This window comes from Bombina bombina, chromosome 7 (genome assembly GCF_027579735.1).
Source record: "Bombina bombina isolate aBomBom1 chromosome 7, aBomBom1.pri, whole genome shotgun sequence".
Classification (NCBI taxonomy): Eukaryota; Metazoa; Chordata; class Amphibia; order Anura; family Bombinatoridae; genus Bombina; species Bombina bombina.
The window spans coordinates 593,779,623-593,851,711 of NC_069505.1; the positions used below are offsets into that span (position 1 = coordinate 593,779,623).

The 72,089-nt window shown below is 36.7% G+C and overlaps 1 protein-coding gene across 1 annotated transcript; it reads right to left on the reverse strand.

The window, feature by feature from the left end:
* Positions 1-42,061: 42,061 nt before the first annotated feature.
* On the reverse strand, positions 42,062-43,651 carry LOC128667166 (E3 ubiquitin/ISG15 ligase TRIM25-like). The gene has a single exon (XM_053722099.1). The coding sequence runs from the start codon at positions 43,649-43,651 to the stop codon at positions 42,062-42,064; it is 1,590 nt and encodes a 529-aa protein (XP_053578074.1).
* Positions 43,652-72,089: the final 28,438 nt, after the last annotated feature.

The following is a 72,089-nucleotide window of genomic DNA, read 5'->3' on the forward strand; positions in this document are numbered from 1 at the left end:
CTGAGACGTAATTGTAAAGAACAAGATATGTATAAGGTTCAATCTCAAATCCTAAAAAAACGTTTTTTAGAGAAAAATTATCCAGCTAATTTTCTAGATGAAAAAATAGAAGAAGTAACCAACATGGACAGGTCAGATTTATTAAAATATAAAATCAAAAATAAGAAATTCACTGATGATAAACTAGCAAATAGACTTATCTTCCAACATAGCACTCAGAGTGGAGAACTTAGGAACATCATACAAAAACACTGGGGAATCCTCACAAGAGATGCAGCATTAAATGAATTTTTGGGTGATGGACCTAACATAATTTTTAGAAAGGTTCCCAACCTTAAATTTCAACTATCCCAATGTATTAAAGAAGTAGACAACAACAAAGTAAAAAATTGGTTGCTACCATCTGAAATGGGTTTTAGAAAGTGTCAATTCTGCAATGCTTGCAAATTTATGAAAAAAACTCCAAAATTCTGTAAAAAATTCTTTTCTGGAGATAACAAAAGGGAGTACAGTATAGATCAATTTATTACTTGCAATAGCAAAAACGTAATTTACATGTTACGATGCTCATGCAATTTAATCTATATAGGGCGTACCTCTAGACTTCTGAAAATTAGGATGAATGAGCATATTTACAATATTGAAAAGGGTTATGCTAATCATACAGTATCGTCTCACTTTGATAAAAAGCACAATAGAAATGTAAAGGATTTGGAATTTCTGGGCATTAGGAAATTAGAACTGAATTGGAAGGGAGGAGACACACAGAATAGATTGGGACAATTGGAAATGAAGTGGATCCATATTATGGATAGCTTGATACCCAATGGTCTTAATAAAGATTTTGAAATCCATCACTTTTTGTGAAAGTTATTTATAAGTTCAGCTACGAAGGCTATAAAATCTATATATGTCTTGTTTTATTTTTATTTTTTATTTTTTTTATTTTTAATTTTTTTTTATTTATTTATTTATTTATTTTTTTTTATTTTTTTTTTTAAATTTATAATATATATATATTAAAAAAAAAAAAAAAATTTATTTTTTTTTAAGTTTTAATATTTTTTTATTTTATTTATTTATTTTTTTTTTTTTTTTTTTCTCTTTGTCCACACTCATATTGTCAGTGCTAGGTAGTTTTAGAATGTTTCACAAACTTATTTTCAATATATGGAACCCCAAATGTAAAATTAAACACATAGTTAGAAACAGTAACCTCAACATCCTATCATAACTTTTCAGCGCAAACACATACAAGTACAATATATGTTTTTAAACATGCCACATGCTAACAAATAAAATCTATTTTTGAAAACATTACGATACAACTAGGTTTATAATAAGGCTAGTAGTTTAATTATGGTCCATAGGACATATAGTCAGTAACATCACTTAAACTAAAAAAGATATAACTAATACCTTCACAATAAGGGGTAAAAAAAAACAAAACAAAAAAAAAAAACACAACAAATACCTACATATACCATCAGTATAGACACCAATTGCAGGCACAATGTGATTATGTTTTTTGAAGTTTTGCATATATGTATAATGCTATAACATTATAATGCATAATTTACCAATTCTGGTTATCCATCTTAACATCTATGCATATATCAACAAAATGTATAAAACTGAAAGAAGCTGAAAAACACACTAGTTGTTTAATGACAAATTACCTAAATGCCAACTTCCAAAATGGAGGATGGAACTACAAACCTGGCAGAAACTCATCAATGGATTGTTTAAAAGGACTCTTGGACATGCGCACAAACATTCCTTGACAAAGCATACCTGCGAAACGTACGTCGGAACTGAACTGTTCTATATTGAGTTTTATCACGTCTCTACACTAGCCAGGACACCTGGGGGCTTAGCGCTACTGTCTTGCTACTAAAGAGGTTTTGGTTTCAGCGGTCACACTCCTGCTGATCCATTTACCTCTTTGCAAGTTTGGCGATTTGAAGCATTTATTACAGCATATCTGCTTTTGTACCCTTACATTGTGGTGTTATCAAGGCTTATGTGACGCTTTTATATATTTTAAAATAAATTTGTATCCAAGTTTTGCCTAGTGTACTGTTTTCCCATCAGTATAAAGTGGGAGTGCGCATATCCTTGAGCTTAGTGGAAAGCTCAAACAAATGTGAGTAGTCATTTGTTACAAAACAACTACTTCCTCAAAGTGCCATTACAGATTCACACTATGTTGCAATTTTCTGTTTCCTTTTTTATGGGATCTCACTGAGGAATGCTAACAAGCTGAAAAACTCATCCAGAGGACACAGACATATCCTTTATTCAGAACTTTATTTGGTTTTCCTTTTATGATTTTTGTTATCACATTTATTTCACACTTTTTTTTTCTTTGTGATATTTGGTATATTTATTGTAATTTTATCTTGTTGTTATACCTATTTTACTAGTGCACTAAGATATAAGTAATATTTATATCCTGTAATTATGGATTAATGTAAGCAATTGTATTAGCACTTATGTTTGGTAAGCACTGTTTACTGTTTATTTTTAACTGATAGCCTTTAAATAATTTTTGGACTTTTATCAGCTTTTGTCACTAGTACTGTTTTTTTGTTCACACGCTGATTTTTCTGCAGCAAACTAGCTATATTTGGGTATTCCTTTAGCACAGAGTTTTGTTTATAGGTGTATCAAAGCCAAGCACACCTTGTTAATTAATTAGCAGTTCACACCATTCACACAGTTTTTAACCTTTTACACATACTCATAGATTTCACATATAGAACACATTATATATATTACTTTTTGTTAATTTGGGAGATTTTTTCACTATGTCTTTGTTTCAAAGTAGACGCACCCTAGCATCAGGTGCTGATGATTTTTTTAATGATTCTGAACACACAGATGACTCACTAGCAAACCTCTTAAAGGAAGTTGAAAAATATATGGTTAAAGAAACCAAATATCACCTTGAGATAGTAACCTTAGAAAAATATTTGAAAGAACAAATTACCCCTAGAGGATTACGAATTCTAAAAAATCCCACATTTGGTCAGGATAACCTTATGTTTATGACCAAGTGGAATCATATTTTAGAAGAATGCACAAGAAAACTTATGAATCTTATTATTAGTGAAAAGAAAAAATTATTGGATGAGGCAAATATAGAAATTAACATGCTGGAACAAAAAATAACTCCCCATATGGAGAGCAAATAATATGGGGAACTTTCACAAAAAGTGGCAGAAAATTTAGATTGTTTAAAAAAAGAGATCAAAGACACTAAGAGAAAGAAATACTTTAGAGACTATGAGGATTATAAAGAAAGGAAAGAAAGAAATTATAGAGCCAAAAATAGAAGAACACATATTCAAAATACTAGTAATTCCAACAAGGAGCGTTTACAATATAAAGATCAAGACTTTAGATACACACATAGAAATAATTATTATGGCAATACATCAAATCAACACCAACATAATTCTTTAGCACATAGAGAAAGAGAGAGCTACTATAACAAAAGAAAGGAAGATTTTTCCTATGCAGATCACAGATATCCACAGAAAAATCATGACATGACTTATAATAAAAATATGAATTATAGAAACAATCAGGATAGATCTGAACAGTGGGCAAGAGAAGAAAATAATTGGCAACAACCTAGAAATCCTTTTAAAAATCATAAAGAACAATATCCAAAAGAAACCACCACCCATAATAGATTTGGAGCTTTAGCAAGATATAACTCAGAAGAGGAGGAGGTTTTTATAGAGGCTGGAAAAAGAAAATACACAAGAACGGATTCAGATCTGTTCAACAAAAGACGCAAAAACATGGACAGAACGGATTACTAAGTAATAAACACAATAATAAACAAATAAATATAAAAGATAATGGTATTTTCAATCTGTCTAGTACCACACTATCAGAAGCCCAAACCTCTGTCTTAAACAAAGGGCTAAATTTTGCTCCCAGTTACAGAATGAATAAATTTGAAGCCTTTATAGGAATTCAGAAGTTTATTAGAAATCTATGTATAAAAAAGTTTTTCACTAACAATCCCATAATCAGTAACAGTTCTATAGAAATAAATAAATATAAACATATAGAGGTACATAAAAAGTCCTCCTTTAATCCCACACAGTGCAAATCAGCACCTATGGAGACATTCTTAGAACTAGTACACAGGGATATTAAAAATATGAAAACTAATTATGGTTCCAATCTCACTAAACTAGAACAAACAGCCTTGGCAGATTTAAAAATGAATGATAAGATAGTCATAAAGCCCGCGGACAAGGGCGGAGGGACAGTTATCATGGATAAAACTAAATACAATGAGGAATGTCTTAGACAACTTAAAAACACTGAGGTATATATCGAACTTGATAGTAATCCAATAATAAAATTTAAAAAAAGACTTGAACTTCACTTAGAAAAAGGCTTAAAAACAGGCATTGTGAATAAAAAAGAATATCAATATATCTACAACAAATTTCCAAAAACTCCCACTTTTTATATACTGCCGAAAATACACAAGGATCCATCTAACCCCCCGGGTAGACCCATAGTGTCAGGGGTTAATTCCCTCACAAGCAATTTATCGGCGTATATAGACCAATTTTTACAGACTTATGTTGTAAAGACAAAATCATATTTGAAAGATACCTTAAGTATCCGTAACCATTTAGAAAAACTCGAGTGGAATCCAAATTGGTGGTTGGTGACTAGTGATGTCACGTCACTTTATACCATAATAGACAAAAATCTTGGCATAGCATCAGTAAAAAACATCCTAGAAAAAGATGACTCTTTGGATAAAAAACAACTTGAGTTTATTTTAGACAGCATAGCTATAATTCTAGAAACCAACTACTTTTGGTTCAACCACCAATATTATTTGCAAGTAGGAGGCACAGCGATGGGCACCAGATTTGCGCCCAGCTATGCCAATTTATATATGGCCAATTGGGAAAATCAATATATTTACAACTCTAGCTGGGCGCAATATCTGGTGTCTTATCATCGCTACATAGATGACCTTTTCTTCATATGGTCAGGAAGTGAGAACCAATTACTTGAATTCATGGAATATTTGAAAATAAATGAGTTCAAAGTAGCTCTAACTTGGAATTATAGTCAAACCAAGGTAGAATTTTTAGACCTTGAAATATACATTGAGAATGAAATGTTGAAGTCGAAAAACTTTTTTAAGAGCATAGACGTAAACAATTACATAAGCCTCGAAAGTTGTCATCAAAAACATTGGCTTAAAAATGTCCCTAAAGGTCAATTCGTCCGACTGAGACGTAATTGTAAAGAACAAGATATGTATAAGGTTCAATCTCAAATCCTAAAAAAACGTTTTTTAGAGAAAAATTATCCAGCTAATTTTCTAGATGAAAAAATAGAAGAAGTAACCAACATGGACAGGTCAGATTTATTAAAATATAAAATCAAAAATAAGAAATTCACTGATGATAAACTAGCAAATAGACTTATCTTCCAACATAGCACTCAGAGTGGAGAACTTAGGAACATCATACAAAAACACTGGGGAATCCTCACAAGAGATGCAGCATTAAATGAATTTTTGGGCGATGGACCTAACATAATTTTTAGAAAGGTTCCCAACCTTAAATTTCAACTATCCCAATGTATTAAAGAAGTAGACAACAACAAAGTAAAAAATTGGTTGCTACCATCTGAAATGGGTTTTAGAAAGTGTCAATTCTGCAATGCTTGCAATTTTATGAAAAAAACTCCAAAATTCTGTAAAAAATTATTTTCTGGAGATAACAAAAGGGAGTACAGTATAGATCAATTTATTACTTGCAATAGCAAAAACGTAATTTACATGTTACGATGCTCATGCAATTTAATCTATATAGGGCGTACCTCTAGACTTCTGAAAATTAGGATGAATGAGCATATTTACAATATTGAAAAGGGTTATGCTAATCATACAGTATCGTCTCACTTTGATAAAAAGCACAATAGAAATGTAAAGGATTTGGAATTTCTGGGCATTAGGAAATTAGAACTGAATTGGAAGGGAGGAGACACACAGAATAGATTGGGACAATTGGAAATGAAGTGGATCCATATTATGGATAGCTTGATACCCAATGGTCTTAATAAAGATTTTGAAATCCATCACTTTTTGTGAAAGTTATTTATAAGTTCAGCTACGAAGGCTATAAAATCTATATATGTCTTGTTTTATTTTTATTTATTTTTTTTTTATTTTTTTTTTATTTATTTATTTATTTATTTTTTTATTTATTTATTTATTTTTTTTTAAATTTATAATATATATATATATTTAAAAAAAAAAAAAAAAAAAATTAAATTTTTTTTGTTTTAATATTTTTTTATTTTATTTTTTTTTTTTTTTTTTTTCTCTTTGTCCACACTCATATTGTCAGTGCTAGGTAGTTTTAGAATGTTTCACAAACTTATTTTCAATATATGGAACCCCAAATGTAAAATTAAACACATAGTTAGAAACAGTAACCTCAACATCCTATCATAACTTTTCAGCGCAAACACATACAAGTACAATATATGTTTTTAAACATGCCACATGCTAACAAATAAAATCTATTTTTGAAAACATTACGATACAACTAGGTTTATAATAAGGCTAGTAGTTTAATTATGGTCCATAGGACATATAGTCAGTAACATCACTTAAACTAAAAAAGATATAACTAATACCTTCACAATAAGGGGTTAAAAAAAAAAAAAAACACAAAAAAAAAAAAACCACAACAAATACCTACATATACCATCAGTATAGACACCAATTGCAGGCACAATGTGATTATGTTTTTTGAAGTTTTGCATATATGTATAATGCTATAACATTATAATGCATAATTTACCAATTCTGGTTATCCATCTTAACATCTATGCATATATCAACAAAATGTATAAAACTGAAAGAAGCTGAAAAACACACTAGTTGTTTAATGACAAATTACCTAAATGCCAACTTCCAAAATGGAGGATGGAACTACAAACCTGGCAGAAACTCATCAATGGATTGTTTAAAAGGACTCTTGGACATGCGCACAAACATTCCTTGACAAAGCATACCTGCGAAACGTACGTCGGAACTGAACTGTTCTATATTGAGTTTTATCACGTCTCTACACTAGCCAGGACACCTGGGGGCTTAGCGCTACTGTCTTGCTACTAAAAAGGTTTTGGTTTCAGCGGTCACACTCCTGCTGATCCATTTACCTCTTTGCAAGTTTGGCGATTTGAAGCATTTATTACAGCATATCTGCTTTTGTACCCTTACATTGTGGTGTTATCAAGGCTTATGTGACGCTTTTATATATTTTAAAATAAATTTGTATCCAAGTTTTGCCTAGTGTACTGTTTTCCCATCAGTATAAAGTGGGAGTGCGCATATCCTTGAGCTTAGTGGAAAGCTCCAACAAATGTGAGTAGTCATTTGTTACAAAACAACTACTTCCTCAAAGTGCCATTACAGATTCACACTATGTTGCAATTTTCTGTTTCCTTTTTTATGGGATCTCACTGAGGAATGCTAACAAGCTGAAAAACTCATCCAGAGGACACAGACATATCCTTTATTCAGAACTTTATTTGGTTTTCCTTTTATGATTTTTGTTATCACATTTATTTCACAGTACTTAAACATGTAATACATAAAGACCAAACAGGTTTTTTGAAAGGTAGAAATTCTGCATCCAATATTAGAAAAGTTTTTCTTGTTTTAGATCACTTTAAAAAGCAAAGTAATATGAAGATACGAGATAGGATCTGTGATGCCGCTATTATCGCATTAGATGCTCATAAAGCGTTTGACTCTATAGAGTGGAACCATCTATACACTTCTTTAAGGCAGTTCGGCTTTCATGAAAGGATAATTAAGCTGATTGAAAAGTTATATAATTTTCCTCACACAGCGTTATTAGTTAATGGTCAAATTTCGGGTGATATCATCCTAAAGAGAGGTACTAGACAGGGATGCCCTTTGTCACCCCTGTTATTTGACATTGTCATAGAACCTTTTGCATGTGTTTTAAGAGAGAAGATAGAGGGAATCAAAATAGAGCAGCATGAATGCAAGATCGCCCTATATGCAGACGATTTGCTTTTGTTTGTAAGTAATTTAGAAAAAAATATTCCTATAATAATGGAAATAATAAATAATTTCAGTAAGTTTTCTGGTTACAAAATAAATTCAAGTAAGTCGGAATTAATGATGATCAAAGGGCAAATTAATACTAAAATTAAGGAATATTTTAAAAATTCACCTGAAGGTATAAGATACTTAGGAATACATATTTCTCTCTCGGAAGACAGGTGGTATAGCATGAATTTTACTCCTCTGTTTAAAAAAATTAGTGAAGAGCTTAAATTTTGGTCTAAGCTACCTCTCTCTATTGTGGGTAGAATAAATTTATACAAAATGATAACCTTCCCTAAAATACTTTATACTATGCAAAGTATTCCAATACCAATTGTTAAAAAAGACTTAAAAAAATTACAATCAGACATTCAAAAGTTTATTTGGAATGGAAAGAAATCTAGAATTTCAATGAAAAAATTATCTTTACAGAAGGAGAGCGGGGGTTTGGCACTCCCGAATCTAGAATATTATAACTGGGTAGTTTTGAGTAGGATAGTGATAGAGTGGATCACAAAAGCTGCATATTATACAATACCCGAAATAGAACTATATTTTTTCCCTCCATTTAAAATGATACATTTTCTGCACATAGCAGGACCAGAATTACCAATAGAATTGAAGAGGTTAAAAACGATATATTATCCAATATGGGCATGGCAAAAAATATGTCAAAAGCTTAAGGTTCAATTTAAGATATCTAAATATTTGGAGATTCAGAATAATCCGGCTTTTCCTGAAGCCATAAATTCCGCAATATTTAAAAATTGGGAAAGAAAAGGTCTCAAATATATACATCAAATTTTAAACTTAGAGAGTAAATTTGTGAAATCCTTTGAGATGTTAAAAGAAGAGTTTGGCTTACTTAACAAAAATTTCTATGCATATTTACAAGTGAAACATTATACAGATAAATTGGTTAGAAATAACGGATACGATTGGAATTGGGAGAAAATCCAATCTTGGATAGGAATGGTTAAGCATGGAGTCTATTCAATATCACCGTGGTATAAAATGTTATCAATACAAGAAGGTCTTGTTAACTTAGAGTATATAGCTGGAAAGTGGAGTTCCCACTTTCAGATAGATCCAGACTATTTAAAAAAATCAATACAAAGTGTGGCTAAAATAACTATCAGAGACGTGGAGGGAGGCGCATATAAAGTTACTATATAAAGTTTATTATACTCCCAAAAAAGGTTCAGATTGGGGAAATAAAGAGTTTGATAAATGTCCCAAATGTAAAATGCTAGCAGCGGATCTTATTCACATGTTATGGGAGTGCCCTATCATCAAACAATTTTGGCGAAAGATCGAATTTTGGCTCTCTAATATTCTTGATAGACAGATTCATTTCAACTTAGAGCAAATTATTTTTTTGGTTGAGAAAGAGGTTTGGATTCAAGATATTAATCTAGTTAACATAGTGGTGTTAACGGTTAGAAATATTATATTTAAAAATTGGAAAAATAAAAAAAAAAACTAGTTTTCCGGAATGGAAGAATTTCCTTATGAAACAGTTGATTTTAGAACAACACGCAACACAAGCTTTCAAAGAAAATGATGTAAAATTGTTTCTTAAAAAGTGGGGCCCATTGATAAGATCCCTGGGTAAAATACAACAGGAACAGATAATGTATCCATTCAGAAACATGACAGCAGCTATTAGGTGGCCGGAGGTATAAAGGTTTAGGAAATAATGATGAAAGGATAGCATCTGAGATTATTCGTTCTTTTCTTCTTCTTCTTTTTTTTTCTCTTCTTTGTTTTGTTGTTCTTTTTATTTTTAATATTGTTTTAGTGGGTATTATAGAATTCAGAAAATCACCAGCATGGCTAGTTCTAGTATTAGACTAATGGAACACATATGGATGCTTCTGTTGTTTAGTTTTTCTATTATTTAGAGCAATAAGAAGACACTGATTTAGTTGGTTTAATTAAATGTCTGGTTTTTGTTTTGAGATGTTTAGGATTGATATAAGGTTTCAATACTTTGTATAATGGCTCTAAAAATTGATTTCCTTTTGTTGTCATTGTATATATTCATGCTGGTATAAAATAAAGATATAAAAAAAAATATATATGTATATACACATATTAACACATAAATATATATGTATATACACATAGTAACATATATATATATATATATATATATATACACATAGTAACACATAAATATATATGTATATACACATAGTAACACATAGATATATATGTATATACACATAGTAACACATAAATATATATGTATATACACATAGTAACACATAAATATATATGTATATACACATAGTAACACATAAATATATATGTATATACACATAGTAACACATAAATATATATGTATATACACATATAAACACATAAATATATATATATATATATACACATATTAACACATAAATACATATGTACATACATATAGTAACACATAAATATATATGTATATACACATAGTAACACATAAATATATATATGTATATACACATAGTAACACATAAATATATATGTATATACACATATTAACATATAAATATATATGTATATACACATAGTAACACAAATATATAAATATATATATATATATACACATATTAACAAATAAATATATATATATAATAAAACATCATAAATCCCAGCCACTGAGTCTTAGAATCAAAAAAATTTTTTATTCTTCAACAAAAGATATGATCAAATTGATCTTTCACACTATACAATCATAACAACCATCAAGGAAACATCTGATGTAGGTTCACTCAGATCCACACATACCCCATCCACCAAACACATCCGTGTCTAACCCTCAGCACAAATTTTTAAAGAAAAAACATCAAAAAAACATCAGAAAAATAAATAGAAAAATGTATTATCACTCCCAGGGCGTCCCCAGGGAGTGAAATTTGACACCACCCACTAAGGACTTTGTAGGATTTAGAACCATTAAGAGTGTCCACTAGATCCGTAACTCTGTAATATTATATGAACCAAGAGTGTCTCGTACTGTTGTGGAAACTCCTAAGACAAGAATGTCTTGTGCGTTACAAAACTTCCAACTGTAACAATGTGTAATTTTTTGAAAACCATCAGCAATTAACTTCTTGCCACTATATGAAGGCGGTCACAGGAGACATAACATGTTACAGTATTTGTAATCCATCACAGTGAATGCTGGTAACGACTTTAATGACAAGTCTTGCAATTGTAAAAGTATTACGGTTCAAATGTCCCTTTAACCTGACATGCTTCTGGCCATATAATGTATTGCGGGGAGCTGCAAGCGTACTTTCGGCCCAAACACACACCCTCTTCACACTTCACTCACGGTATCGTGCACTACATCATCCTTGTAATGCCTTTATTGCAGAGGATACAGTATATTCCACATTTCACTTTTACCAAAACTGCGAGTATCTTATACCCTCATGGCAGTTCGTGGCCTTTAATGTGTTGTAAATAAAGCAGATGCTTAAACGGCAGTGTTACCTCCTTCAGCATATGTGTGCATATATCGATAGTACCGTGAGGCTCTCTGTCTTCAGTGTGGTTCTATGGGCCCCCCAGTGTAAAAATCTGGTCTCACCTCGCAATTTCTGTGGCTCAGATAGCACGATATCCAGGTGTCTGTGGTGGCGTCTTCTCGTTCCGACGCGCGTTTCGGGACTCCGCCCCTTTCTCAAGGAATTTACAGGTAATGGGGTGGAGGTGTGATTTAAATAGAATCAAATGTAATCCTATTGGCTAATCGCATACACACCCCCACTCTAACGTCACACTCTACACACGTATTTGTGATAACATTGCTTAGTTAGAAAACGAATGATTCTAAGACTCGCGAATGGCTAGTGATTATTGCCGAGTGGGCATTGAACAATCTCCACACTATTAATATCATAATAATACGCCAATATACGACACCTTCAAAACAAAACCGCTGCACGCTACGTATTAAGGGAGTTGTATATATACGGGCATTCTCAACAGTTGTCAATTACAGCTCTGTACCTGCTATCATCAATCGCAACTTGGACGATACGCTCCCTATCATTAGTATTCCACACACAGCATGTTAGTCAGTGTAGGCTGATATTTGATATTATATGGGATTGTTCAATATCGGGGGTCCCTCTACGGGATACCCTATTTCAATGATAAATTCAAAAAAATCAAAAGACTACTAAAAAACTTCAGTTTAGAAAGATTGAAACTATAATTAAGATAGGATATGCAATCGGCTCAGACAAAACATCTCCTAAGGGTCTCAAAAGATCTCTTTCTTACCTTATTCAGTGTTAGTTCTCACAATCATATTTTATTTGACAAATGAGTCATACAGAAGAAACTCCCCTGATCTGATCAGTTCTACTTTAACGTATTTACAGGATAGATAGTGGGTTCTATACATAGGGAACTGGATATCATATATCGTATTTAATTATCGCAAGATTATCACGCCGTGGATCAGAGACATGTTCATTAATAGATCTTAATGTCCAAAATCGCAATTATTTAAACTTTTCCTACCTCTCTTCAGTTATTCATCTCTTAGAGAAAGACACATTCTTGAGAAAGCAATTCACCACTTAGAAACTGTGAAAAGCTCAGATAAAATTTCCCCAGGAGATGTCTCTATTAAGACCTTTGGGGACCATGGTATCTAATTGTTTGATCCATAGTGCTTCCTTGCGGAATAGTATTTTCTGTCTGTCACCTCCTCTACGTAAGGGGGAGACCCCATCAATGACTTGAAACCGTAATTGGCTCTTGTTGTGTGCCATTCGGGTGAAATGATGGGCCACAGGTGCATCCTCGTCATCCTTGCCTATGGCTGCTTTATGCTGACGTATCCTATCACGGACAGTCTGTGTGGTCTCTCCTACATATGCCAGGCCACATGGGCACTTAATGACATATATGACATATTTAGAATTGCAGGAGAACCTACCATTGATTGGAATCCTTTTGCCTGATAGGGGATGGGTAATGTGATCCCCTTGTAACATGGAATGACAAAGAGCACAATTCATACAGGGAAAGGAGCCTTTCTTATTGATTGTAATCGGTTTTCTCATGGTACCCCAATCAGCCCGTATAAGTTCATCTTTCAGGTTTTTATTTCTCCGAAAAGAGAATAGTGGAGTCTCATTGAAGATCTTACCCACATGTATATCCTCTCTTAGTAAGTGCCAATGTTGTAAGATTATCCTTTTAAAGACCTTACTATGTGACCCAAAATGGCTCACAAAGGGCACCGAAATTTTTTTGGCTTCACGAGTAGTCTTACTCAATAGGCTAGCCCTGTCAATGTTCAATACTTTATTCATATTTTCTTCCAGAATTTGCACTGGATACCCTCTGTCTAAAAATTTTTTAGACATTTCATCCAATCTCTGTAGGCAAATTACTGGATCATCCACAATCCTTTTGGTCCGCAGAAGCTGGCCTAATGGAAGATTTTTAATCAGAGAGGGGGGATGGAAACTTTCATACCGTAATGTATTATTCCTATCCGTTTCTTTAGAAAATAAATCACTTCTGAGTTTATGATCTACAATCGATATCATGGTGTCTAAAAAGCTTACTTTAGACTTACTTGCTTCCATGGTAAACTTAAGGGATTCATGTGCCATTTACCATGGAAGCAAGTAAGTCTAAAGTAAGCTTTTTAGACACCATGATATCGATTGTAGATCATAAACTCAGAAGTGATTTATTTTCTAAAGAAACGGATAGGAATAATACATTACGGTATGAAAGTTTCCATCCCCCCTCTCTGATTAAAAACCTTCCATTAGGCCAGCTTCTGCGGACCAAAAGGATTGTGGATGATCCAGTAATTTGCCTACAGAGATTGGATGAAATGTCTAAAAAAAATTTAGACAGAGGGTATCCAGTGCAAATTCTGGAAGAAAATATGAATAAAGTATTGAACATTGACAGGGCTAGCCTATTGAGTAAGACTACTCGTGAAGCCAAAAAATTTTCGGTGCCCTTTGTGAGCCATTTTGGATCACATAGTAAGGTCTTTAAAAGGATAATCTTACAACATTGGCACTTACTAAGAGAGGATATACATGTGGGTAAGATATTCAATGAGACTCCACTATTCTCTTTTCGGAGAAATAAAAACCTGAAAGATGAACTTATACGGGCTGATTGGGGTACCATGAGAAAACCGATTACAATCAATAAGAAAGGCTCCTTTCCCTGTATGAATTGTGCTCTTTGTCATTCCATGTTACAAGGGGATCACATTACCCATCCCCTATCAGGCAAAAGGATTCCAATCAATGGTAGGTTCTCCTGCAATTCTAAATATGTCATATATGTCATTAAGTGCCCATGTGGCCTGGCATATGTAGGAGAGACCACACAGACTGTCCGTGATAGGATACGTCAGCATAAAGCAGCCATAGGCAAGGATGACGAGGATGCACCTGTGGCCCATCATTTCACCCGAATGGCACACAACAAGAGCCAATTACGGTTTCAAGTCATTGATGGGGTCTCCCCCTTACGTAGAGGAGGTGACAGACAGAAAATACTATTCCGCAAGGAAGCACTATGGATCAAACAATTAGATACCATGGTCCCCAAAGGTCTTAATAGAGACATCTCCTGGGGAAATTTTATCTGAGCTTTTCACAGTTTCTAAGTGGTGAATTGCTTTCTCAAGAATGTGTCTTTCTCTAAGAGATGAATAACTGAAGAGAGGTAGGAAAAGTTTAAATAATTGCGATTTTGGACATTAAGATCTATTAATGAACATGTCTCTGATCCACGGCGTGATAATCTTGCGATAATTAAATACGATATATGATATCCAGTTCCCTATGTATAGAACCCACTATCTATCCTGTAAATACGTTAAAGTAGAACTGTCAGGAACTGTTTTTTTTCGTTCACTAAATATTCAAGGAAAAATTCAAATTGTAAGTGTGGAGCCTCAGCTGCTGAGATTTATCTATGTGTTTATAATTAAATATTTGGTTTGTAGCAAATGATTTATTATTACCTAACATGAATATCCAATAGAATATTGTCAAGCAATAGATAACTCAGGTAGCTAAATTGATTTTAGGTTATTTAGTGAAGAAACACTATAGCTACCACCTGTGCGAAATATACACCAAATAATTGTAGCAGTGTTCTCACATATTAACCATTAATAGTAGTGTATAATGTAACGGAAACAAGTGCATGGTTTATGACTTTGACTAACAGAAAACCAGTGTGGTTCAATCTTTTAAAACAAAACTTGTTAAGAAATGTTAAAGTCCCATATGATAGAGCTCACATATAATTTGTCCGGAATATGGAATAATTAATTTGGAAGTACCTGGATGGGGTGAATACCCAATGTTGTATAGGAGTAAGAATCGGTAATGGTTTCTAGTCCAGTGTAGATAAATACCGGAGAATAATTCAGGAGAGAGCTGCAGCTCAGTTGCGGTCCTTGGTTGGCGTGTGACGTCACCGCGTAGTGATCCGGTGTAGATCCGGCTGTAAGTTTCAGCAGACAGCAGTAGCGAGAAAACAGTATACTGGAAGTAGGAATCCTAGAATGGCAAGTACGTTAGCTACCAGCAGGAGGTAAGAACTCAATAACAAGCAATGTGTGTTAGGTTAGTCCTTCTTTTATAGGGGAGGAGCTGATGAACGTCCAAATAATTAAAGAAACAGTAACTGAAATAAGGAAGTGGCTATATTCCTGACAGTATCCCCCCTTCTAAGAGCAACACCGGTGCTCAAGGTCGAGGACGATCTGGATTCCTGCGATGAAACAATGAGAGTATACGGGGGGCTGAGATGTTAGAAGCGGGTTCCCAAGAATCATGTTCCGAAGAGTAACCCTTCCAACTAACAAGATACTGAAGGGTTCCACGGAATCTCCTAGAGTCTAGGATGTTTTGAACCTCATATTCGGTGTTTGGATCTATGGAAACCTGGGGACCAGAATCCGAAGGAGTGTCTCTCAAAGATTTGTAAGGCTTAAGCAGGGAGACATGGAAAGTAGGATGTACTTTCATGGTGTCGGGTAGTTTGAGTCTTACTGCGTTTACATTTATGACATGAGTTATAGGATAGGGTCCTATATATAGGGGTGAGAATTTTCTTGTGGGTGTATTGAGTTTAAGATTCCTGGTGGACAACCAGACAAGGTCTCCAATAGCATAAGTTGGTGGTTTCCTTCTTTTCCGGTCATAATAGAATTTCTGTGTTTTCTTAGATTCTTCTATTGCTGTTTGTATGTTAGCGAAGTTGGATGATATAGTATCCGTGAGATCAGATATGTTGGGAAAGAGACTCTCTTTATCTGGCAGCAGATGAAACCTGGGGTGAAACCCGTAGTTGGAAAAAAAAGGTGTGGTTTTGGTTGTAGAGTGGACAGTATTGTTAAATGAGTATTCGGCATAAGGGAGATATATGGACCATAGATGTTGTTGAGTTGAACAATAAAGTCTTAAATATTGTTCGATCCATTGGTTACATCTCTCAGTCTGTCCGTTACTTTGAGGATGATAGGCTGTTGTAAGTTTTTTGTTGATGTTAAATATTTTACAGAACTCTGTCCATAATCTACTGGAAAATTGACTTCCTCTGTCACTAAGGATAGAAGTTGGAAGACCATGAAGTTTAAATACATGTTTTATGAGGAGTTGTATGGTTTCCATAGCAGTGGGTAATTTATGGTATGCAATAAAATGGGACATCTTGCTGAATAGGTCTACTACTACCAGAATGGTGTTGTTGTTGTTTGATTTTGGTAGGTCGACTATAAAATCAATAGCGATCTCAGACCATGGTTTCGATGGAGTGGTAAGTGGTAGGAGTAGCCCATAAGGTGCTTGTTTTGTGGACTTTGAAACGGTGCATGTATGACAAGACATGATATAATCCTTTATATCTGAACACATAGTGGGCCACCAGTATGATCTTCTTACAAGTTCTAGAGTCTTTTTAAACCCTGGGTGTCCAGCTAACAAGGAATCATGGGATGTTTGTAATACCATCTGTCTACAGGTAGGGGGTAAGTACAAAAGATCTTGATGGTAGTATAATCCATCCTCTTTTCTTTGTAAAAGGGTTAGAGGTTTTGTTTGATCTACTGTTTGTTCCTGAAGGAATTTAGACTTAAAGTTACAAGTAAAGAATACAAATCTTTCTTCTGGTATCAAGCTCTGATCAGGTGTGCGGTGACGTTCAAAATGAGGTAACCTAGAGAGAGCATCTGCTTTGTGGTTCTTGCTTGCTGGTCGGTAGACTATTTGGTAGTTGAATCTTGTAAGAAACAGATTCCAGCGAACTTGTCTCGCGGAGAGAGTTCTTGTGCTTTTTAGGTACTGCAAGTTTCTATGATCCGTATAAATTAATACTGGGAGAGTAGTACCTTCTAGGAGATGTCTCCAATGTTCAAGGGACATCTTAATGGCGAGCAGTTCTTTGTCCCCAATAGGATAATTCTGTTCGGCTGCATTTAGTGATCGAGAAAAAAAAGCTACTGGATGTAACGGTTGTTTAATTGCTTCTCGTTGTGAGAGAACTGCACCAACAGCGACATCCGAGGCATCCACCTCCAGAATGTATTGGTATTCGGGGTTTGGGAACCTAAGGATTGGTGCGGTTGTAAATTGTACTTTCAGAAAGTCAAAAGCTTTTTGTGATTTTGGATTCCAAACAAATGGCACTGTGGTTTTTGTTAAAATGGTTAGAGGTTTGGCAAGCTTAGAGAAATTTTTAATAAATTTTCGATAGAAGTTCGCGAAACCTAAAAATTGTTGAACTTCTTTTCGAGATCTAGGGGTAGGCCAATCTTTGATGGTTTGTACTTTTGTCTCCTCCATATGGATTCCAGAAGAGGTTATGATATAACCAAGAAAAGCTATGCTTTGTGTATTAAATATACATTTCTCAGGTTTGAGGTAAAGGTGGTTATCTCTCAATCTGGAGAGGACTTGTCTGACATGTAGTATATGTTCAGTAAGTGACTTGGAATATATCAGTATATCGTCAAGATATATTACAATGAAGATATCCAGAATGTCTCTGAATAGATCATTAATTAAATGTTGGAAGGTGGCTGGGGCGTTACAGAGCCCGAACGGCATAACGGTGTACTCATAGTGGCCGTATCGGGTCCGGAACGCCGTCAGCCACTCATCCCCACTTCTTACTCTAATCAGATTATACGCCCCCCTAAGATCCAACTTTGTAAAGAACTTAGCCCCTTCCAGTCTCTCAATTAGCTCTGGAATTAGAGGTAACGGGTACCTGTTTTTTACAGTTATTTTATTTAGTTGTCTATAATCTATAATGGGCCTTAGGGAGCCGTCTTTGTTTTTCACAAAAAAGATACCGGCTCCCGCGGGCGATGTAGAGGGACGTATAAACCCCTTCCTAAGATTGTCCTCAAGATAAGTTTTTAAATGCTCGAGTTCTGTTTTAGAAAGGGGGAAAATGTGCCCACAGGGTATTTCAGCTCCAGGAAGTATGTCTATAGGGCAATCATACTTCCTGTGAGGAGGCAAGTTTTCTGATTCAGTTTTATTAAATAAATCAGAGAAGTCACTATATTCAGTGGGGATCTGAATGTCTGCTGTAGAATGTGAGGTCAGGAGTATGCCTATAGGGTAACATGTAGTGGAGCAGTATTTTGAATTAAAGGTAAGAGACAGGGTATCCCATGAGATCTGAGGGTTATGTAAGCTTAACCAGGTTAACCCTAAAATTATAGGAGACACTGGTGAGGTTATAACATCAAAAGATATATATTCTCTATGATGGTCACTCGTGCTAACCAATAGTGGTATGGTTTGATGTTCAACCGGTCCTGATGTAATAACCCTACCATCAATACCACGCAAAAGAATGGGAGACTTTTTCTGCACAAGTGGTATTTTGTTTTTATTTGTGAATTCTTTGTCAATATAACAGGCTGTTGCTCCGGAGTCAATAAGTGCTGGAACGTTGACTCGGTGGAGATCCCACTGTAATAGAAGAGTGAGTTTACAGTATGCAGTTGTTGAGTCATAGGTATTACAACAGGATATGGTAGAATCCATCTTACCCTTTCATTGTCTTTGCAAAGTAGGACAGTCCCTCACGGTATGCTCATCAGAGGCACAGTACAAACAGAGATTGTTCTCTCTTCTTCTGTTTTTTTCTTGAGTAGTCAGAGGCCCCTTTAAGAACCCTATATCCATTGGTTCTACTACTGCCTTACTGGAAACATGAGGGTTAGTGTTTGTACTATGTTTTTTATAATGTGTGTCCTGATAGGATCTTTCATGTATCCTTTCTCTAAGGCGTCTGTCTATTGTGATACTGAGATTGATAAGGCCTTCTAAGGTGGGAGGTAGCTCTGTGCGGGACAACTCATCCTTAATAGGGTCTGAAAGGCCGAGTCTAAACTGGTTTTTAAGAGATATCTCATTCCACTGGGAATCCTTTGCCCATCTCTTGAAATCACTGATGTATTCTTCTACAATTCGTTTCTTTTGTTTTAAAGCCCTGAGTGCTGTCTCAGCAGTTTGTTGTTTAAATGGATCTTCATACAACTGACCCATTGCTAAAAAGAAATCGTTCAAAGAATTAAGTATGGCTTCATTCGTTTCAAAAAAAGTGTTGGCCCATGAACGGGGCTCCCCTCTTAGATAAGAGATTACAGTTAACACTCGTATCCTATCATTGGGGTATGATTGGGGCCTAAGTGTAAAAAGTAAAAGGCAGGCATTTTTAAAGTCTCTAAATTGGGACCTGTCCCCAGAAAACTTTTCAGGCAAACTTATTTGGGGTTCAGGTGTATTTATTTTAGATTCAACGTGGTCCTTGATATAAGCTTTAAGGGCATCGTTTTCAGCTTTTAGTGAGGTTAACCCCTCTGTAAGTAAATCTACCTTTTGATTTAAGGTTTGCATGTGAGCAGTCATCTCAGCTGGGTCCATTGTATTTTTTTAAGGCTTGTTATTTTGTCAGGAACTGTTTTTTTTCGTTCACTAAATATTCAAGGAAAAATTCAAATTGTAAGTGTGGAGCCTCAGCTGCTGAGATTTATCTATGTGTTTATAATTAAATATTTGGTTTGTAGCAAATGATTTATTATTACCTAACATGAATATCCAATAGAATATTGTCAAGCAATAGATAACTCAGGTAGCTAAATTGATTTTAGGTTATTTAGTGAAGAAACACTATAGCTACCACCTGTGCGAAATATACACCAAATAATTGTAGCAGTGTTCTCACATATTAACCATTAATAGTAGTGTATAATGTAACGGAAACAAGTGCATGGTTTATGACTTTGACTAACAGAAAACCAGTGTGGTTCAATCTTTTAAAACAAAACTTGTTAAGAAATGTTAAAGTCCCATATGATAGAGCTCACATATAATTTGTCCGGAATATGGAATAATTAATTTGGAAGTACCTGGATGGGGTGAATACCCAATGTTGTATAGGAGTAAGAATCGGTAATGGTTTCTAGTCCAGTGTAGATAAATACCGGAGAATAATTCAGGAGAGAGCTGCAGCTCAGTTGCGGTCCTTGGTTGGCGTGTGACGTCACCGCGTAGTGATCCGGTGTAGATCCGGCTGTAAGTTTCAGCAGACAGCAGTAGCGAGAAAACAGTATACTGGAAGTAGGAATCCTAGAATGGCAAGTACGTTAGCTACCGGCAGGAGGTAACAACTCAATAACAAGCAATGTGTGTTAGGTTAGTCCTTCTTTTATAGGGGAGGAGCTGATGAACGTCCAAATAATTAAAGAAACAGTAACTGAAATAAGGAAGTGGCTATATTCCTGACAAGAACTGATCAGATCAGGGGAGTTTCTTCTGTATGACTCATTTGTCAAATAAAATATGATTGTGAGAACTAACACTGAATAAGGTAAGAAAGAGATCTTTTGAGACCCTTAGGAGATGTTTTGTCTGAGCCGATTGCATATCCTATCTTAATTATAGTTTCAATCTTTCTAAACTGAAGTTTTTTAGTAGTCTTTTGATTTTTTTGAATTTATCATTGAAATAGGGTATCCCGTAGAGGGACCCCCGATATTGAACAATCCCATATAATATCAAATATCAGCCTACACTGACTAACATGCTGTGTGTGGAATACTAATGATAGGGAGCGTATCGTCCAAGTTGCGATTGATGATAGCAGGTACAGAGCTGTAATTGACAACTGTTGAGAATGCCCGTATATATACAACTCCCTTAATACGTAACGTGCAGCGGTTTTGTTTTGAAGGTGTCGTATATTGGCGTATTATTATGATATTAATAGTGTGGAGATTGTTCAATGCCCACTCGGCAATAATCACTAGCCATTCGTGAGTCTTAGAATCATTCGTTTTCTAACTAAGCAATGTTATCACAAATACGTGTGTAGAGTGTGACGTTAGAGTGGGGGTGTGTATGCGATTAGCCAATAGGATTACATTTGATTCTATTTAAATCACACCTCCACCCCATTACCTGTAAATTCCTTGAGAAAGGGGCGGAGTCCCGAAACGCGCGTCGGAACGAGAAGACGCCACCACAGACACCTGGATATCGTGCTATCTGAGCCACAGAAATTGCGAGGTGAGACCAGATTTTTACACTGGGGGGCCCATAGAACCACACTGAAGACAGAGAGCCTCACGGTACTATCGATATATGCACACATATGCTGAAGGAGGTAACACTGCCGTTTAAGCATCTGCTTTATTTACAACACATTAAAGGCCACGAACTGCCATGAGGGTATAAGATACTCGCAGTTTTGGTAAAAGTGAAATGTGGAATGTACTGTATCCTCTGCAATAAAGGCATTACAAGGATGATGTAGTGCACGATACCGTGAGTGAAGTGTGAAGAGGGTGTGTGTTTGGGCCGAAAGTACGCTTGCAGCTCCCCGCAATACATTATATGGCCAGAAGCATGTCAGGTTAAAGGGACATTTGAACCGTAATACTTTTACAATTGCAAGACTTGTCATTAAAGTCGTTACCAGCATTCACTGTGATGGATTACAAATACTGTAACATGTTATGTCTCCTGTGACCGCCTTCATATAGTGGCAAGAAGATAATTGCTGATGGTTTTCAAAAAATTACACATTGTTACAGTTGGAAGTTTTGTAACGCACGAGACATTCTTGTCTTAGGAGTTTCCACAACAGTACGAGACACTCTTGGTTCATATAATATTACAGAGTTACGGATCTAGTGGACACTCTTAATGGTTCTAAATCCTACAAAGTCCTTAGTGGGTGGTGTCAAATTTCACTCCCTGGGGACGCCCTGGGAGTGATAATAAATTTTTCTATTTTTTTTTCTGATGTTTTTTTGATGTTTTTTCTTTAAAAATTTGTGCTGAGGGTTAGACACGGATGTGTTTGGTGGATGGGGTATGTGTGGATCTGAGTGAACCTACATCAGATGTTTCCTTGATGGTTGTTATGATTGTATACTGTGAAAGATCAATTTGATCATATCTTTTGTTGAAGAATAAAAAAAAAATTTGATTCTAAGACTCAGTGGCTGGGATTTATGATGTTTTATTATTATTATACAGTCTGTGACCGGACTTTATCCCGTGCCTGAGCATACTAACCAGAAAGGGTGGTGCGGTCACACTTTATTTCAAATAAATATATATGTATATAAGCATATTAACACATAAAAATATATGTATATACACATAGTAACATATAAATATATATGTATATACACATAGTAACACATAAATATATATGTATATACACATAGTAACACATAAATATACATGTATATACACATAGTAACACATAAATATATATGTATATACACATAGTAACACATAAATATATATGTATATACACATACTAACACATAAATATATATGTATATACACATATTAACACATAAAAATATATGTATATACACATAGTAACATATAAATAGATATGTATATACACATAGTAACACATAAATATATATGTATATACACATAGTAACACATAAATATATATGTATATACACATAGTAACACATAAATAAATATGTATATACACATATTAACACATAAATATATATATATATATATATATATATATATATATATATATATATATATACACACATAGTAACACATAGATATATTTATATACACATAGTAACACATAAATATATTTATATACACATAGTAACACATAAATATATATGTATATACACATAGTAACACATAGATATATATTTATATACACATAGTAACACATAAATATATATGTATATACACATAAATATATATGTATATACACATAGTAACACATAGATATATATGTATATAAACATAGTAACACATAAATATATATGTATATAAACATAGTAACACATAAATATATATGTATATACACATATTAGCACATAAATATATATGTATATACACATAAATATATATGTATATACACATAATAACACATAAATATATATGTATATACACATATTAGCACATAAATATATATGTATATACACATAGTAACACGTAAATATATATGTATATACACATAGTAACACATAAATATAAATGTATATACACATAGTAAAAAGATCAAAGAAAGGAAGTCCCAGTAGCATAAAATAAATCCTTTATTCTTGGTTCAAATAAAATCAAACATGGAAATTCACAGCAAAGACGATGTGGAAGGTGCTGAGGGCGCAGCACTAACTGGCTTACATGTTTCGGAAATAATCCGTAGTCATAGGCTATGACTACGGATTATTTCCGAAACATGTAAGCCAGTTAGTGCTGCGCCCTCAGCACCTTCCACATCGTCTTTGCTGTGAATTTCCATGTTTGATTTTATTTGAACCAAGAATAAAGGATTTATTTTATGCTACTGGGACTTCCTTTCTTTGATCTTTTCACTTTCCAGTACACCGGTAGCATTGGCTGAGTATGGGACATTGATTATCAGTCTGGAGCAAGTATGATGACCATCTGTGTTTAGCCATATTCTTACGGTCCAGGTGACCGCTGTTTTCAATACTAAGTCTCACCGTGTTACGGAGCGGAGCAGGGGGGAGGAACAACTTACACAATACAAGGAAGTACTGCGGCTGGGATAAGTTGAGGCGGTAGAGGTACACCGCTTCGTCCCGGGGCCTTCCGGTCAATTTGCCTTGTTCCTGATTGGAGCCTTACCTGAGTGTGGCGGATGTAAAGTGGCAGAGGTCTGCCAGAAGTACCCCCAATCCGCAGAACACGGGTGAGTGAAGGTCAACGTAACGTTTTATTTGGTTTGCCTAAGAGTGCCGGTTACTTGTTACAAGCATTGCTATTGTTTATTAGACAAAGTATTATTTGCCTGTTCAGAGCAATTACCTGGGGCAGCTCGCGACCAATAGACATTTCACATCATTCTGTTTTACACATATTGGCAACACATTTGGTGCACATACTTTGAATTTTTTGGAAACAGTTATAAGTCTGAACGGCTGGCACAATAATAAGAGTTTCTCTTTATTTATTAGTTTATACACATAGTAATACATAAATATATATTTATATACACATAGTAACACATATTTATATAACCTCATAAAACTGCTACATGACTTGTTTTAAAATAAAACTATTTTATGCTACTATTTTTATTTATTTTACAAAAAGGGACCTCACACTTTAGTTTGTGGGCAATTGGGGGATTTTTTATGTATATACACATATTAGCACATAAATATATATGTATATACACATATTAGCACATAAATATATATGTATATACACATAATAACACATAAATATATATGTATATACACATAGTAACACATAAATATATATGTATATACACATAGTAACACATAAATATAAATGTATATACACATAGTAACACATAAATATATATTTATATACACATAGTAACACATAAATATATATTTATATACACATAGTAACACATATTTATATAGCCTCATAAAACTGCTACATGACTTGTTTTAAAATAAAACTATTTTATGCTACTATTTTTATTTATTTATTTATTTTACAAAAAGGGACCTCACACTTTAGTTTGGGGGCAATTGGGGGACATTTTAAAAATGAACCAGAGGTCTGACCTCTTGTTAAGTAACGGAGCGCTAATTGCTACTTGCGAGCATGCAGTAGCATTAATCAGCCACTTGTAATTGTTGGTTATTTATTGTGCACCAGTAAACAGGCGAATTTATCCGTTTGTGTGCGTGCGATAAATTAGTGCTGCAGCCCTTTATTTTCTATCTGATTTGTAAAAGTTTACTTTTGACTTTACTGTCCCTTTAAAGAGACATTCTACTTGATTTGTCTATGGTTTAAAAAAAATAGATAACACCTTCGCTACTCATTCTGCAGCATTGCATAACCAGTATTGTCATATTTATACACTTTATAACCTCTAAATTTGCCTGCTTCTAAGCCCCTGCAGGCCACCTCTTGTCTCTGTGCTTTTTACATCTTGCACAACAGACAGTGCTAGTTCATGTGTGCCATATAGATAAAATTGTGTTCACTCCCATGGAGAATGATGATGGTTATACAACAACCAGCACTGATTGGTTAAACTGCAAGATTGTTAAAAAACCACTGAGATAAGGGAGCAGTCTGCAGTGGCTTAGATACAAGGTAATCACAGAGGTAAAAAGTATATTAATATAACTGAGATAAGGGGCAGTCTGCAGTGGCTTAGATACAAGGTAATCACAGAGGTAAAACGTGTATTAATATAACTGAGATAAGGGGCAGTCTGCAGAGGCTTAGATACAGGGTAATCACAGAGGTAATAAGTATATTAATATAGCTGAGATAAGGAGCAGTCTGCAGAGGCTTAGATACAAGGTAATCACAGAGGTAAAAAGTATATTAATATAACTTAGATAAGGAGCAGTCTGCAGTGGCTTAGAAACAAGCTAATCACAGAGGTAAAACGTGTATTCAAGGGACACTGAACCCAAACTTTTTCTTTCGGAAATCAGATAGAGCATGCAATTTTAAGCAACTTTGTATTTACTCCTATTATCAAATTTTCTTCGTTCTCTTGCTATCGTTATTTAAAAAAGAAGGTATCTAAGTTTTTTTGGTTCAGAACTCTGGACTGTACTTTTCTATGGGTGGATCAATGTATCCACCAATCCGCAAGAACAACCCAGGTTGTTCACCAAAAATGGTCCGGCATCTAAACTTACATTCTTGCATTTCAAATAAAGATACCAAGAGAATGAAGAAAATGTGATAATAGGAGTAAATTAGAAAGTTGCTTAAAATGTCATGCTCTATCTGAATCATGAAATACATTTTTTTAGTTCAATATAACAGTGTTGGTTATACAAAACTAGGGAATCCGTAATAAAGGGATCATCTATCTTTTTAAACAATACAATTTTGAATTAGTTGGTCCCTTTAACCCTTACCTGCTGGTACTAATTTGTTACATTGAAATAAAGTTTGTATGTAAACAAATTAGTAAAAAAATGAAATCATGCGATCGTACGATTTCAATGAGGGGATCGGGTCTGGGGGGAAAGTGTCTATGACGTCAGGCAAGCTCTCCAGTCAACGATCCCAGTTAGGAAGTCATAGCTGCTTCAGTACAGCAGAACGGCTAGGACGTTCCATGCTGTCCTAATGACGCTAAAGCCCAGTGAAGGTAGGACACCATGGAACGTCCTAACGGCGTTAAGGGTTTAACCACTATGCCCTAGATTACAAGTGTAGACCAGAAATGCAAGCAACATGAAACCTTAAGACTGTTAATGCACAATATATTGTTCTTCAATACCACTAGCAGGGGATGGTTAATATTTATTGCTGAATCAGGAGAATGGTGCTCTTAACGCAGATATGTCTCAGGTAATAGATTTCTAGGAGGGGCCACATTAAAAATTATTCCTGTTAGATAATGCGAATGCACAGTCAATAGAAAACTCCATTCAGGTAGCAGAGTTTCCATAGCAATTTAAGGTGTATTTGTACACAATATCATGCAATAAAATATATTTTCATAAGTGTTAAATAAGAGTGATTGATTGGGAGTCTGGTGATTGTTTTTTACTACTGTGGTTCATTACATTGCGCTTTACAAACTATTTAAGTGTATTATTATTATTACTCACATCTTCAACCTATCCCTTTCTTCCAGTTCATTCCCATCTTCTTTCAAACATACAAAGGTCACTCCCATACTCAAAAAACCCTCTCTTGAGCCTTATTCTCCTGCAAACTAACTCACCATATCACTGCTTCTTCTAACATCAAAACTTCTGGAAAAACTAGTTTATGACCCCCTAACCCTCTTCCTGTCATCCAGCTCCTTGCTTGACCACCTGCAATCTGACTTTCATCTCCAACACTCAACTGAAACTGCCCTCACCAAGGTTACTAATGATCTTCTTTCTGCTAAAAGTAATGGTCCCTACTCTATACTCATCTTACTTGACCTCTCAGCTGCCATTGATACTGTTGACCACCCCCTCCTCCTACAGACTCTCAGCTCTCTTGGTCTCTGTGACACGGGTCTCTTTTGGGTCCACTCTTATCTTTCTAACAGATCCTTCTCTGTGTCATTTGCCGACTACTCCTACGCCTCTTCAATGCCTCGGTCTGTTGGAATATCTCAAGGCTCTGTCCTGGGTCCTCTACTCTTCTCCATTTGTACTTCAATGGGTAAACTTATCTGTAGCTATGGCTTCAAATATCACCTGTATGCTGATGACACTCAAATCTACCCCTACTCTCTCCCTCTGTCCTTTCTGACGTCAGTGACTGCTTATCTGGCATTTCTTCATGAATGGCCTCTCACCCTCTAAACATTAACATGCCCAAGACTGAGCTCCTTCTAATCCCCCCTGTAGCTCTACTCTGATTTCTGACTTTTCTATCACTGTATTACCCTTAAAGGGACATTATGCACTCAAAAAAATATGGGGTATTTAAATAAAGAATTGAAAGAATATAAAGTTTGTAATTGACATGTATTAGCAATTTTTCTGCTAAAGCTTCTAAAATTGATGACAAAGTTTCACTAAATAAGAATACGTTCGTAGGACACACTAGCTACAAAGCAAGGAGTTTTTCCTCGCTCCCTAGCTAGTGTCCTTATAGCCGGCCCCCATGCTGGAGCTGCTAATACATGTCAATTACAATCCCCTCCGTGACTGTTCCACTGTGCAGGGGAATAGGGAATCTCACTCACTGGGCCCCGTGCCCAGCACCCTGTTCCCCCTTCTGATTGTTTACTTGCCTGCCAGCTGTCCCCCTCCATTTTCAGACTGAGCCCCACAAGTTGGCTGTTATTAGGTGTTGCAGCATTGTGGGCATAGCTGTAATGCCCATATTCAATGCTCATACTCACGCACAGCCTCAGATGCCCCCGCTTGGAATCTACACCACACGCATTATAATAAATATATATGACCAGAGCTGAAGATATGTGCGCGGCATCTTAGTGCATAACCGTGAGTGATAACAGTATGTGCGGTTGGACGTGTTGTGCTCGAATACTGCGGTATACCGTGCATTGTGTGTTAGTTTGCTTTACTCCCCGTATGTAGTAGTACATGCCAGCAGCCTCCTCCTTGTAGCTTGTGACTAATAAGCACGGTGCTCTACTAGTTATCAAAGTTTACATTGCGTATAATGTACTATATACACAATATTCTCCAAGCTTTTGTGCACGTTTCGTTTGCTCAATTATCCCCTTAGCGATATGCTATGTTGCAGCATTGTGGGCTGTGCGTGAGTACGAGCATTGAATATGGGCATTACAGCTATGTTAGAAAGCATGATCATACTCACGCACAGCCCACAATGCTGCAACACATAATAACAGCCAACTTGTGGGGCTCAGTCTGAAAACGGAGGGGGACAGCTGGCAGGCAAGTAAACAATTAGAAGGGGGAACAGGGTGCTGGGCACGGGGCCCAGTGAGTGAGATTCCCTATTCCCCTGCACAGTGGAACAGTCAAGGAGGGGATTGTAATTGACATGTATTAGCAGCTCCAGCATGGGGGCTGGCTATAAGGACACTAGCTAGGGAACGAGGAAAAACTCCTTGCTTTGTAGCTAGTGTGTCCTACGGACGTATTCTTATGGAGTGAAACTTTGTCATCAATTTTATAAGCTTTAGCAGAAAAATTGCTAATACATGTCAATTACAAACTTTATATTCTTTGAATTCTTTATTTAAATACCCCATATTTTTTTGAGTGCATAATGTCCCTTTAAGGACAAAGGCTATTTTTACATTTCTGCTGTGTTTGTGTTTAGCTGTGATTTTCCTCTTACTCATTTACTGTACCCACACATATTATATACCGTTTTTCTCGCCATTAAATGGACTTTCTAAAGATACCATTATTTTCATCATATCTTATAATTTACTATAAAAAAAAATTATAAAATATGAGGAAAAAATGGAAAAAAACCCACACTTTTTCTAACTTTGACCCCCAAAATCTGTTACACATCTACAATCACCAAAAAACACCTTTGTTCAGAAAATCCCCTTTGTTCAGAAATAGCAGACATATATGGCTTTGGCGTTGCTTTTTGGTAATTAGAAGGCCGCAAAATGCTGCTGCGCACCACACGTGAATTATGCCCAGCAGTGAATGGGTTAATTAGGTAGCTTGAAGGGAACTTGCAGGGTTAATTTTAGCTTTAGGGTAGAGTCTGCCAGTACTAAATAAAAGGATTTTTTTTTTTTTTAAATAAAAATAATAAAATATTTAAGCTGTGATGGACCCCTGCCTTAGCCCCAACCTCCCTAATCCCCCCCCCAGCTCTCTAACCTCTCCCCTACCCAATTGCCGCCATCTTGGGTACTGGCAGCCCCCCGATAATACCCCCATCCCCCTCCCAGATCCTTTTATATTTAATCTTTCCCCCCCCCTCCCTCCTCATTGGTGTCAGTGGCTAATGAGTGCGCGCGCGCATAGCCCCCCCCCCCCCCCGCACGCACCCGGCGTGCACATTGCACTTACAGGAACCGGATGCCAGGTAGCGATGGGCCGCCCACCAGTCTCCCTGTTACGCTCCCACCCACCAACGAATGGCACCATTGCTAACGGTGCAGAGAGGGCCACAGAGTGGCTCTCTCTGCATCAGAGGGTTGTAAAAAGGTATTGCAGGAATGCCTCCATATCGAGGCATCACTGTAATACCCTGAGAGCTGCTGGAAGCGATTGCGATCGCTTCCAGCACTCTGTTAGACAACTGACCAGGGCCGTCTTTAATATTGATTGGACCCTGGGCAAAAATTTTCTTCGGCCCCCCCACCCCATGCAATTTTGCTCTCCACCCCAACATCCCAAAAAACAACTAAATAATTTTTTTATTATTATTATTAGCCCAGCGGTGGATCATCCACTGCTGAACTAATCATTTAAAAAAAAAAAATGCAATATGTGAAACTGGACCTAAGCAGTACTAATAAGTAAATAAATATATAAATTCCTCCATTGTGGATTCATTTAATATTCTTTTGAATGTGATTGTGGTGTGAGGTTAGCTGGTTAAAGAGATTTAGGGCAGCCAACAGGAGCAAAGCAAGGTAAAGACTGAGGAGGAAGCATGGAGGTGCAGACAAATATAAGTTTACTGACTGGAACAGCAGAACTACTATGGGAAGCTGTAAAATCTGAGACAGAGAGAAAATAAAAACTATAAAAATAAACCTTACATTAATGTGTGAAGTATCAGCATGACGCTATACATCAGCCACACCAGCACATGTCGCTTCTTTGCTAGGAACAAGTTCCCACTCACCCTGAACTAGATAATGCTGCATGGGGAGGGGCGTGTGTGCACTCACTTATTCTTCCCACTGACACCTTCCTACAAAGCACTATTCCCCTAACAAACTTCAGTTAGTTGATCTTAGGGCCACAGCAAAAAGAGCAGGGCTAAGGGGACCAGTAGACTGGATGCTGTCTGTCCAAGGCTGCATGGATACAGTGTAAGATGAGTCACACAGCCTCAAGACTGAAGAGAGCAGTGTATGCAGCTGCACAGATGCTCAAATCCTCACGTGCCTGCCGCTCCAGCTGCATGCGCCTACAGTCAGCCCTACCCAGAAACAATCCCCACCACCAGAGCAGTTACCTGGTAACAGTGGTAACCCCAGTAGGACCTTTTCTGATGCAGTGGGAAATAGCTGGATGCCGAGTTAGGGCTTTGCATTCAGTGCTGCACAGTGCAGATCTAAAACAGCACATGGCACTAGCTTGGCATGTCACATGACACCGGCACAGTCTGGCACAGTTTTTAAAAAAAATATAAGCAGAGTACTTTTGACTGTGACAGTATTAGGACTGAATGTGTGTGTTCCCCATGTCACATCAGCAGTCTGGGACTCTTGGGCCCCTCAACAGAGACTGGGCCCAGGGCAGCTGCCCCTTTTGCCCTGTGTTAAAGATGGTCCTGCAACTGACATACCTGGTACGTCTATTGTCATTAACTGTTCGTTTTTGCATGACGTACCTGGTACGTCAGTTGTCATTAAGAGGTTAACATATACTGTATACTCCAGCCTACCCCCTAAGGTCCAACAATGACCTGCTCCTTGTATCTTCTAACATCACCTCTTGTCTTGTCGCTTACATGAATTGTATTGCTGTATCAGTTGTACCCATGGCCAGTGCTGGGGAATTTCTTGGCGCTTAGTAAATAATGTAAATACACACACATACTGTACAGACAGACATATCTATAAGAAGTTAACTCTATATTAGATATAGCCACAAATTGTTACCTATGTATTACATGTAGTCAACAGTAGTTACCTCTATTAGGTATAATCATAGAATGTTACCCATCTATTAGACACCTTCATAAGCTGTTACCTTCATATTGCACATCACCATAAACTGACACTTCTGTATTAGATATAAGCTTAATCTGTTACCTCTATATTAGATAGTAGCTGTTGCCCATGGCTTCGCTCACGTGGATTTTGTGATTTGTAAAAAATAGCGAAAAACCTGACCACTCGCAACGACATGTGCACTCACGTGTGTGCCTGTTCGGGTTGCACCCTCGCTGACATGAACTTCTTGAGTTTTCGTTAGTTCTCGTAATCTAAATACCAATTTTCACATCTCCCCCCTCCTTTTGACCCCCCTTAAGTGGATTTTTGGGAAATCTTAAAACACGTATTTCTTTATTTTTAAAGGAAAATCTAAAACCAATTTTCACGTCTGTAACATCATCGGTTTTTGGTATATAAGTATCCTCATAAATCAGCCCGCTCTTTTGACCCCCCTTAAAGGGACACTGAACCCAATTTTTTTCTTTTGTGATTCAGATAGAGCATGAAATTTTAATTTTAATTAATTTTGCCCACCCCCTCCTCCTACAGACTCTCAGTATTATCCCCTATTACCCAAACTGCACCAGCCCTTACCCTTATTACCCTAACTGCACATGCCCTTATCCCCTATTACCCTAACTGCACATGCCCTTATCCCCTATTAACCCTATATGCACTAGCCCTTATCCCCTATTAACCTTATCTGCACCAGCCCTTATCCCCTATTACCCAAACTGCACCAGCCCTTACCCTTATTACCCTAACTACACATGCCCTTATCCCCTATTACCCTAACTGCGCCAGCCTTTATCCCCTATTAACCCTAACTGCACCTGCCCTTATCCCCTATTAACCCTAACTGCACCTGCCCTTATCCCCTATTACCCAAACTGCACCAGCCCTTACCCTTATTACCCTAACTGCACATGCCCTTATCCCCTATTACCCTAACTGCACCAGCCTTTATCCCCTATTAACCCTAACTGCACCCGCCCTTATCCCCTATTAACCCTAACTGCACCTGCCCTTATCCCCTATTAACCCTATCTGCACCAGACCTTATCCCCTATTAACCCCCTTATCCCCTATTAACCCTATCTGCACCAGCACTTATCCATTATTAACCCCCTTATCCCCTATTAACCCTCACTGCACCTGCCCTTACCCCCTATTACCCTCACTGCACCTGCCCTTATCCCCTATTACCCTCACTGCACCTGCCCTTATCCCCTATTACCCTCACTTGAGCCTTTTTCTCCGGCAAACTACCTCCCCATATCACTGCTTCCACTAACATCAAAACTCCTGGAATATCTAGTTTATGACCCCCTAACCCTCTTCCTGTCCTCCAGCTTCTTGGCTGACCCCCTGCAATCTGACTTACACCCCAACACTCAACTGAAACTCACCAAGGTTGCTAAAAGTAATGTCCGCTACTCTATACTCATCTTACTTCATCTCTCAGCTGCCATTGATACTGTTGTCCTCCCCCTCCTCCTACAGACTCTCAGTATTATCCCCTATTACTCTAACTGCACCTACCCTTATCCCCTATTACTCTAACTGCACCTACCCTTATCCCCTATTACTCTAACTGCACCTACCCTTATCCCCTATTACCCTAGCTGCACCTGCCCTTATCCCCATTACCCTAACTGCAGTACACAATACATAACACACAGTACACAATATACAGTAAATATAACAACATACACAGTAAATAACACACAGTACACAATACACAGTAGATAACACACAGTACACAATTCATAACACACAGTACACAATATACAGTAAATAACACACAGTATACAATACACAGTAGATAACACACAGTACACAATACACAGTAAATAACACACAGTACACACAAAATAACAGTACGCAATACACAATACAAAGTACATAGCACACAATATAACAGTACATAATACACAGTACATAGCACTTAGTACATAACACACAGTACACAATGCACAGTACATAACACACAGTACGCAATAAACAGTATGCAATACACAGTACATAGCACACAGTACGCAATAAACAGTACAATACACGGTACATAATACAAAGTACAAAGTACACAATACACAGTATACAGTACATAGCACACAATACACAGTACATAACACACAGTACACAATACATAACACACAGTACACAATACACAGTACATAACACAGAATACACAGTACATAACATACAATAGACAGTACATAACATACAGTACACAATACACAGTACATAACACAGAATACGCAGTACATAACATACAATAGACAGTACATAACATACAATAGACAGTACATAACACACAATACACAGTACATAACACACAATACACAGTACATAGCACACAATACACAGTACATAATACACAGTACATAGCACACAACACTCAGTACACAATACATAACACACAGTACATAACATACAATAGACAGTACATACACAATACACAGTACATAACACACAGTACGCAATAAACAGTATGCAATACACAGTACATAGCACACAGTACACAATAAACAGTATGCAATACACAGTACATAGCACACAGTACGCAATAAACAGTACACAGTACACAACACACAGTATACAATACACAGTACATAGCACACAATACACAGTACACAATACACAGTACATAACATACAGTACACAATACATAACACACAGTACACAATACACAGAACATAACACAGAATACACAGTACATAACATACAATAGACAGTACATAACATACAATAGACAGTACATAACACACAATACACAGTACATAACACACAGTACACAGCACACAGTACATAACACACAGTACATAACAGACAGTATACAATACACAGTACATAGCACACAACACACAGTACACAATACATAACACACAGTACATAGCACACAATACACAGTACATAATACACAGTATACAATACACAGTACACAATACATAACACACAGTACATAACATACAATAGACAGTACATAACACACAGTACACAATACATAACACACAGTACATAACATACAATAGACAGTACACAATACAAAACACACAGCTGCAGAAGTAAATCAGCAGTTTCCGATTGATTTGATTTTGAATCTCCCACCCTTCTGCTTCCTCATCTCTCTGTACCATGTGATCAGTGTAGTCATGTGACAGCTGTGATGTCAGAAGGTCCTTTAGAGGGATGGGAACTAGCAGCTATCAGTAAAATACCAGTCAGGTGGGAGTGGACCCCTTCCCCTGATGGCCCCCTGCCTACACCTGCTTATAGTAACAAGAGGAGACCAGACTTTCATGCACAAATATCTTATTTTATTTCATCCCCAGTTCATATACAATGTGCACAATACACAGACATCACTGGCTCACAGGCAGCAGCATTATTATTATGTGACAGTGTATCTAGTGCAGGATTCTCACACAGGCACCATCTTTATATATACAGAATGCAGCATTATTATTATGTGACTGTGTATCTAGTGCAGGATTCTCACACAGGCACCATCTTTATATATACAGAATGCAGCATTATTATTATGTGACAGTGTATCTAGTGCAGGATTCTCACACAGGCACCATCTTTATATACACAGAATGCAGCATTATTATTATGTGACAGTGTATCTAGCGCAGGATTCTCACCCAGGTACCATCTTTATATACACAGAATGCAGCATTATTATTATTATCAGTGTATCTAGTGCAGGATTCTCACACAGACACCATCTTTATATACACAGAATGCAGCATTATTATTATGTGACAGTGTATCTAGTGCAGGATTCTCACACAGGCACCATCTTTATATACACAGAATGCAGCATTATTATATGACAGTGTATCTAGTGCAGGATTCTCACACAGGCACCATCTTTATATGCACAGAATGCAGCATTATTATTATGTGACAGTGTATCTAGTGCAGGATTCTCACACAGGCACCATCTTTATATACACAGAATGCAGCATTATTATTATGTGACAGTGTATCTAGCGCAGGATTCTCACACAGGTACCATCTTTATATACACAGAATGCAGCAGTATTATTATGTGACAGTGTATCTAGTGCAGGATTCTCACACAGGCACCACCTTTATATACACAGAATGCAGCATTATTATTATGTGACAGTGTATCTAGTGCAGGATTCTCACCCAGGCACCATCTTTATATACACAGAATGCAGCATTATTATTATGTGACAGTGTATCTAGTGCAGTATTCTCACCCAGGCACCATCTTTATATACACAGAATGTAGCATTATTATTATGTGACAGTGTATCTAGTGCAGGATTCTAACCCAGGCACCATCTTTATATACACAGAATGCAGCATTATTATTATGTGACAGTGTATCTAGTGCAGGATTCTCACACAGGCACCATCTTTATATACACAGAATGCAGCATTATTATTATGTGACAGTGTATCTAGTGCAGGACTCTCACACAGGTAGCATCTTTATATACACAGAATGCAGCATTATTATTATGTGACAGTGTATCTAGCGCAGGATTCTCACACAGGCACCATCTTTATATATACAGAATGCAGCATTATTATTATGTGACAGTGTATCTAGTGCAGGATTCTCACCCAGGTACCATCTTTATATACACAGAATGCAGCATTATTATTATTATCAGTGTATCTAGTGCAGGATTCTCACCCAGGCACCATCTTTATATACACAGAATGCAGCATTATTATTATGTGACAGTGTATCTAGCGCAGGATTCTCACCCAGGCACCATCTTTATATACACAGAATGCAGCATTATTATTATGTGACAGTGTATCTAGCGCAGGATTCTCACCCAGGCACCATCTTTATATACACAGAATGCAGCATTATTATTATGTGACAGTGTATCTAGCGCAGGATTCTCACCCAGGCACCATCTTTATATACACAGAATACAGCATTATTATTATGTGACAGTGTATCTAGTGCAGGATTCTCACACAGGTACCATCTTTATATACACAGAATGCAGCATTATTATTATGTGACAGTGTATCTAGTGCAGGATTCTCACCCAGGCACCATCTTTATATACACAGAATGCAGCATTATTATTATGTGACAGTGTATCTAGTGCAGGATTCTCACACAGGCACCATCTTTATATACACAGAATGCAGCATTATTATTATGTGACAGTGTATCTAGTGCAGGATTCTCACACAGGTACCATCTTTATATACACAGAATGCAGCATTATTATTATGTGACAGTGTATCTAGTGCAGGATTCTCACACAGGCACCATCTTTATATACACAGAATGCAGCATTATTATTATGTGACAGTGTATCTAGCACAGGATTCTCACACAGGCACCATCTTTATATACACAGAGTGCAGCATTATTATTATGTGACAGTGTATCTAGTGCAGGATTCTCACACTCACAGGCACCATCTTTATATACACAGAATGCAGCATTATTATTATGTGACAGTGTATCTAGCGCAGGATTCTCACCCAGGCACCATCTTTATATACACAGAATGCAGCATTATTATTATGTGACAGTGTATCTAGTGCAGGATTCTCACCCAGGCACCATCTTTATATACACAGAATGCAGCATTATTATTATGTGACAGTGTATCTAGTGCAGGATTCTCACACAGGCACCATCTTTATATACACAGAATGCAGCATTATTATTATGTGACAGTGTATCTAGTGCAGGATTCTCACACAGGTACCATCTTTATATACACAGAATGCAGCATTATTATTATGTGACAGTGTATCTAGCGCATGATTCTCACACAGGCACCATCTTTATATACACAGAATGCAGCATTATTATTATGTGACAGTGTATCTAGTGCAGGATTCTTACCCAGGCACCATCTTTATATACACAGAATGCAGCATTATTTTCAGTGTATCTAGCGTAGGATTCTCACACAGGCACCATCTTTATATACACAGAATGCAGCTTTATTATTATGTGACAGGGTATCTAGTGCAGGATTCTCACACAGGCACCATCTTTATATACACAGAATGCAGCATTATTATTATGTGACAGTGTATCTAGCGCAGGATTCTCACATAGGCACCATCTTTATATACACAGAATGCAGCTTTATTATTATGTGACAGGGTATCTAGTGCAGGATTCTCACACAGGCACCATCTTTATATACACAGAATGCAGCATTATTATTATGTGACAGTGTATCTAGTGCAGGATTCTCACACAGGCACCATCTTTATATACACAGAATGCAGCATTATTATTATGTGACAGTGTATCTAGCGCAGGATTCTCACCCAGGCACCATCTTTATATACACAGAATGCAGCATTATTATTATGTGACATTGTATCTAGTCAGGATTCTCACACAGGCACCATCTTTATATACACAGAATGCAGCATTATTATTATGTGACAGTGTATCTAGCGCAGGATTCTCACACAGGCACCATCTTTATATACACAGAATGCAGCATTATTATTATTATCAGTATATCTAGTGCAGGCTTCTAACCCAGGCACCATCTTTATATACACAGAATGCAGCATTATTATTATGTGACAGTGTATCTAGCGCAGGATTCTCACACAGGCACCATCTTTATATACACAGAATGCAGCATTATTATTATGTGACAGTGTATCTAGTGCAGGATTCTTACCCAGGCACCATCTTTATATACACAGAATGCAGCATTATTTTCAGTGTATCTAGCGTAGGATTCTCACCCAGGCACCATCTTTATATACACAGAATGCAGCATTATTATTATGTGACAGTGTATCTAGTGCAGGATTCTCACACAGGCACCATCTTTATATACACAGAATGCAGCTTTATTATTATGTGACAGGGTATCTAGTGCAGGATTCTCACACAGGCACCATCTTTATATACACAGAATGCAGCATTATTATTATGTGACAGTGTATCTAGCGCAGGATTCTCACATAGGCACCATCTTTATATACACAGAATGCAGCTTTATTATTATGTGACAGGGTATCTAGTGAAGGATTCTCACACAGGCACCATCTTTATATACACAGAATGCAGCATTATTATTATGTGACAGTGTATCTAGTGCAGGATTCTCACACAGGCACCATCTTTATATACACAGAATGCAGCATTATTATTATGTGACAGTGTATCTAGCGCAGGATTCTCACCCAGGCACCATCTTTATATACACAGAATGCAGCATTATTATTATGTGACATTGTATCTAGTCAGGATTCTCACACAGGCACCATTTTTATATACACAGAATGCAGCATTATTATTATGTGACAGTGTATCTAGTGCAGGATTCTCACCCAGGCACCATCTTTATATATACAGAATGCAGCATTATTATTATGTGACAGTGTATCTAGCACAGGATTCTCACCCAGGCACCATCTTTATATATACAGAATGCAGCATTATTATTATGTGACAGTGTATCTAGCGCAGGATTCTCACACAGGCACCATCTTTATATACACAGAATGCAGCATTATTATTATTATCAGTGTATCTAGTGCAGGATTCTAACCCAGGCACCATCTTTATATACACAGAATGCAGCATTATTATTATGTGACAGTGTATCTAGCGCAGGATTCTCACACAGGCACCATCTTTATATACACAGAATGCAGCATTATTATTATGTGACAGTGTATCTAGTGCAGGATTCTTACTCAGGCACCATCTTTATATACACAGAATGCAGCTTTATTATTATGTGACAGGGTATCTAGTGCAGGATTCTCACACAGGCACCATCTTTATATACACAGAATGCAGCATTATTATTATGTGACAGTGTATCTAGTGCAGGATTCTCACACAGGCACCATCTTTATATACACAGAATGCAGCATTATTATTATGTGACAGTGTATCTAGCGCAGGATTCTCACACAGGCACCATCTTTATATACACAGAATGCAGCATTATTATTATTATCAGTGTATCTAGTGCAGGATTCTAACCCAGGCACCATCTTTATATACACAGAATGCAGCATTATTATTATGTGACAGTGTATCTAGCGCAGGATTCTCACACAGGCACCATCTTTATATACACAGAATGCAGCATTATTATTATGTGACAGTGTATCTAGTGCAGGATTCTTACCCAGCCACCATCTTTATATACACAGAATGCAGCATTATTTTCAGTGTATCTAGCGTAGGATTCTCACCCAGGCACCATCTTTATATACACAGAATGCAGCATTATTATTATGTGACAGTGTATCTAGTGCAGGATTCTCACACAGGCACCATCTTTATATACACAGAATGCAGCTTTATTATTATGTGAAGGGTATCTAGTGCAGGATTCTCACACAGGCACCATCTTTATATACACAGAATGCAGCATTATTATTATGTGACAGTGTATCTAGCGCAGGATTCTCACATAGGCACCATCTTTATATACACAGAATGCAGCTTTATTATTATGTGTCAGGGTATCTAGTGCAGGATTCTCACACAGGCACCATCTTTATATACACAGAATGCAGCATTATTATTATGTGACAGTGTATCTAGTGCAGGATTCTCACACAGGCACCATCTTTATATACACAGAATGCAGCATTATTATTATGTGACAGTGTATCTAGCGCAGGATTCTCACCCAGGCACCATCTTTATATACACAGAATGCAGCATTATTATTATGTGACATTGTATCTAGTCAGGATTCTCACACAGGCACCATCTTTATATACACAGAATGCAGCATTATTATTATGTGACAGTGTATCTAGCGCAGGATTCTCACACAGGCACCATCTTTATATACACAGAATGCAGCATTATTATTATGTGACAGTGTATCTAGTGCAGGATTCTTACCCAGGCACCATCTTTATATACACAGAATGCAGCATTATTTTCAGTGTATCTAGCGTAGGATTCTCACCCAGGCACCATCTTTATATACACAGAATGCAGATTATTATTATGTTGTGACAGTGTATCTAGTGCAGGATTCTCACACAGGCACTATCTTAATATACACAGAATGCAGCATTATTATTACGTGACAGTGTATCTAGTGTAGGATTCTCACACAGGCACCATCTTTATATACACAGAATGCAGCATTATTATTATGTGACAGTGTATCTAGTGCAGGACTCTCACACAGGCACCATCTTTATATACACAGAATGCAGCATTATTATTATGTGACAGTGTATCTAGTGCAGGACTCTCACACAGGCACCATCTTTATATACACAGAATGCAGCATTATTATTATGTGACAGTGTATCTAGTGCAGGATTCTCACACAGGCACCATCTTTATATACACAGAATGCAGCATTATTATTATGTGACAGTGTATCTAGTGCAGGATTCTCACACAGGCACCATCTTTATATACACAGAATGCAGCATTATTATTATGTGACAGTGTATCTAGTGCAGGACTCTCACACAGGCACCATCTTTATATACACAGAATGCAGCATTATTATTATGTGACAGTGTATCTAGTGCAGGATTCTAACCCAGGCACCATCTTTATATACACAGAATGCAGCATTATTATTATGTGACAGTGTATCTAGCGCAGGATTCTCACCCAGGCACCACCTTTATATACACAGAATGCAGCATTATTATTATGTGACAGTGTATCTAGTGCAGGATTCTCACACAGGCACCATCTTTATATACACAGGCAGCAGCATTATTATTATTTGATAGTGTATCTAGTGCAGGATTCTCACCCAGGCACCATCTTTATATACACAGAATGCAGCATTATTATTATGTGACAGTGTATCTAGCGCAGGATTCTCACACAGGCACCATCTTTATATACACAGAATGCAGCATTATTATTATGTGACAGTGTATCTAGCACAGGATTCTCACACAGGTACCATCTTTATATACACAGAATGCAGTTTTATTATTATGTGACAGTTTATCTAGCGCAGGATTCTCACACAGACACCATCTTTATATACACAGAATGCAGCATTATTATGTGACATTGTATCTAGTGCAGGATTCTCACCCAGGTACCATCTTTATATACACAGAATGCAGCATTATTATTATGTGACAATGTATCTAACGCAGGATTCTCACCCAGGCACCATCACCCCATACCCTAAATGCAGCATGAAGAGGCTCAGTGAAGGTGACAGTGACGGTGTGTAAGTGTCTGATCGGGTCACACAGCTCATAAAAGGTCAGACGCCCAGCCTCATAGTCCAGCAGTATTCCTACTGTGTCACATGATAGAAGGGGGCGTAATGAGATGCGTATTGTGTTATGTGTCATGTAAAGATATTTATAATCACTATACAAACACCAGGACTTGTTATTCTCTCCTATCACAGACTGACCTCCTCCCCTCCCCATACTGGTATAACAAACCCCTACACACCAGATCCCTGACTTACTGATCTGCACTTCCCAGTAATGTCGTCCTGATGAAAAGTTCCTGGTGCCTAATACCTGAGAATAATTTTTAAATCTCTCTGGTGTTCCTGGTCGCTGCTGGTTTATATCTGACCAGGATGCAGTTTTCAGATCACCTGATACAATAACTTTATTACTAGCTGTGTTTATATCCAGTAATATGTCTGATGTCACCTGCATATAGATCTCTCTCTTTACATCAGTCACAATATCAGCTAAACCTCTGTATAAGGTCACTGAGATCAGACCCCCATCTAAATCCCCCCCAGCAGGGACCTGTTTATCACCTCTCTGTGTGACCTCATTATCTCCCTTCTCAGCACCACAAAAGTCACCTCTGTGTGATTCCAGTTCTTGTAGGACAGTTAATGGGTCAGTCATGTTGCACAGCTCCTCAATGTGACTCGTCTTCCTGGTCAGCTCGTCCTTCTCTTTTTCCAGCTGCTGAATCAGATCAGAGATTGTGAGTAAAACCTGTTCCTGCTGCCGGGTGATGTCACTCAGGACTTGCTTCTCTAGGTCTTCCAGCTGTTTCCTGATGTCCCTAATCAGGGCAGTGAGTCGCTCTGTTACACCAGCTGCTTTCTCTTGCACCCCTCTCCTGTGCTCCTGCAGACTCTGGACTCTTTTCTCAGTCTTCTCTCTCTTTGTGGTCAGTTTCTGCAGAACATCTCTCAGTTTCTTTTTCTTCTTCTCAGAAGCCTCATTCAGCAGCTCCACCTGGTGTCCCCTGTGCTCTCCGGCCAGGGAGCAGAACGCACAGATACAGGCAGCATCCTTAGTGCAGTAATATTCCAGGAGCTTCTTGTGTTTGTAGCATTTTCTGTTACCCCAGGAAGTGGTGGGTTCAGTTAAGACGTGTTCCTCAGACTTGCTGTGTACCCTCAGGTGGGTATCACACAGAGAAGCCTCACACAGCAGACATGATTTAGCAGCAGGTACAGGAGAGTGAACACAGTAAGTGCAGAAGACCCCAGTGTCTATTTGCTCTGGCTGAGTAATCTGTAAATGCTTCACTACATTACACAGCGCTATGTTCCTCTGCAGCTCAGGTCGGTTACTGAATCCCTTTCTACACTCAGGACAGGTATAAACCCCAGACCCCTCCTGGGTACCCAGCACACTCTCAATACAGCCCAGGCAGAAGTTATGGCCACAGCTGAGATTTACAGGATCTGTATAAATGCTCAGGCAGATGGGGCAGGTTAGCTCCTCTCTCAGATCAGCAGTCGCCATTCTTGTATTCAGCAGCAGGAAACGAAACTTACATTATCTTCCTATTCAGCACAAGGGCGTGGAAGTTACGTAACTGTATGTGCTCTGCCTGTTAACTCTTTATGTCCCAGACTGTAGTGACCAGGGCAGGTTTGTAAACTGATAAATGTTCTGTAGTGCTCAGTAATTTGTGTATCTGATGACATCACATGAAATATTAGGAGTACAACTTTGTTTATGTATTTTACCCACTAGCAAGGGTTAAATGCAATTTAAAAGAAAGGAATTTGTTTCACAATAAGATGCTAAAACAGAATTATTTTTATAATAGAACGTTCTTTCAATTCTGATGACACTTAATGTGATTTAATGCAAATTGTTTTCACATCACTAATAATTTCATGACTTGCAATAAACAGATTGGTATATTAATATTTCTTAAAGGTACAAACACGTAATTACAAAGATAAATTAACTTTCTGATTATCATATTATTAATTGCTCAAATTTCATAGATTAACCCCTTCAATTTGCAGGATGACAACATATCATTATGTGTATTGCTGCCTGTGTGCGTATGCAGGGGCGTAACTAACAGTGGTGCAAAGGTCGCCATTGCGACTGGGCCCAGCAGGTCTCTCACACAAGGGGGGGCCCAAGGCAGATAGTTGTTTTTTCTTTTTTTAATTATTATTATTTTTTTTTTTCTCCCCAACCTGAACCTTCACATATTATTTATATTTATTTATTTCATTTAAGATTTAATCATTTGCAATTTGCAGGGCAGCAGCCGGCATGCCAGATTGTTGCACTTTTGTTGTGTCGTCTCTGGCTGCTATGCCGCTGGCTGCCCGGAAGTTCGGAAGTAACTTTCTCTCCTCCTGACTCACTGACTGGCTGCAGCACCGCGCATGTGTAGCTCAACAATTGTCTTGTGACTGCACGTGCAGTGCTGTGCAGCCTAGTCAGTAGCAGCAGGAGACAGGAGTGTGACGACGTGAGTGGTCTCTGTAGTCTGCTGGGCCTGGCTAGCGCGCGGTGACAGGCTGGTCACTGGTGGCAGCGGTGACAGTCAGTGTCACTTTACAGCCGCTTGAGTCTGTCTGACTCTGAGTGAGTGGAGGCGGAGCGAGGTCGCCGGTCGGAGTCGGAGAACAGAGAAGGTAAGCTCAGACTAGTCAGACTGGGGAGGGGCGTGGGGGCATGGTGAGGCTGAGGACTGGGACTCGGAGGGCTGGTGAGGCTGAGTGGGGGGGGCCTGGGGCACAGTCAGGTGAGGTGAGCAACTCAGCAGAGTCAGATTTAGTGGGGCCCGGCCACGGACGGTGCTTAGTGCCTCAGACAGTCTCAGAGTCAGGCTGAGGGCTCATGCATGGTATTCTGTTGTGTGTGTGTAGTCACACTAATAGTATATCCCCAGTTATACTACAGTGCTGTATGTCATGTAATACAATTGTTTGTAGTCACAGGTCTGCTGTATATATAGTGCTGTGTGTAGTGCCATACCAGTGTGTCTGACTGTATATGAAGTTATAGTCACACTCCAAGTTGTATATAGTGTGCAACCCTGTATTTTTACATGGTACAGCATGTAGTGTGTGTATATATATATATATATATATATACTGTATATGTAGTGTGTGTGTGTATGTATATACATATATATATATATATATATATATATATATATATATATATATATATATATATATATATATATAGTTAGTGTGTGTGTATATATATATATATACACACACACATGGATTTCACATTGCTTTGTATGTACTAGTTGTAATATTATACCAGTACTCAGTCTGTAAAGTGTGCACATTGAAAGAGTCCCTGCCACAGGCTCCTACAAATGGAGCAACTTACAAATCCAGCAGAAAAACTCTTAGGCAAACTCACTTCTTTTAAAGCAAAAGGTCATGATTTATTTTTCTACCTTTTTGCATTAAAAGAAGAAATGTTTTCTATGTACACTCCTGCTGGTGTAATGCTGCTGCTGGTTATTATGGTCTTATACTTCCCTGCTTAAATCATAGTGTTACTGATGCATATATATTAGTGTCAAATTCTTGTGTGTTTATTAAGGTATATCTCACACGAGTGTGTGTATGTCACCGTGCGTAAAGGTTATGTTTTAGCGTAATTTCCTAAAATTGAATGAGGGTGAGTGCTGCAAACCCCTAGCTTTTCCTCTCCTGTCTATGGGAGTGTATGTTGTATTTCTATGTGTTTTACTTTGGTGTACGTGTGTAATGCAGGTTGGTGTACTTATATGTTACACTTTGTTGTGTTAATATTGTGTTATATATTTTTATATTACAATAGCTTTATAATATTCCTTAGATTTATTCAAGCGGTACTGGTAAAATCCCAGTTACTCCCAATCCAGTATTTGAGATCATGAGTTCCTGCGTATCATGATTTTGAAATCAATTATGTTAACTAGCATAATCCTTTAAAGCCTAACCATCGTCAGCAAAATGTGAAGTTTGCATTCTACAGACTCGTAAGAATATAAGGCTGGTCTTCAATGTTTCCAGGGCTGCTTTTTATTTCCATTACAGCCCTGGTAGCAAAATCTAGTGCATTAAGAAATAATAAAAAAAATTCATAAATACTTCATTCACTCAAATTACTTTATTTAAATTGTATATCAAACAGACACAACACATACATGCTAAGTTAAAAGATACTCCTAGGTTGAACATAATCCTGCTGCTTCAAGACATGTACCGTTATGTGTTTTATGCGCTTTCCACAATAGGGAATTAAATTACCTTTAATTATTTTGTTATTGGGAGTAACAAGCAGTTTAGAAAATTCACATTTTATTTAGGGGGGGGGGGGGCCTTCTTGGATTCTTGCACCAGGGCCCTGTAGTTTCTAGTTACGCCTTTGTGCGTATGGTGTCCCATTGTGTCATTAAGGGGGGATCACTAATATGAGGCAGTTTTCTGTGATCCCGCACACTACAGACTGATTGGTGCTGGTATAGGGGGTAGTGCTCCGAAGGCTACACGGTAGTGCCAGTGACATCACACACATTCGCATGGTGACATCACAGTAGGGTCAGAACCAGGGAGTGACTGGTAGTGAATTCAGCTGGATGGGGGGAGGGTGGTCAAACCCATCAATTTCAGCTTCTTTACTAGCCAAAGATCACAAAGGTCCCTTATTTGAAAGAGAATCACTTTTCACAAGACCCCAAATATTTTTTTTAAAAGTAAAAAGCACAACACATGTAGTTTTGTTAAGGAATGTGTCTTTATGTGCTCACAAAAATATATCTGTTTTGTCTAGAGACCCAAAGTAAAGTTTATTTCTAAAGAAAAATAACAATGGCACTACATAATTTATTTTCAGAACCTTCAATATTTTCTAAAATAATTTGTTATATGCCTATTATGTATCTAAAGTGCTATGTATCAAAACAAAAAATGATATCTATGTTAGTAGGTAAAGTCTACTACAGAGGATACTTATATTCAGCACTCTGAGTTCTGCAATATCAGAAAATATACTTAAAGGGACAGTCAACACCAGAAATGTTGTTGTTTAAAAAGATAGATAATACCTTTATTACCCATTCCCCAGTTTTGCATAACAAAACACAGTTATTATAATACACGTTTTATCTCTGTAAATTACCTTGTATCTAAGAATCTGCAGACTGCCCCCTTATTTCAGTTCATTTGACAGACTTGCATTTTAGCCAATCAGTGCTCACTCCTCGGTAAATTAACGTGCGTTAGCTCAATGTTATCTATGTGAAACACATGAACTAATGCCCTCTAGTGGTGAAAAACTGTCAAAATGCTTTCATGTTAGAGGTGGCCTTCAAGGTCTAAGAAATTAGCATATGAACCTTTTAGGTTAAACTTTCAACTAAGAATACCAAGAAAACAAAGCAAAATTAGTGATAAAAAGTAAATTGGAAAGTTGTTTAAAATTACATGCCCTATTTGAATCATGAAAGTTTTTTTGGACTTGACTGTCCCTTTAAATAAATGTGTTCATCTTCAATGTGAAGTGTTTGGTGCAACTTTTAAACCAAATTTATTAATACTTAAAGGACCAATCAGCACAGCACAAAATACAAAACCAACATAAATATACAGCCACATAGAGGATTAAGTTTATAATGTATATGAGCATTCAACATAAAAACTTGGTAAAATGATTATAAAACTTACTTTTCTCCTGTCTGTTTTACCAATTGTTCTGAGGCTTGTGCCACACCTAGAGGAGGATGGGCTCACTGCGAGTGACAAATTTTATCTTCCAATCCAAGATTAGCCTATTTGCATTTTCCCCCCATTGTGTGTGCATGTGAGTGTGCACGTGAACCATTGCACATGCACGTTACCCCCCTTGCACGTGCACGAGACTCCCCCTCAGACGTGCACCATTGTCTTTATAAATTACAAGCAGGCACAGCATGAAAGGGAGCAGCTCTGCTGAACAGCATTTAGAGCAGGAGCTGTTCCCTTTCATGTCAGTTGGATCGGTGCCACATTATAGTGCTTCTCTGTCTAATATATTTTAGTGCACCCACATAATTGCAGCATAAATATTTATTTTGCTCCCCTTGCATGAACATTTTCACTATTAAAAAATAATTTTATTTTTTTTAAATTATAATGTTCCCATTTTATAGTAAGTCTGTGTAATTTTGCACTTACAATTACTTATTTTATAATTATCATCCATATTTTTAAATTATAGGCTACCCATGCTACATATCTATTTATAAATGTATATTTTATATTGTCTTCCATTGATCCTCTGCAGGCAATAATGGAATTTATATTTTTTATACCTTAGAAAGCACCCTACTTGCTCTTATAATTAGCAATTTATTTTTACTTTATAGGCTAACCCTGCTACTTCTCTTTTTAACATTTATTTTTCATAAAGTCTTTCACTGATACTCTGCAGGCAATTTGGATCTTGAAATACGAGAAATGTTACTTATCGTGCCTACAAAAACACTCTAGTCTCTTTTTAAGGCTAACCCTGCTACATACATTTGTACTTTTCTTTTGTATATTACAATCCTTTGTTACCCAGCATGTCATTTTGCACCATTAAAAAGATGATGTTAGAAAGCACCTTACTTGCTTTTATAATGTTGAATTTTTTCAAGGCTAACCCTGTTGCATATCTGTATGTAAAAAATAATTAAAACTCATTTCATGGAGATATTTTCCATTTGTTATTTCCACCTTTGCATGTACGGTATTTTTATCTGTGCAAAATCCTTTACAAGCACCCTACTGCCTTTTGAAAGCTAAACCTTCCCCAGGCAAAGTCTTACATGCAAAGGGGGTAAATAATAAACGTATGTCCTGTGAATGAGTTACAAGAGAGAGACATATATGTTGGTTATCGCCAAGTAGAGTGTTATGGTTTTGCTGAGGACGTGTGTACTTTAGAAATAGAATGTTTGTAATTTATTCAATAAACTATATTTCTACTACAATTTATGTTTCAATGTTTTTATTTTTTTCACTTTTCTATTTAATTGTATATTGGAGATTTATGTGCAACTGATCGATGTAGGAGCATCCATTTTTATAATATATATATATACATACATGCACATACACATACATAAACGTGTGTGTGTATTTATATATATATATATGCAAAAGCAAAAATAACTATGACCGCACTCGTAGGACTTGACATAAACACCTCAATGGTATTTAATCAGCTGTAATGTTTCGGGGCCTCCCCCTTTGTCAAACATAAAAAACAATATCACACATACACCAATATAAACCCTCTTACCGTGTGCAAACGTCCAAATCTGCCTGCCGTTACTTCCGGAAGCGTCTGCCAAGCGCAACTGCGCATGCGCCAGGCGGCACTAAGGAAGCCCCAACAGGCTAACTGAAAAAGCTAAATTAAAAGAGAATACCGTAACTAAGAAACGGTTATACATCTACATTCGTAAAACAAAACAGCCTACCGGTCTAATATATTAGATGCCCCAATAACTTTGTTTGCTAGCAAAATCAGGACTGAGCAAATAGTGTTTTATAACCCAATCCTTATCTGCATGGCCATTAGAAATGCCTTAGTATGTCTTACTATTTGGACCTGTCATTGTATGCTGTATGTTGCCCCACAAGTACGCTGTAATAATATAAAGTGATGAAATAAGTATGGACAAATGTCCACAATGTAAATATATAATTTATTGATTTTTGATTGGGAACTATTCTCCGTATTCTCAGACCAATTAAAATTATATACTGACCACATATCCTTGTGGTTAAGATATATAGACAACGTGCTATTCATCTGGGAGGGTACATCTGTTGAATTGGAAATATTTATGCAGAAATTAAATAAGAACCAAAAGAACATACAATTGACTTATTCAGCTAGTCAACAGAAAATCTGTTTCTTAGACCTGACCATATTTAAGAATGATGATGGTTTTATTAATACCACCATTTATAGGAATGAAACAGCTACCAATACCCTCCTACATAACTCTAGTGCCCATCCACCCAGTACTTTAAAAGCTATACCTTATGGCAAATTTTTACGTCTTCGCCGTAACTGTTCTAATACTGAAATATATATGACAGAAAGTATTGCTTTAATGCAGAGATTAATCACACGAGGGTATAGCAACAAATCGATGAAGAGAGCAAAGTACAAGGCATTAAGAATTCAAAGAGAGGAATTATTGGTTCCTAAAGATAAAGCTCTGACTGAGTCTTATCCAAGATTGATAACCACGTACAATCCCCAGATGACACAAGTAGTCAGTATCATAAACAATCATTGGAAAATATTGCAGAATGACACAACACTAAAGTCTGCAATTGGAGAGAGACTATCAGTAGGGTACAAAAGACACAACAATCTAATAGATAAGCTGGTATCCAGTCCCTTTGTTAGATCTGTAAAGAAAAAAGATAGTGATCCAGGAATGTATCCCTGTAATACATGTTCACGTGCAAATATGTATGGGAAACTAAAGCCATAACTGAACAAACTGGCAGAGTATACCAATTATCTTCCTATTTCTCCTGTAGAACAACAGGTGTCATATATGTACTTTATTGTTCGTGCAAAATGGCCTATGCTGGGATGACGACAAGAGAAGTAAGGACACAGATCCTTGATCATGCCAATAACATTAAGAATGCTAATAGAGATGAAAACAGAGGCAAGAAAATGACTTCAGTTGCCAAACATTTTTCATTATACCATAATAGCATGGCCACGGAATTACAATATACAGTAATACAAGAAGCATCCTTAGGAATTAGGGGTGGCAATATTGAAAACGCACTACTAAAGATGTAGTGCAAGTGGATCTACTTGTTAGATTCTGTTAAACCTAATGGTATGAATGACTTTAACAATTATATTGTATACTTATAAACCTTATTTTAACTATTTTCTCGCACAGTTTAATCATTCACATGCTTTATTATTATTATTCTTTAGTTGTATTTACTTTTCCCATTCTTCACACGTTCACAATTAGTGTCAACTCATTTCCCTCATATATTGTCTATATCTCACATGTTATGAACATTGTTCTATAACATTTTCACTATACACTTCTTAAGTTTAATTATTTAAACTCATTTCTTATTCTTATTTTTTATCTCTTATTCTTTTCCCAGCATTGACTATATGTGATAATGATACTACACTATTACATCACTCACCATCACTGACTCACATCTTATTCTTTTCCCAGCATTGACTATATATGATAATGATACTACACTATTACATCACTCACCATCACTGACTCACATCTTATTCTTTTCCCAGCATTAACTATATGTGATAATGATACTACACTATTACATCACTCACCATCACTGACTCACATCTTATTCTTTTCCCAGCATTGACTATATATGATAATGATACTACACTATTACATCACTCACCATCACTGACTCACATCTTATTCTTTTCCCAGCATTAACTATATGTGATAATGATACTACACTATTACATCACTCACCATCACTGACTCACATCTTATCCTTTTCCCAGCATTGACTATATATGATAATGATACTACACTATTACATCACTCACCATCACTGACTCACATCTTATCCTTTTCCCAGCATTGACTATATATGATAATGATACTACACTATTACATCACTCACCATCACTGACTCACATCTTATCCTTTTCCCAGCATTGACTATATATGATAATGATACTACACTATTACATCACTCACCATCACTGACTCACATCTTATCCTTTTCCCAGCATTGACTATATATGATAATGATACTACACTATTACATCACTCACCATCACTGACTCACATCTTATCCTTTTCCCAGCATTGACTATATGTGATAATGATACACTATTACATCACTCACCATCACTGACTCACATCTTATCCTTTTCCCAGCATTGACTATATATGATAATGATACTACACTATTACATCACTCACCATCACTGACTCACATCTTATCCTTTTCCCAGCATTGACTATATATGATAATGATACTACACTATTACATCACTCACCATCACTGACTCACATCTTATCCTTTTCCCAGCATTAACTATATGTGATAATGATACTACACTATTACATCACTCACCATCACTGACTCACATCTTATCCTTTTCCCAGCATTGACTATATATGATAATGATACTACACTATTACATCACTCACCATCACTGACTCACATCTTATCCTTTTCCCAGCATTGACTATATGTGATAATGATACTACACTATTACATCACTCACCATCACTGACTCACATCTTATCCTTTTCCCAGCATTGACTATATATGATAATGATACTACACTATTACATCACTCACCATCACTGACTCACATCTTATCCTTTTCCCAGCATTAACTATATGTGATAATGATACTACACTATTACATCACTCACCATCACTGACTCACATCTTATCCTTTTCCCAGCATTGACTATATATGATAATGATACTACACTATTACATCACTCACCATCACTGACTCACATCTTATCCTTTTCCCAGCATTAACTATATGTGATAATGATACTACACTATTACATCACTCACCATCACTGACTCACATCTTATTCTTTTCCCAGCATTGACTATATATGATAATGATACTACACTATTACATCACTCACCATCACTGACTCACATCTTATCCTTTTCCCAGCATTAACTATATGTGATAATGATACTACACTATTACATCACTCACCATCACTGACTCACATCTTATCCTTTTCCCAGCATTAACTATATGTGATAATGATACTACACTATTACATCACTCACCATCACTGACTCACATCTTATCCTTTTCCCAGCATTGACTATATATGATAATGATACTACACTATTACATCACTCACCATCACTGACTCACATCTTATCCTTTTCCCAGCATTGACTATATATGATAATGATACTACACTATTACATCACTCACCATCACTGACTCACATCTTATTCTTTTCCCAGCATTGACTATATATGATAATGATACTACACTATTACATCACTCACCATCACTGACTCACATCTTATCCTTTTCCCAGCATTGACTATATATGATAATGATACTACACTATTACATCACTCACCATCACTGACTCACATCTTATCCTTTTCCCAGCATTGACTATATATGATAATGATACTACACTATTACATCACTCACCATCACTGACTCACATCTTATCCTTTTCCCAGCATTGACTATATATGATAATGATACTACACTATTACATCACTCACCATCACTGACTCACATCTTATCCTTTTCCCAGCATTAACTATATGTGATAATGATACTACACTATTACATCACTCACCATCACTGACTCACATCTTATCCTTTTCCCAGCATTGACTATATATGATAATGATACTACACTATTACATCACTCACCATCACTGACTCACATCTTATCCTTTTCCCAGCATTGACTATATATGATAATGATACTACACTATTACATCACTCACCATCACTGACTCACATCTTATCCTTTTCCCAGCATTGACTATATGTGATAATGATACTACACTATTACATCACTCACCATCACTGACTCACATCTTATCCTTTTCCCAGCATTGACTATATATGATAATGATACTACACTATTACATCACTCACCATCACTGACTCACATCTTATCCTTTTCCCATCATTGACTATATATGATAATGATACTACACTATTACATCACTCACCATCACTGACTCACATCTTATCCTTTTCCCAGCATTGACTATATATGATAATGATACTACACTATTACATCACTCACCATCACTGACTCACATCTTATTCTTTTCCCAGCATTGACTATATATGATAATGATACTACACTATTACATCACTCACCATCACTGACTCACATCTTATCCTTTTCCCAGCATTGACTATATATGATAATGATACTACACTATTACATCACTCACCATCACTGACTCACATCTTATCCTTTTCCCAGCATTGACTATATATGATAATGATACTACACTATTACATCACTCACCATCACTGACTCACATCTTATCCTTTTCCCAGCATTAACTATATGTGATAATGATACTACACTATTACATCACTCACCATCACTGACTCACATCTTATTCTTTTCCCAGCATTAACTATATGTGATAATGATACTACACTATTACATCACTCACCATCACTGACTCACATCTTATCCTTTTCCCAGCATTGACTATATATGATAATGATACTACACTATTACATCACTCACCATCACTGACTCACATCTTATCCTTTTCCCAGCATTAACTATATGTGATAATGATACTACACTATTACATCACTCACCATCACTGACTCACATCTTATTCTTTTCCCAGCATTGACTATATATGATAATGATACTACACTATTACATCACTCACCATCACTGACTCACATCTTATCCTTTTCCCAGCATTAACTATATGTGATAATGATACTACACTATTACATCACTCACCATCACTGACTCACATCTTATCCTTTTCCCAGCATTAACTATATGTGATAATGATACTACACTATTACATCACTCACCATCACTGACTCACATCTTATCCTTTTCCCAGCATTGACTATATATGATAATGATACTACACTATTACATCACTCACCATCACTGACTCACATCTTATCCTTTTCCCAGCATTGACTATATATGATAATGATACTACACTATTACATCACTCACCATCACTGACTCACATCTTATTCTTTTCCCAGCATTGACTATATATGATAATGATACTACACTATTACATCACTCACCATCACTGACTCACATCTTATCCTTTTCCCAGCATTGACTATATATGATAATGATACTACACTATTACATCACTCACCATCACTGACTCACATCTTATCCTTTTCCCAGCATTGACTATATATGATAATGATACTACACTATTACATCACTCACCATCACTGACTCACATCTTATCCTTTTCCCAGCATTGACTATATATGATAATGATACTACACTATTACATCACTCACCATCACTGACTCACATCTTATCCTTTTCCCAGCATTAACTATATGTGATAATGATACTACACTATTACATCACTCACCATCACTGACTCACATCTTATCCTTTTCCCAGCATTGACTATATATGATAATGATACTACACTATTACATCACTCACCATCACTGACTCACATCTTATCCTTTTCCCAGCATTGACTATATATGATAATGATACTACACTATTACATCACTCACCATCACTGACTCACATCTTATCCTTTTCCCAGCATTGACTATATGTGATAATGATACTACACTATTACATCACTCACCATCACTGACTCACATCTTATCCTTTTCCCAGCATTGACTATATATGATAATGATACTACACTATTACATCACTCACCATCACTGACTCACATCTTATCCTTTTCCCATCATTGACTATATATGATAATGATACTACACTATTACATCACTCACCATCACTGACTCACATCTTATCCTTTTCCCAGCATTGACTATATATGATAATGATACTACACTATTACATCACTCACCATCACTGACTCACATCTTATTCTTTTCCCAGCATTGACTATATATGATAATGATACTACACTATTACATCACTCACCATCACTGACTCACATCTTATCCTTTTCCCAGCATTGACTATATATGATAATGATACTACACTATTACATCACTCACCATCACTGACTCACATCTTATCCTTTTCCCAGCATTGACTATATATGATAATGATACTACACTATTACATCACTCACCATCACTGACTCACATCTTATCCTTTTCCCAGCATTAACTATATGTGATAATGATACTACACTATTACATCACTCACCATCACTGACTCACATCTTATTCTTTTCCCAGCATTAACTATATGTGATAATGATACTACACTATTACATCACTCACCATCACTGACTCACATCTTATCCTTTTCCCAGCATTGACTATATATGATAATGATACTACACTATTACATCACTCACCATCACTGACTCACATCTTATCCTTTTCCCAGCATTGACTATATATGATAATGATACTACACTATTACATCACTCACCATCACTGACTCACATCTTATCCTTTTCCCAGCATTGACTATATATGATAATGATACTACACTATTACATCACTCACCATCACTGACTCACATCTTATCCTTTTCCCAGCATTGACTATATGTGATAATGATACTACACTATTACATCACTCACCATCACTGACTCACATCTTATCCTTTTCCCAGCATTAACTATATGTGATAATGATACTACACTATTACATCACTCACCATCACTGACTCACATCTTATCCTTTTCCCAGCATTAACTATATGTGATAATGATACTACACTATTACATCACTCACCATCACTGACTCACATCTTATCCTTTTCCCAGCATTAACTATATGTGATAATGATACTACACTATTACATCACTCACCATCACTGACTCACATCTTTAGCATCTCTCTGTATTTTATTATTTTATAGAAATTCACTTATGTTCCTTTTTCTGTCTAATTCATTCATTATTTAACTATATGTATATAATACTGAATAAATGTGCTATATCATACACTTTCCTCTTATTTAACTCACCTATTATATGATCATAAGCATTTATTATGCATGTAGTAATATACAAAAAATATATATTTTTTTATTTCATGCCAAAATTCCCAATCCAAATCTGTGATTCATTGTCTTATAGTAGGAATGTATATGGGAACTTTATTCTTTATTAAAACATCTGAATGCTCCAGGTACTGTTACAAACATAGTCTGTTTGCTCCTTCATTAGATTTATGCAGCAATGCATTTTATTTTTAAAACCATCACTAAGTGTCCGTAACACCTTTTAGATTTACTATGTTAACGCAACTACTATTAAATATAAACGTCAAAACAATGATGACAGACTTTGAAAGCAGCTTATATATTGCGATCCCCTTAATTATGACACCATACATACGATCAGATATAATAATACAGACATACATCTAGTTCTGTTAAATAGAAGAAAGGAATCATGAGAGCAACTATGTGTCTCTGATTTGCCGTGAGTCTACTACTGACTGTCAGTTATTTTAAGAACTATGAGAATTGTATTCACACTGTCCAGCTGTAAATATGATCTTTCAATCAGCTTAGGTGAAAGATATTTACCCCTCTGACACCTAGCTAGACAGGTTGCTGATTGGTACTCCTATTTGACTGACACCATCTATTTGAGCACGCCTCTGTTTTCGTCATTAGCTCTATGACACGCCAAGTTACACCATTTGATTGACACGTTAGGTAACCATTCCAACACTATTATCTTATTGATAGTAACCAATCACGCTGTGAGGTGGGCGATTTTGAGTTATAAAGAGCATCCAATAGCAGCGGCCCGCACCCCCTATGAGGAAGTGTTCTTTGTGAAACGCGCGTCAGGGGTCCGACAGGAGCAGTCTCGTCTCTCCTTGTTGTCCTTTTTTAATTTGCTTACCATGGTTTAATTTTAGTTTACTGGCATATCAATAATATTCATTTCAGCCCTACAGTTAGATCTTTTACTATAACGATAATCTTAATTTAGCCCTCGGATTGTAAAGGCTTAGTATATTTAATGGCATATTTACCTGTTGGCTGACAATTATTATTTATGAGTATCTTTTTGTTAATCTTATATTATCTACCAAACTGGTTTAAGTGTTTTTAATTTAGCTTAAGCTATTGTATGACTGATTATTTCTGGCTGTGACATAGAATTTTTTAATAAAGTTAGTAATGTGTGAATGCAATGAAACTATGATGGAATAATATACCTTTACTATATTCAATTTATTCTTTTGCTGAGTTAATAGATACCTTGCATCGTGGAGCTAATCCTTCAACACTAAATTGTGCCTCTCCATACAATTAGTCTAGCTAGTTGTCATGTTCTCTTTGTTTAGACCCGACGACAGGTAATAACTCCTGGGGTATTCCACAATTATTAATTTATTATACAAGGATAATTATACCGAGTAATTACCTGCTATTATAAAACTCAGCAACCCCCTATCCCTATTTTTTGTGTTTGTAAATGAAAAAAAGACTGGACTGGAGCCGTGGAGCCTGTAAGTAAGCGACAGCCTGCCCTGCAATATGTGGACCGGCCGGTGTGTATAAATCCGGAATCCGACCGGTCCACATATTAAAGGGATACTAAACCCTAAAATTTTCTTTCATTATTCAGATAGAGAATACAAATATAATATTATATATCTGTATATAAGGTACTGAGGAGGGGGCTGTGTGTGAGACAGAGGGAACCTCTCTATAATATTATATATCTCTATATAAGGTACTGAGGAGGGGGCTGTGTGTGAGACAGAGGGAACCTCTATAATATTATATATCTGTATATAAGATACTGTGTGAGACAAAGGGAACCTCTATTATATTATATATCTGTATATAAGGTACAGGGGAGGGGGCTGTGTGTGTGAGAGAGACAGATTGGACCTCTCTATTATAATTATATATCTGTATATAAGGTACTGAGGAGGGGGCTGTGTGTGAGACAGAGGGAACCTCTCTATAATATTATATATCTGTATATAAGGTACTGAGGAGGGGGCTGTGTGTGAGACAGAGGGAACCTCTATAATATTATATAACTGTATATAAGATACTGTGTGAGACAAAGGGAACCTCTATAATATTATATATCTGTATATAAGGTCAGGGGAGGGGGCTGTGTGTGTGAGAGAGACAGATTGGACCTCTCTATTATAATTATATATCTGTATATAAGGTACTGGGCATGGGGCTGTGTGTGAGACAGAGGGAACCTCTCTATAATATTATATATCTGTATATAAGGTACTGAGGAGGGGGCTATGTGTGAGACAGAGGGAACCTCTATAATATTATATATCTGTATATAAGGTACTGGGGAGGGGGCTGTGTGTGTGAGACAGAGGGAACCTCTCTATAATATTATATATCTGTATATAAGGTACTGTGTGAGACAAAGGGGACCTCTATAGTATTATATATCTGTATATAAGGTCAGGGGAGGGGGCTGTGTGTGTGAGAGAGACAGATTGGACCTCTCTATTATAATTATATATCTGTATATAAGGTACTGGGCATGGGGCTGTGTGTGAGACAGAGGGAACCTCTCTATAATATTATATATCTGTATATAAGGTACTGAGGAGGGGGCTATGTGTGAGACAGAGGGAACCTCTCAGTGATGTGCGGTGACTTCAGAGGCTGGTGAGGCAGTGTCTAGGAATCGGATACGCCTTCATTCTTTAGATATCCTTTGTTGAAGAAATAGCAATTGCACATGGGCGACCCAATATCTATATGCAGCCACCATTCAGTATCTACTGAGCATATTTAGATATGATTTTCAACAAAGGATATATGATTTTCTTCATTCTTTTGATATCTTTGTTGAAAAGCATATCTAAATATGCTCAGTAGCTATTGAGCATATTTAGATATGAATTTCATCAAAGGATATCTGATTTTCTTCATTCTTTTGATATCCTTTGTTGAAAAGCATATCTAAATATGCTCAATAGCTACTGAGCATATTTAGATATGATTTTCAACAAAGGATATCTGATTTTCTTCATTCTTTTGATATCTTTTGTTGAAAAGCATATCTAAATATGCTTAGTAGCTACTGAGCATATTTAGATATGAATTACAACAAAGGATATCAAAAGAATGAAGAAAACCAGATATCCTTTGTTGAAATTCATATCTAAATAAGCTCAGTAGCTTCTAAGCATATTTAGATATGCTTTTCATCAAAGGATATCAAAAGAATGAAAAAAAATCAGATATTAGATGTAAATTTGAAAGTTATTTAAAATTGCATGCTCTTTCTAAATCATGAAAGAAAACATATGGGTTTCATCTCCCTTTCAATGGTGTCTTTGAAAACTGGTCAACTTAGTAAACATCTGTTTTTAGTCTAAAGGATTGTAACAGAAACTCTTGCCAGATAACACAATGCTTGCTCTGATTATGAGATCTAGAAATCCAGGCCCATTAAAATATGTTTCAAACATACTTTTTACTTCAATGCTGCAAATTATGCTTATAGATTCCTTCATTATTCAGTAAATATAAAAATGTTGTGAACCAGTGGCAGCTGGTGAACAGGTATAGGCACACAGACAAAGGCTGTGGTGGACATTTTACAAAGTAAAGACCGTAGTGAAGGACAACAAGGTCACTATTTATACAAATGAAAAAATAAGAGTGCATGGTCTTACCTTCTCAGAGACAGCAATTTCTCCACTTTCTATGATGATAATGAAATTTTTCTTCAAGTCCCTTTGAAATTAAAATGTAAAATTAGGCATTTAAACTAAAGCATTGTTTCTCAACTGAAGTCCTCAAGTACCCCAAAAGACCAGGCTTTCATTATAGCCGAACCAGTGCTGCATTGGTGAAATAATCAGCTGATGGTTGATAGCAGGTTAGAAAACAATCCATCCATGGTATTACTGCTGCTAAGCTGAGCACTTCAATTGTGCACTGGTTCATCTATAATGAAAACCTGGTCTGTTGAGGCTACTTGAGGGCCACGGTTAAGAAACGTTGCACTAAAGCACCAGTTCAACTGCAATCTGTTGACCTTGAGAATAAAGCATTTTTTTAAAGTTTGATCATATATTGCAATACCAGAATATGGTATTGCAAATTAACTTTAAAGAAAAGAAAAAAACATTTTGTTATGTTTAAAATAGGTCTTTAATAACTTATATTATAAAACATCTAACAAATATTAACATATTAACAATCAAAACTTTTTTACTGTGACTGGTCTTGTTCATTTCCCTCATTTGTAGACAAGGTCAATCCTTCTATCTTTTTTAACAAAGTTTTCAATAACTTTATTAAGAAAATCTTCACAGTTTTTTTCATGCAACTGTACCAGTCTTTCTCTCTCAATAGCTAAAACAGCCAAAGAGGAAGGTCGTCCTTGACTGGTCCGATTCCTGCTATGAGTTTTTATGCGCTTTAAAGCAGAGAAGGACCTCTCAACAGAGGCCGTTGTAGCTGGTATCGTTAGAACCAGCTTCAGTAATTTCACTGCCTCTGGAACAGTCTTCATGAGATCGTTGTTGGCCAAAAAGTTTAGTAGATCTGTAGGTGATTTGCAATCATTTCTCACCATTTCTGAACTATAACATCCAATTAGATCAGATTTTAATCGAACTAAGTCAAAGTATTTGCCATATCTTGATAGGCTCTGCAGTTTTTGGTCATCAATATGTTTGGACATCTCAAGCAATTTAGTGCAATCGACCAAACAAAGGAATTCTAGCTCAGCAAAATGGTCAAACCGAGCTTTCATTTGAACGTTTACATTGTCCATAATGTTGGAAAACAACCTTCTCCTCACATCTTTTATTGGCTGTTTACTCCTTACATTGTCTGTCAGCCCCATTCTGATGCAATCCGCCTCAAATGTACCATACAAATTGTCAAACTCTTGTCTGTGATTTTCAAGAAATTTCATGGTATCAGCAATTCTCCGACAGCAGAATCCAACATCCATCACTTTACTCTGCAGCAATCGAAAGAGTGCGTCAGTTTGTATGAAAATGGCCTCATATGTCATAAGCAAGAAGCAGGTTGATGCTTTATTCAGAAAGAAGTAATATCCTTCAGACATCATCAAGGTCTCATGATCCCAACCATCTGGATTTTCTCTGAGAAACAGGAACATAGCACGTATATCACTTTGATACATGTTGACCGTCTGCACTAGTCTGGAATTTGAACTCCATCTGGTGGGTGCTGCTCTCGGTAAACGTCTCTTCACCATATCGTCCAGTAGGTGGGTGCGCTTTGTCGATTTACTGAAAAACGTGGCCATTCCCTCAAGTGTAGAAAAAAATACTTTACACTCTTCTATAGATTTTGCTGAATTAGAGAGCACCAGGTTTAACTTGTATGCATAACAATGAATAAAAGTTGCTTCAGGTACTTTTTCTTTAATCTTTGCTTGCACCCCATTAATAGCTGATGCCATCACAGAGGCTCCGTCGTAAGTCTGAGCTACCAGCTTTTCAAGACAATTATATTTCTCCAACACTCCCAATACATAGTCTGCAATAGCTGGTGCTCGTCTGTCAACCACTTCATCAAATCCTAAGAACGCCTCCTTCACAATTATCTCACTGTTCAGCTCACTTTTAGCCACATAACGCAAAATTACAGAGATTTGTGTTATGTTTGTAACATCGGTTGTCTCGTCTACTTCCACAGCAACAAAGGGGGCTGCATTAATCTCCTTTCTTATATCATCTCTCACTATATCAGCTACTGCTTCGATTAAGTCATTCTGGATTCTATTTGAACATCCAGAAAACACAGTGGATGTTTGCAAATGTCTTGCAAAAGTTGCATCTTTCCATGCAAACATATGCAATAGCTCCACATAGTTGCCACGATTAGAGGACTTTGCACCCTCCTCGTTACCACGGAATGCTATTTCCTGTTTGCCTAGATAGAAGGTTGCTTGAATAAGGTTTTTTAAAATCTCACGGTTTTCAGTCACTTTTGCATTGTGGTTGATGATATCTAATCTCCGCTGTTCATTTAAAGCAGTATCTATCCTTCTCGCTGATCCAAAGGTTTTCCAAGCAAATTGGTTTTGAATGTGACTGGTCGATTTCTCATGTTTGTTAGTGCCCCTTGATAGATTTTTTAAATCTCCAAATCCAGCATTTGTCCAAACATTATCTGTAGTGGAGAATAAAATACACGGAAAGCAGTATAGGCGATTCTTTGTAGCACAGCCACACAGCCATTCTTTCCTTTGATACCATTCAATTTGGAATGTACGTGTCATCGTTTTGTCTTTTTGAAGTAAGTCCTTCAGCTCAGGCATTGGTCTTCCTTTATTTATTACTTCTTTTTTTGCGGGAAAGTCCAATCTTGAGAAATTTCTAAGGTTGGATATAGTGTTTTCCATTTTCCAAAAATTAGAATACTGAACACCTGGAAACAGAGAAAAAAATGAGAGAAATCAGAAGGAGAGAACTAGAGTTAATCAAAGTAAATCTAAAAATAAACATATTGTGTAAAAAGAAAAAAACAACTTACTTGCTTTCTTGCATAATGAACATCTAGATATGCTCTGTGTAGTGTAGCCCTGTCCTTATTGCGATATGGGAGCTGATATCTTTTAAACTGCAGTCAGATTCTGAATAACTATCTACGCATGCGCAACAACTGGAACATCAAAACGAGGGCAAGGTCAAAAGGAATTTGAATAAACTACATTAAAAAACACTAAAATGGATAAACATATGTAGACTGTCACATACGATAGCAGATGACATTGGTTAGTGGGAACTTACAGGTTTCAGTAGATACATTTTCACTAACGTCAAAACCACCCCCAAATTTTTTTTTTCCTTTACACATATCTCTGTCAGAATTACTAATTAAATTTTTTTAAAAATAACCTCATTATGGGGTAAAGAAAAGCACACAAACCTAGCTTTCAACCCTCAAAACTTTATTAATACCAAAGAAGATATCTGCCATTAAAGGTACAGTAAACAACTTGTTATTACAAGACATTTCTGTTTTGTTGCTAAAGAATAACATATTAGTTTAGTCTTAAAAAGACACAAAACACAGTCATCATGTATGCTCATGATTCAGACTAATCGAACAGAAATGCACTACTAGGAGCTAGCTGAACACATCAGGTGAGCAGTTTTGATTATGTGTTTAACCTCTCTGCAGGGTTTAATAGCAAATCCACAAAATAAATAAAATGTTTGAAGAGATTTGTCTGGTATTAAGTTTAAAGGGACATTTCATCCCAAAATTTTCTCCAATTTACATTGTTCCTAAGAATCCATTTTTCGACTATAGTGTATTAAACTGTTTAAAAGTAGCTCACTATTTTGCCCTTTGAAATAGCTGATTTCGCTTGTGGCTTACCAAACTATACTGACATATTTTATACTGGAGTCTCAGTTATTGAATAGCCAAAGCAAGCACAGCCAGCAGAAGAAATTACACTCCCAGTGGGGTGCACTGCAGGTTAGTTCATTAATAAAAAGATTATAATTGTAACACCAGCCATGGTATTTTATGATAAGTGTTTTTAAAGAAAGTTAAGTTTGATAAACAATGTCTATAAAATACTTGAGAATTAGAGCATGGTTGTAGTTTATACAAACTGTGTATTTTTTTGTGTTCATTGATAATGTAGCATAAAAAGAAAAAATAGCTTGTACTCTAATGAGAATGTTCACAGTTATAAAAAAATCAAAAGCTTATTAACACCAGGGAGTACAAAAATAAATTAATATGCAGGAGTCGGAGGAAATCATGTGTTGAATTTCTACTAATGATTCACATAATATTCATTTTATCCAGCTCTTTAGCCTTCACTTACTGCAATAAAAAGACACACACAATCAGACACAGTTACTCATTAGGCACTAATTTGATCCAGCTTCCAAAGTTTGGATTTCTATTAATAACTTTATGACAACATTGAGCCTGTAGACAGCTCTGTTTAAACACAGCATCAAAGCAGCCACCTACAACATCAATAAATTGATTTGGGGATTGCTAAAATAATATTTATAAGGAGTGCACTGAGCACTCATACATCCTCACCTGTCCTTTAACATAGTCTTGGGCACTCAGCTCACGACCTCAGTATAATATAATATTATGTGCCAGTGTGCTACCTATAAATTAGATGCGCCAGAATAAAATGTAGACTGCAATCTAAGGCCTAGATTTGGAGTTCGGCGGTAGCCGTCAAAACCAGCGTTAGAGGCTCCTAACGCTGGTTTTGGCCGCCCGCTGGTATTTGGAGTCAGTGATTAAAGGGTCTAACGCTCACTTTTCAGCCGCGACTTTTCCATACCGCAGATCCCCCTACGCCATTTGCGTAGCCTATCTTTTCAATGGGATCTTTCTAACGCCGGTATTTAGAGTCGTTTCTGCAGTGAGCGTTAGAGCTCTAACGACAAAACTCCAGCCGCCTGAAAATAGCAGGAGTTAAGAGCTTTCTGGCTAACGCCGGTTTATAAAGCTCTTAACTACTGTACTCTAAAGTACACTAACACCCATAAACTACCTATGTACCCCTAAACCGAGCTCCCCCCACATCGCCGCCACTCGATTAAAAATTTTAACCCCTAATCTGCCGACCGCCACCTACGTTATACTTATGTACCCCTAATCTGCTGCCCCTAACACCGCCGACCCCTATATTATATTTATTAACCCCTAATCTGCCCCCCTCAACGTCGCCGACACCTACCTACACTTATTAACTCCTAATCTGCCGAGCGGACCTGAGCGCTACTATAATAAAGTTATTAGCCCCTAATCCGCCTCACTAACCCTATCATAAATAGTATTAACCCCTAATCTGCCCTCCCTAACATCGCCGACACCTACCTTCAATTATTAACCCCTAATCTTCCGATCGGAGCTCACCGCTATTCTAATAAATGTATTAACCCCTAAAGCTAAGTCTAACCCTAACACTAACACCCCCCTAACTTAAATATAATTTACATCTAACGAAATAAATTAACTCTTATTAAATAAATTAATCCTATTTAAAGCTAAATACTTACCTGTAAAATAAACCCTAATATAGCTACAATATAAATTATAATTATATTATAGCTATTTTAGGATTAATATTTATTTTACAGGCAACTTGGTATTTATTTTAACTAGGTACAATAGCTATTAAATAGTTAAGAACTATTTAATAGTTACCTAGTTAAAATAATTAAAAATTTACCTGTAAAGTAAATCCTAACCTAAGATATAATTAAACCTAACACTACCCTATCAATAAAATAATTAAATAAACTACCTACAATTACCTACAATTAACCTAACACTACACTATCAATAAATTAATTAAACACAATTGCTACAAATAAATACAATTAAATAAACTAGCTAAAGTACAAAAAATAAAAAAGAACTAAGTTACAGAAAATAAAAAAATATTTACAAACATAAGAAAAATATTACAACAATTTTAAACTAATTACACCTACTCTAAGCCCCCTAATAAAATAACAAACACCCCCAAAATAAAAAATTCCCTACCCTATTCTAAATTAAAAAAGTTACAAGCTCTTTTACCTTACCAGCCCTGAACAGGGCCCTTTGCGGGGCATGCCCCAAGAAGTTCAGCTCTTTTGCCTGTAAAAAAAAACATACAATACCCCCCCCCCAACATTACAACCCACCACCCACATACCCCTAATCTAACCCAAACCCCCCTTAAATAAACCTAACACTAAACCCCTGAAGATCTTCCTACCTTGTCTTCACCATCCAGGTATCACCGATCCGTCCTGGCTCCAAGATCTTCATCCAACCCAAGCGGGGGTTGGCGATCCATAATCCGGTGCTGAAGAGGTCCAGAAGAGGCTCCAAAGTCTTCCTCCTATCCGGCAAGAAGAGGACATCCGGACCGGCAAACATCTTCTCCAAGCGGCATCTTCGATCTTCTTCCATCCGGTGCGGAGCGGGTCCATCTTGAAGCAGGCGACGCGGATCCATCCTCTTCTTCCGATGTCTCCCGACTAATGACGGTTCCTTTAAGGGACGTCATCCAAGATGGCGTCCCTCGAATTCCGATTGGCTGATAGGATTCTATCAGCCAATCGGAATTAAGGTAGGAATTTTCTGATTGGCTGATGGAATCAGCCAATCAGAATCTAGTTCAATCCGATTGGCCGATCCAATCAGCCAATCAGATTGAGCTCGCATTCTATTGGCTGATCGGAACAGCCAATAGAATGCGAGCTCAATCTGATTGGCTGATTGGATCAGCCAATCGGATTGAACTTGATTCTGATTGGCTGATTCCATCAGCCAATCAGAAAATTCCTACCTTAATTCCGATTGGCTGATAGAATCCTATCAGCCAATCGGAATTCGAGGGACGCCATCTTGGATGACGTCCCTTAAAGGAACCGTCATTCGTCGTTCAGTCGTCGGTCCGGATGGATGTTCCGCGCTGGGGGTCTTCAGGATCCTGCCGCTTCGCTCCGGATGGAAGACCATAGAAGATGCCGCCTGGATGATGACTTCAATCGGATGGAAGATCCTCTTCTGCCCCGCTTGGATGAAGACTTTGACCGGATCATGGACCTCTTCAGCCCCCCGCTTGGGCTTGGATCAGGACATCGGAGGAGCTCTTCAGGACGGATCGGTGAACCTGGATGGTGAAGACAAGGTAGGAAGATCTTCAGGGGCTTAGTGTTAGGTTTATTTAAGGGGGGTTTGGGTTAGATTAGGGGTATGTGGGTGGTGGGTTGTAATGTTGGGGGGGGGGTATTGTATGTTTTTTTTTACAGGCAAAAGAGCTGAACTTCTTGGGGCATGCCCCGCAAAGGGCCCTGTTCAGGGCTGGTAAGGTAAAAGAGCTTGTAACTTTTTTAATTTAGAATAGGGTAGGGAATTTTTTATTTTGGGGGGCTTTGTTATTTTATTAGGGGGCTTAGAGTAGGTGTAATTAGTTTAAAATTGTTGTAATATTTTTCTTATGTTTGTAAATATTTTTTTATTTTTTGTAACTTAGTTCTTTTTTATTTTTTGTACTTTAGATAGTTTATTTAATTGTATTTATTTGTAGCAATTGTGTTTAATTAATTTATTGATAGTGTAGTGTTAGGTTAATTGTAGGTAATTGTAGGTAATTTATTTAATTATTTTATTGATAGGGTAGTGTTAGGTTTATTTGTAACTTAGGTTAGGATTTATTTTACAGGTAAATTTGTTATTATTTTAACTATTTTAGCTATTAAATAGTTCTTAACTATTTAATAGCTATTGTACCTGGTTAAAATAAATACAAAGTTACCTGTAAAATAAATATTAATCCTAAAATAGCTACAATATAATTATAATTTATATTGTAGCTATATTAGGATTTATTTTACAGGTAAGTATTTAGCTTTAAATAGGAATAATTAATTTAATAAGAGTTAATTTATTTCGTTAGATGTAAATTATATTTAAGTTAGGGGGGTGTTAGTGTTAGGGTTAGACTTAGCTTTAGGGGTTAATACATTTATTAGAATAGCGGTGAGCTCCGGTCGGAAGATTAGGGGTTAATAATTGAAGGTAGGTGTCGGCGATGTTAGGGAGGGCAGATTAGGGGTTAATACTATTTATGATAGGGTTAGTGAGGCGGATTAGGGGTTAATAACTTTATTATAGTAGCGCTCAGGTCCGCTCGGCAGATTAGGGGTTAATAAGTGTAGGTAGGTGTCGGCGACGTTGTGGGGGGCAGATTAGGGGTTAATAAATATAACATAGGGGTCGGCGATGTTAGGGCAGCAGATTAGGGGTACATAGTGATAACGTAGGTTGCGGCGGTTTACGGAGCGGCAGATTAGGGGTTAAAAGTGTAATGCAGGGGTCAGCGATAGCTGGGGCGGCAGATTAGGGGTTAATAAGTGTAAGGTTAGGGGTGTTTAGACTCGGGGTACATGTTAGAGTGTTAGGTGCAGACGTAGGAAGTGTTTCCCCATAGGAAACAATGGGGCTGCGTTAGGAGCTGAACGCTGCTTTTTTGCAGGTGTTAGGTTTTTTTTCAGCTCAAACAGCCCCATTGTTTCCTATGGGGGAATCGTGCACGAGCACGTTTTTGATGCCGGCCGCGTCCGTAAGCAACTCTGGTATCGAGAGTTGCATTTGCGGTAAAAATGCTCTACGCTCCTTTTTTGGAGCCTAACGCAGCATTTGTTTGAACTCTCGATACCAGAGTTAATTTTATGGTGCGGCCAGAAAAAAGCCCGCGGAGCGTTAACAGCCCTTTTACCGCCGAACTCCAAATCTAGGCCTAAATGTGGCACAGTGCAGAGACACTCAGCTCGCCTCACCTCAGTTACTTGTTAATCAGTATAATATAATATTATGTGCTCACTGCTAAATACCCAAACAAAACATGAGGCCATCAGATAAAAAAAAATGCATAGTCTAAGATCCGGATGTGGCCATAAACAACTCAACCGCCTATAACACACAGAGTGGCACAGTGCGGACTCCAGAGAGACACTCAGCTCACGACCTCACCTCAGTACACTCTATTATTGCTGAAGCTGATGTTACTGTCCCTATGCATAAGATATACCAATTAACCAGTGGATAACTACATTGTATTATTCCAATCATTTTCTGAACATTATACATAATAATAAGTACAATATTATTCTGGGTTATTGATTTTGTCTCCCTGACGTTCAGCATAATATGGTGCTAATATTGCCTCTTGCTTTGCTCAGGCAGGTGTAGATTAATGTTACATAATAGTTGCAATAGATATAAAATCTAATTCGAATTAAACATTCTATTAGTTTTAAAGTAATTTTTTATTCTTTGATATTCTCAAGCAGCAGAATATAGGCAACCTGGCAATGTAATGTACAATACTAATAAAAATTATCAAATTTTCTTCTCTCTTGCTATATTTTTTTGAAAAATAAGGCATCTAATCTAAGGAGACAGCCATTGTTTGGTTCAGCACCCTGGATAGCGCTTGCTTATTGGTGGGTGCATTTAGCCACAAATAAGCAAGTACAACCCAGGTATTGAACCAAAAATGTGCCGGCTACTAAACTTACATTCTTGCTTTTCAAATAAAGATAGCAAGAGAATGAAGAAAAAGTGATAATAGGAGACAATTATAAAGTTATCTAAAATTGCATGCTCTATCTGAATCAAGAAAGAAACTAATGGGTACAGCGTCCCTTTAAGACCTTATATAAAATAAATATCAGTGGTATGAAATATGTAGGTAGAATGGTCAAAATTTAAATTACTTACTGGTGGATTACAACCCTGATAACTTTACTGAGATTTTGTATTCTCCATCTAGATTAATACATTTGAATGAAAAATAGTGAGGAGAAAATAGTCACAAAATTCTCTTTACATCTGACCAAAGACTAATACTTGACAATCCACAGTCAATAACACATTACAAAGTAATGTACTATATATAATATTTAAGTACTTATTTTTATTCAGTGTAATATGTTAAAGGGACAGTCTAGTATAAACTAAACTTTCATTATTCAGATAGGACTTTTAATTTTAATCAAATTTCCAATTTACTTTTATCATCAAATTTGCTTTTTTTTTATTGGTATTCTTAGTTTAAACTAAACATAGGTAGGCTCATATGCTAATTTCTAAGCCTTTGAGGGCTGCCTTTTATCACATGCTTTTTAAATCTGTTTTCAACACAAAGACAAAGTAAACGTAGGCCATATAGATAAAACTGTGTTCAGGCACAGGGGGTTATTTAAGATTTAGCACAAAACAATGCTAAATTTAAGACAATAGATAATAAACAGTCACAGTCATGTGATCAGGGGGAGGTAAAAAGTATATTAATATAACTGTATTGGTTATGGGGAATGGGTAATAAAGGGATTATCTATCTTTTGAAACAATAACAATTCTATGGTAGACTGTCCCTTTAAATCAAAATCAGTGTAACAAAAACAATGACAGAGGGCTATTCTGTTCTGCTCTACCTTTGATGTGGACGTTTTTATTGTTTGTTAAGGTTTGACACATGTGCACTGCAAAAGTGTGCCCTGACTTGTGTCACTGTCCAGTATCACAGGATTGTAAATTTTTGGTCAACAAATTTGGTATATTATTGCTGTCCCTGGGCTCTATTAACCTTAACCACAGTGGCAATTCTAAATCCTAAACCAATTACCTGTTTCATGATGCTAACACAAAAATGCTCATCCAGAGACAGAGTATATATTTATTGTTATAGTATTAAATCTATATTATTCACAATGCCCAACCCATGATTCTTCTATGAGATATCAGACATGGATCTACTTTTGTGTGTGTGACTGTTGCAATGTAATTTGAAGCATGTGTGAGAAATATCAGGGAATATAAATAGGATTAGGCAGTAGGCACCAAAGTATGTTTTTTTCTTTTATTGAATCACTTTCATGCAAAAATAAATTTTAATTGAATTGACACTGTCAATTGGTGCCTAATGCCTAATCCTATTTAGATTCCCTGATATTTCTCACACATGCTTCAAATTACATTGCAACAGTCACACACAAAAAAGTAGATCCATGTCTGATATCTCATAGAAGAATCATGGGTTGGGCATTGTGAATATAGATTTAATAATAATAACAACCATTCACTCACTGTCTCACTCCTGTCCTGAGGCCACACACAAAAAATCAAGTGAACAGTCAAGTGTTTATGTTTTTAAAATTTCAAGCAGCCTTAATATTTTCATTTTAGTTTACTAATACGCAGCCAACCTCGCAACAAGCCAAGCCTGAGCTGACTAGTAAGCCTCCCTGGCCTGTAGCCATAAAGCCACCCGGTCCCACCCCACGTGGGTGATTGAACGTTACTCAGTCTCTCTCTTAATAATTTTAGTTACTGTTTTGACTCCGTCCTGAGTCCACTTTCCCTATTCCTTGAGGCCACTCAAAAAAATCAACCAAGTGAAGGTGACAATCCAGTGACACAGTCCATAATAGCAAGCAAGGAAGCCACCTGGTCCCACGTTCAGATTCAGAACGTTTTACTATTACTATTTTTTTTAGTAACTGTTTTTGTCAGTGCTATAAATTGGTGTGAAAAACACACATTATAGCACTAAGCACTGACAAAAACAGTTACTAAAAAAATAGTAAGAGTAAAAGGTTTTGAGAATTATATCAATAGTAGTAACTTACACAGAATGTCAAATTATCAATAAAGCCCTAATGTGGAATGTGGATTTTGTTCCCCAATATATCAGAATAATCAGACCTTCAAACGTTGTCAAGTATAAAGGCTGTGACACACTGCAAGCGG

Bases quoted from the DNA above. Each gene is read 5' to 3' on its own strand.
- LOC128667166 (XM_053722099.1), bottom strand. From the start codon at position 43,651: ATGGCGACTGCTGATCTGAGAGAGGAGCTAACCTGCCCCATCTGCCTG.